Source organism: Pteropus alecto, unplaced genomic scaffold, assembly GCF_000325575.1.
Source record: "Pteropus alecto unplaced genomic scaffold, ASM32557v1 scaffold78, whole genome shotgun sequence".
NCBI lineage: Eukaryota > Metazoa > Chordata > Mammalia > Chiroptera > Pteropodidae > Pteropus > Pteropus alecto.
In genome coordinates, this window is record NW_006443124.1 from 13,450,298 (window position 1) to 13,501,381 (window position 51,084).

General features: G+C 41.1%; 1 protein-coding gene across 1 annotated transcript; it reads left to right on the forward strand.

Annotated features, from left to right (window-relative positions):
• The first annotated feature begins 11,038 nt into the window (after positions 1–11,038).
• KPNA7 (karyopherin subunit alpha 7) lies at positions 11,039–34,087 on the forward strand. The gene is made up of 10 exons (XM_006923344.1): positions 11,039–11,104; positions 12,777–12,905; positions 20,421–20,503; positions 20,942–21,210; positions 22,560–22,642; positions 24,985–25,248; positions 26,713–26,946; positions 28,404–28,586; positions 31,745–31,891; positions 33,977–34,087. Exons 1-10 carry the CDS (start codon positions 11,039–11,041, stop codon positions 34,085–34,087), a joined length of 1,569 nt encoding a protein of 522 aa, XP_006923406.1.
• Positions 34,088–51,084: the final 16,997 nt, after the last annotated feature.

A 51,084-nucleotide genomic window follows, 5' to 3' on the forward strand; every position in this document is an offset into this window, starting at 1 on the left:
GAGGGCAGGTGTCTGGCCTGGCTTCTTTACTGAGAGGTGGTAGTGTGGTGGTCAAGAACTTGGACTCTGAAACCAAATTCTCTGGGTTTGTCCCTTACCAGCTCTCTGACCATTCCGTGCCTCAATTTTCTTGTCCGTAAAATGGGGATAATAGTGGTACTTACCAAATAGGCTTGTTATGAGAATCAAATGAGTTCATATATGTAAAATGCCTGGCATCTCCTAGATGATCAGTCAGTCTTTGTTGAATGAATGAAAGCCAGGGCCATGTGTTGGGAACAATGGCTGCAAACACAGTATTCTGTTCGAGTGGTAGTCGAGATGGGAATTATTCTTGGCATCCACAGCCAGAGACCCCAGACTTGGAACACACAGAGGGCTGGGGCCTGCCCCCAAACACACGGCTTAGGAAATAGGCCTGCTAGCCCTATGTGTAAATCTCTCCCCGCCTTGCCCCATCTTCCTTTCCTCAGTTCCTTGAGCTCTGTGCCAAGTTCTTTGCTAGATCCTAGCAAATATACATCGTTAACTAGACATTTCTCTGCCTTAACAGAGTTTGCAGCCTCTGGCAGGAAATGCTGTGCCAACACTGGGGAGGGCAGAGGAGATGTGGTACATAAAGGTGGAGGAGTGGCACCATGATCAATCCTGTGCCCTCTGCTCCTTCTGTCAGCCTGAAGACCCCAACATTCAGTGTCCTTGCAGGGACCCCAGTGCCAGGATCAGGGCCCAGGACCTCAGCTGGAACCAAGTTCTTAGTCAAGGTAAATCAAAGTACATCGGACCCCTGTCCAGATCCAAGGCCAGGAAGCCAAATACGGATTTCTAGCTGTGTGCCGAGCTTGGGCTGGGACCCACTGCTCCTAGAAAAGGGCCCCTTTCTACAAAGCAGAGCACCAGCTGTGGAGGGTCCCAGGGCAGGCCTTTCCCAGCCTACAAGACATCCTGCTATTGGCCACTCAATAGTCACTTGCTCCACGTTTTACTGGGCACCCATAGGGGCTGAGCCTATGCTGGGTCTCAGTGCTTATGACGCTAGTCAGGGTGGTGGGGGTGGGGATGGGGGCGGTAAGGCGTGATTTCTTCTCCTTGCTTAAAATGAAAAGTGCGGCCTTGTCCATTGGATATTAAGTATTGGCTTCTAGAACGTCTTTAGAATGCAAAAACCTCTCAAGTGCTTTGAGTCCTAGCTTTGACTTTGGGCAAGTCACTTAACCTCCATGAGCCTCCATTTCTTCACGATAAAATAGGAATAGTAATAATAATAATTACTGACCTCACGGAACTGATGAAACAATCACATGGGATTATGGACTTGAAAATGCTTTTTAAAATTTTTAACTCATCATCATCAGCTAGCTAGGGGAGCATCTTTTCACATACTTATTTGCCACCCACATATCCTCTTTAGTGAAGGCTCTGTTCAGTTCTTTTACTATTTTTTATCATCAAGTACTTTGTTTTCTTATTGAATTTTGGTAGTTCTTTATATATTATAGATACAAGGTTATTGTGAGATATGTGCTATGTAAATATTTTTTCCTGGTCTGCAGCTTATGTTGAAAATGCTTCTAAGTGGTAATACGCTACCTGAGTGTTAAGAGTCCCCTCAAATGACTCAGAATGGAGACGCCAAGAAGTTGCACCTCCATTCACTTATGCTTCCCTGGAGATGCCAGGCTCCCCGGAACAAGGTCGAGGAGTAGAGCCACGAGTTCTGATGACTTGGCTAGGGGCTGACGAGAACAGAATCAGATTAGATCTGTCAGGCCTTGGTGGCCCTCAGCTAGTTTCTGCAGGAGTCTGCAGGGTCATGTGCTAAGCCTGACCCCCGGCTCCCCAGGGGAGCATCCCATCGCCACCTCTCTAACCATCCCTCTTCCACATTCCGCACAGTTTGGACAGGTAGGTTATTGTTAGGCTGCTGGGACAAGGGTAGGCTAGACCCATACCTTAGGGTCTTCAGGCTCTGGTACCTGCTGATCTGGAAAAGAGAAGCTGAGACAAGCTTGAGGCTTCTAGCCCTGCCACCAGACTTGGGCCCTGAGCAGCCCCTCGCCAGGTACCGCCGACCTCAGGCTCCTGCCTCAGTTCCTTGGGGGACCTGTTTAGAAGCCCAAAGGCCGTCCTTCCTTCCTCCCTCCCGCTTCCTCTCTCCTCTCTCTCCCTCCTTCTTCCAAGCAACTCTGAGCTGGCTTTCCATAGAAGAGAGCAGAGCGGGAAATTCTGCAGGAAACCGCTGTTGGGGTGGTCTAACTAATTGTAAGACTGAAAAATTGGAAAGAGCCTAAATTTCCATCCATCGGGGATTAGTTAATACAGGAAATATAAATAAAAGAACAATGGATATTTTTTAAACTGACCATGTAAATTCAAATATGTCGACATGGAGCAAGACCCACCGCATACCGTTTAGGTTGTTGGTTTTTTGTTCTTTTGTTGTTGTTGTTGTTGTTGTTTGTTTGTTTAAAAAAGAGGTTATAGAACAGCTTGAGCCCATTTTGTGAACAGAGGCACCAAAAACTTACCTAAAAGGATGCTCAGCCAGGTGATCACACTCATTAGTTCTGGGCGGTGGGATTTCAGGTGACGATTTTGTATCAGTGTTGCCTGAAGTTTTTTTCAATGAAGAGTATTTTAAGGATCTGAAATTATTTTTTAGGAGAAAAAAAGGAAACAAATGTCTGGGTGTGTCTTAAGCAGCTCCCTTTGGTTTTCTGCCCCAGAGTGGTAGCTGAGGGTCCTTCCTGTCCTGTTCCAGAAATTGCAGTTGCTGATGTTGTTTGCCACCCTGGAGGAAGGGGGTGGGTGCCCTCCTAGGGTGGGTGCGGTGAAGCCGTGGCAGGTACAGGAAAGTTTGCTTCTCGGAGACATAATGTAGACACAGAGCCTGGGCCTGGAAATAGCCCCTTGCCCCAGAGACCCCTAACCTTCTATAGGGTCATCTTGGGAGGGGGCAGGGGAAGCCCCACAGGCCACTGCTGGAAGCTTCCTCACAGGCTCTGAAATGGGAGATGAGGCCTAGGACTGGCCCCTCTGAACAGAATGCTCTGGAAGTTGGGGCAGGAACAGTCTGGCACCTGGACAAGGAGTTCTCCAAACTCAGCCCAGCTTGAAAAGTCTCTGATCCAAGCCAGCTGGAGATTTCCTAATGACTCGTGAATTCTTTGAGATCCCAGAAATATGGTGGTCAAGGCTGCTGAAGATAGATTTCTCCAGCAGCTTTTCTTTCTTTTTCATACTGCATTTAGACTTATATCTCAGTTTGATTTTATTTGACATTAAAGTGCCACTTTTATTTTATTATCTCAAAAATCTTCAACTTTTCATTTCCCTATTACCAACACTCCAGCATCATTCCCCTTCATCAAGAAGTATTTATTCTTATTTTTCCAAAGGAGAGAGTTTCTTTATTTTCTGTGACTCTCTCAAGATCCAATAAAGCCCAGTGTCTGAAAAGCTCAGTGAATGCAAACGCCAGCTCAGTTGGGTAATCCCTTATTCCTTCCACCCATTCACTCATCCATCCATCCATCATTCATCCATTCACCATCCACTCATCCATCCATCATCCATCATTCATCCACGTACCGTCCACTCATCCATCCATTCATCATCCATCATCTCTCCATCCATCATCATCATCATCCATCCATTCACTCATCTATCCATCCATTCAGCATGTATTTATGGTGCTCCTTCTGGGGCCAGGGACCAGGCTGGAATGAACCTTGGCCTTATCCTCCTGCGCTCTTGAAGATATCATATCCCCCACGGAGCCATCTCAGGGAGTGAGAACATCATGCTGGACACACAGTGCTGTCTCTGAGTATTTACCTCAGCTCTTTATCTGGGGTGATAATATCTTCTCTCTCATCAGATTATTACAAAGGTGAGGTGATAATAGTGTACGAAAGGCCCTATGTCATCATGAGAGCCCAGGCACTCAAGTGACGACTGCTGTGAGTTCTAAGTTCCCTGGCAGCAAGGACTCTGTCTGGTTCACTTCTGCACTGAGTAGGCGCCCAGGAGCTGCTCTTGGTTGGAGCCTCGTCCACAGCTCTACTCCTCTGAGGTACATGGTGTCAGGAGAAGGCCACACATGGACTCTGAACTCTGGGCGCGATTTATTCTTCTGCTACTCAGAGGCCCCAGTGACAAGAAAATTCTGTAGACTGTCCCCATACCTCCAGAAAAGAAAATGCTTAGGACAATCAGGTAGGTGAGAAAACTGGGAGCGATGACTCTGAACCGGCCCATAAAACAACACACGTTTAGGAAATTACTACTATATGGAGGGATTCAGGTTCTGATTTTACTGGAGAGCCCTCAGACCTGATAAGTAATCAGCCTTCGGTGTCCTTTGCTGTCTTCCCACTCGCCTTTGTCTTTCTTTACTGTCCCCTTTCCTCCCCATCCCTGGCTCTGCGCCAAACAGTGTCTACAAAGTGTCTAAAATTAGTTCTTTAAGGGTCAGTATCTGGGAATTTAAAGTCCCCCAGACCCTGGGGACTATCTGACACATGTGAGCACACACACACACACACACACAAGCTTGCTGTGCAGAGGCCAAAGGTGTTGACAGCCGCCTTCATCAGGAGCCAGTGGAATCCCAAAGATTGACCTTGAGCACAAAAGCTTCCCCGAGGAATTGTGACATCAACTCTGCAATTCTGGGATTCTTTTTTTTTTTAACTTTTTATATTAACAATATAATGAATAAGCATTTATAAATAACCACTGATGTGCCGTTACCAGGACCCCGATTTTTTTTTTTTAATGGGTCTGGCTGCCTGCACGCACTGGTCCAGAGAAATACATAAGCAGGCATTTGCTATATAGGAAGAAAAATAGTTTAATAGTGAATTGTTCGACACAGAGAAGGGAGCTTATGCCGTGAAGACTTGACTCCCTGATGCCTGTAGTTTACAGAATCCCCGGGGCAAAAATCACAAGACACACGTGTTATAAATTTGGGGTCCTGCTGGGAGTTGATTGGTGGGAGGCGAGGTGAAGGTAATGAATCATTTCTCAGGTCTTGAGGACAGTTCTGAGGTCTCTTCCAGCTTCCCTCTGTCAGGTCTCAGGGGAAAGTAGCCAGGGGGTCCTCCCACCTTAAGGCTCAAACAGAACTGAAACAGAACTTAGGCCGAGATATTAATCTTTATCCTGCCAGAGGTCCAGACTCTGTGACCATTAGTCAGGTCTGGGCTACTTCTGCTGCCTCAGGAGTCACAGATCATCAGGGGGAAAAGCTGGATTGTGATTTCTAGAGCTAGGATTTAAAACTAAATTGAATCAAAGTCATAGGGACCCTCAGTTTCAGTACCAAGTTGGGAGGATGATGAAAAAAGCAGTTGGCCAGGGATATGGGCAACGAGAGGGTGCGTTGACTGTAAAGAATTTAAAAGCACTAATGAAAACTAAGTAGAAATCAGTCTGCTTTCATTAATGCCTTGTGCTAGCCATTATCAATGATGTCAATAATAAATACTTCTCCCTGCCAATCCCAAACGGCCTGTGTTCCCAGGGGAACTGTGGCCACAGTTTTTTTTCTAGCCTCAGCGCCTTTTCCTATGCTGTTCCCTCTGCCTGGAGGATCTTTCTGACAGTTTTTCACCTGCTAACTCCTGCTTTTCCTGAGGACTTGGTTGCAGTACCACCTCCTCCAGGAAGCCCTCTCTGACCTCTCCTGCTCTGTGTTGTCCCAATTGCTGTCCTGTTCCCATTCTGCTGGGAAGGCCCACCTCTGCTCCTGATGAAAGGGCAGGGACCAGCATCTTGTTCACTGTTGCATATCTGGGCCTGGAACACAGTGAGGACTCAGTAAATGTTTGTTGAATAAATACATAAAATTTTGTTTTTCTTCTTCCATTCTCTATTTCCATTTCAATACAAAGCAGGCCCAAAACCCTATCTTCATGCCTGCCATGGAAATAAACATTGGTTAACTGTTCAATAGCAGCTTTAAGGCTAATACTCCAACTTTAGGAAGAGGCCTCTCAATCTTACTAGATCCCAGAAGCCTTAAAACACTCAGAATGCAAACCGTTCCTGGAGGGGGATGCCCCCGCCTCTTGCCTTTAATAGTTCATCTGAGGGTCTCAAAAGGCTGCAGCTGCAGAACCTGATGGTCCTCACGTGATTCCAATGTGCATCCAAGGCTGAGCACCGTTGACTTATGTCAGAAACCCGCCCTATGGGGAAGGGCCAGATGCCCTGAAACACCTGCCACCTGCTGAGGGCATTTAAGGCCAACCTGGGGGAGGGGGGAGGGGGCTGAAGGCTGTGGTTCCCTGCCAGGTGAGTAACAGCGGTGGCAGCCCTTTCCTGTGCAGGAGGGTGCTGGGGGCTTCCCATGTGGCTGTGTCTGCTGGAGCCCTCTCTCTGGGTATTGACCAGACACCTTGCTCTTTTGGGGTAATGACCATGAAGCTATTTGGGGGCCCTGGTGAGGTGCTGTGGTCTTGTCCTCCCCAAAGCCAGCAGCCTTCAGGGAGGAAGAGCTCCCAAACAGCCTCAGCTGGGTCTCCTTGTTGAATTCAGCCTCGGTTTACGGAACTGTGCTCAGGGGCCCTTGGCTCGTTTGCAGGAGGGGTAAGGAGGATGCGGCAGATGTCGGGGGTCCGTTTACTCTGCAGAGCCCAGATGGAAGTTTACAGGGTACATGGAGCCACGTGTGACCGCACAGCAGCCTATGGACTGCGTGCCCTGTGCCTTTGCTTGTGTTCCCTTTGAAATAGCCCTCAGGATATACTCACCTGTGGGAATCGTCCACCCAACTCTGCCCCCTCCCACAAAGCCTTCCCAAGCCTTGGAGGTGGGATCACCAGGAAGAGAACTGGGTATCCTGTCCCTTTCTTTGCTGTGACACTTGCCTCCCCTCTAGGCCAGCGTGAACCATGGAGGAAGGCCTAGCTATGTGCCTCCTCGTAACCAACATGGTATCTGGACATGTCTTGTTCATGTTGGTAAAGCCCTGTGGGGAGCCAAAAATGCCCAGGTGGGGCCCATAACCACGCCCCGACCCCCACCCCATCCCCACTCCAGGGTCCCAGCCTGCCCTGGAGGTGCCTGCTTGCTGACCTATGCACCTTGGAGCAGAGGTCAGCTCCATGCTTTCTGGGGACTAAGCCTCACTCGCTCCAACCCCATGTGTAGTTTTAGCTTAAAACAAATCCCGCTTTGTTTGAAGAAGTGTCAGTGATATAGGTCTGAATATACTGACATCAAAAGATGTTCGCAGTGCAGGCAAAGTGGAGAAATGTGTCCTAAAACTGTGTATCAAGATTCCTTCTGTATTTAGCCCCTCAGCACGTGCACAGCCACTGGGGCCTGCAGAGGGTGGTGTGAGTATTTAAAGGTTAACCTGGAGGAGGAGTGGGGTTATTGGGAGTTAATGCTCAACACATTTCTGAAGGGTGTTAATTTAAAATCAGAAAAATACTGCTTTAGAGAAGCCAACTCTTGGATGATGAGATCTATATCTTAATTTAACACAGTTCTCAGTTCATGAAAGATGCTCACAGTCAAAGCTTGGCTAAATCTAGAAAAGCATAGAAAAAAACAAAACGGCCTGTAATACCCCAATCAGAGAAAGTGACTCAGGGTCATTAATAAGACTTGGTCAGAATCCTTTACCGAGGGCTCTGCCACCTGACACCCAGGGTAGTGGTCTCAGTGTGTGGGGAGCACCAGAGCTGGCCTGAGGCTGGGGATGTGTGTGTAGAGAAAGCCCCTAAGTTAGTGACGTTTGCCTGAATAACCAGTTTGGCTTTCTCTGGAGCTCAAACTCAGAGAAGCTACTGGTGAGGATGACAGGGTACCCAGCTCTCCTGGATGCTGCAAATAGCAATGTGAGTGGAGGGAAGCACACTTTGAGCTGTGACTTGTGAAAGCCAGAAGGATCTGCTTTGCAGCTGGCTTTGCAGAATGTCCCCCACATAAAGTGGTCTGGCCAAATCCGTGACTTTCAAACTGCTTCCTCAAGATGCCTCAGGGAGAGGGGAGGACCCTATCTGCTCTGAGATTGGGCTTTCTCTGCTTATGGCATGTCATACCAGCTTTCCCCTTGATGTTTGATTCTAAGGGAGATGGCAGCCATCTGAACCCCTGGATCCATGTCCAAGGTTCCTCATGGCCATATCTTCTGGGATGTTGCAGAAGGGTGAATAGTTCCCACAGTCCTAGAACTAGGCAGTGCCTTGGGTCTCCTCAGAAGCAAAAGCATTTCCTCTCTTTGTACCAAACTGGTCTCTTATGCACATTCAGACAGTCTCACTCCAGTGGATGAGATAGCAGTGAGGTGGCAACATACAGCAGAGCACTTCAGAGATGGCCTCCCTTGTCTCCGTTGCCTAAAACACAGGCTTTCCTATGTTCCAGCATCTTACCCCAGGTGTTAAGTGCCATGGTGGTGATGGTGTTTTCCTAATCAGACCTTGTTTAGATTGTTGACTACAAAGCTTAGTGATCCAAAGTATGGATGCAGGAATGAGATCTAAGCTGAAGTCCTAGCTTAGATCTATAACAGCTGATGTGTAAAGGCTGTGGGAACTCAGATTCTGTAGGAAACAGCGTCTGGGCTGGTTTCCCCACCTGCGGAACATAAACTCTCAACCTTACGTTAATGTTGCTTCATTTAATCCTGAGTATCCAGCATTCCTGGCATGTAGTCAATGTATTTTGGCCATTGGGCCCTGAAATAAGCCCATAATACTAGTCTCGAGATCTATAAAATGCCACATGTCCTACATCAGAGATATAGGATTTAGCTTCTCATTAAACCCAAACCTCAATTCCAACTGATAGTCCTCTTGAAACGTTATTATAGCAACTGGAAAACTCTTTCGAGGTGCTCTTTTAAAGGGTGTTGTAATTAATAGCAATGATTTATCTTTTGAACATAAAAAGCAGTGAGGTTCCATAGTGTAATGGTTAGCACTCTGGACTCTGAACATAAAATGCAACTCTTTTCTTCCTAATGGGGCAGAATATAAGATTACTTAAAAGTAGATGAAAGGATAGGACATGGTTATGCTCTAATCCGAGGTTCCAGGGCTGAGATTGTCCTGCAATATAGGGTCTCTCCTCTTTCTGATGTGCTGGCTTCTGATGTGGGAGGTAAAGCTGCCTCCAGCTTGAAATTTTCATTGACTAAATCTAAAGCCAAAGCCAACTTCTATGAGATGCTGTCTCTGCTAAATACACAGAAACTGAAGGACTATGGGTGTCACTGAGGCCCCTCTACATAAGAGGTGGGGTGGGGATGAGGAGGTAACCAACACGACCTTGTTAACAGAATGATTGGGAGCTTCCTCTATGTTCTTTTGAACCACTGTGTCACTATCCACCTCTCTAGGTTGGGCTCTGACAGTGGTCATGGCAGGTAGACAACTCCAGAAAGCAATTTGCATTTCCCATTTGCAGATTTGTGGACCAGTTATAGGCTATTTTTGGCCAAGCTCCTAAGGAAACCAATGCTTTAAAACAGGCAAAGTCACCACAATGAAGCCTCAGATGATGTGTTCTCCTATCTTGCTGTGGCTGGTTGGTGGTGCTTTGGTTTGGGGACTTGCCCCTGGCCTGGTAGCCGCTGTTTCCAGCAATGCCTTTGAAACTATATACTGTTGTCCTGTCTCAGATTCCACTCTTTCTCATAGTCTCTTGCTGGTCTTTGTTCTTTTGGGCCCTAATATAAAGTCATCAAGACTCAATTCTTGTTCTGTTCTCACATAGAGTTCATCTCTTCTTGAGACATCAGACTTAACCCTCTATTCACAAAATTCTCCAAGTTGTCGACACTGTCTTTTCCAAATTGATAGGTCTAGATTAGTCTTTCCTATCCAAATTATTCTCTGCTGTTATGTACTCAAGTACAGAGTCAATAGACTGGTCTTCTTTATCCAGCTTTCTCCTTTCTAGCATGGAGTCTGACCCATTCCATATACTTGAAAACAGACAGATATTCATTATGCATATGTAAGAAATGTCATTCCCTGCCACCTTGTAGAAAGTTCAAACTTGGCCCGATTTGAATAACCTCCTCTAACTGAGGGCCAACGCCCTTTGTGATCTTATCACCCACCACCCTCATCCAACAAATATTCGAGTACCTACTCTATGCCATGCTTTGTGAAGGGGCGAAGGAGTCGTACCTAAGACACACATGGTCCCGTTGTCATTGGGAGTAGGGGAAGGAAGATGCACAAGAAAATGTTGGGTGGTGGTAAAAGCTATGGAGAAAATAAAACAAACCGAGTGAGAAGATACTTAGATTCCTAGGTGAGAAAGAGTTGTTGGGGGCGGGGTGGGCTGGGACCAGCATGCTCAGGGCATCACAGGGAGTTTCAATTTTCTTCTAAGATCAGTGGGCCTCCAGTAGAGAGTCTTTAAGTGAGAAAAATGACACGATCAGATTCTTTTCTTTGAAAGATCACATGGCTTCTGTGGAGAGAACATATTAGAATAAGGCAATGGTGAAGAAGCAGGGATAGTTGGGAGGCAATTGCAGTAATGCAGGTGAAAGATAATGGTGGTCTGGTCCAGGGTTGAGGCAGTCTACCAAAAAATTAAAAGAAGTGGATCACGCTTGAGCCTGTCCTGACCCAGTGTCCCAGTGGATTTGGTGTGGGAGGAGAGAGCCATCTTTCTCTCGTAGCCTGGTTAGACTCCTCACTGTCCTGCGTGTAAGCTCTGTATAGAACTCCTTGGACACAGCCACATGGAAGGTTCAGTACTTTACTTCCAGCCTACCTGAGCCATCAAAGGCCTGGTTCAGACTACACTGCCTTTAAGAGGTTTCTTGTACTCCTGTAGCCCAGGGCTGCTCCCCTCCAAGTTCCCACAGTGCTCATCACCTACTGACCTGGCATGTTGATGCCTGTGGAAGCGGACTTCCTGAGTCTGCTCTCCATTCCCCTGTGAGTCCTCTAAGGGCTTAGAGCTCAACAGCTTTAACATAATAACCCACACAATGGACACTGAATATCTCTTTGTAACTGTCCTGCCGACAGGTGGTTTACTTATTCCAGTCAACATGCCGACTTTAGAAGCTCCAGAAGAGAGACTGAGAAAATTTAAGTACAGAGGCAAAGATGCGTCTGTGAGTATGAAGCAACTGCCTCACTTTATCAAGGACTAGCACAGTAAAAAGCACGTGACTGAAATGCATCAAAAATGGAGTGGAGGGTGGAGAGAAGAGGGTGACAAAGCAAATAGAGCAAAATGTTCATTGTGGATAGGCGCATGGGTGTTCACCAAATAATCCTTTCAAATTTTCTTTCTGTGTGTTTGAGATTTTTGTAATAAAATATTGAGGGTGAGGAGTACGAAAGTTCAAGGACTTGGGAGTCAGGCAACTGTTGGCTTAAATCAAGGTCTCCATGTGATCTTGAAACTATTAATGCAGAGCTTTAGTTTTTGCATCTATGAAACAGGGCTGATAACTTCCTCTTAGGGAATGCATAGCAACGTCAAATGCCTGGCATCAAATGCTTAGCTGCAGTTACTCATGTCAAGAAGGCTTACCAAGGAGCTAAAATGTTTGCAATACAGTATGGCCAGCAAGCGTGTCTTCCAGAAATAGAACTCGGAATTGAAACGTCCAGACTGTTCTTCTAGCCGCTGGGCCAAGCACAAGGGCCTGGGGCAGGGAGCCTGTGCTGTGTGTGGATTCTAACTCTCGTTAAGTTTCTCTGGTCTCAGTTTTCTGGCTCTAGCTCTGTGTCTCACATCTGTGTATATTGATTGTTGTATCATACAAGGTTGAATATGTCTTGGGAATCTGAAGGACAGGTGAGGATGAGAAAGCACAGGGTCACAGCTGGCCAGTTAGGATACCACTCAGAGCCAAATCACTGTTACACCCTTTCAGACAAGCATCACTGTCTGGCTCCCAAGACCACTACAGATGAAAGGAAACCAACTAGAACAAAAGAATTGAACCCTCTGTGGAGAGCAGAGGGAAGGGCCAGGAGATGAGAAGGGAGAATACACAGGGACCACTTAGTGATGGGGCAACAGTACAATTGGCTCAGTGGGCCCCAAAGGTGTCACTGCCTTGTCAGATAACACTACAGTGACCCTATTTTCAAGCAAGAAGTACATGGCTTGTGTAAGGAGCCAAAATAGCTAATATATATAAACTTCCTTAAATTAACACTTAAAAGCCTTCAACCTAAAACTCGTCTATCCACATAGGTTAGATCATTTCCCCAGGATTCTCAATATTATAAGGTCTGAGTTTCACTTGGTATAAAGAGGGTTGTTTATATTTTTAATTTTAATTTCCCTCACTCTGGTCTCCAAGTAAAACTCTTGGGACTGGATCAAGGTTTGAATGAGGTAGAGAGCAATTCCCTAACAGTGGTCATGGTCAGGGGCATCCGGGCCTGGGCGTTCCATTCACAGCCCCAGCTGTCAGCGCACAAGCGGAAGGCCCAGGCCTGCTCTCCAGGAGCTAGTCTGCACCAGTGAAGATGCACTTAGACTCAGGGCATGGGTGCTTTGCTCAGATGTCTCTACAGTTGAGAATCCTGGCTCGCCATCGGTTTATGTGATCTTTACTTTGGGAAGATTGACTATTTTCCTATCTATGGTGTAGTAGGAGAAAGCAGAGGAGGTAAATCAAGCTGAGACTAGCCGTGTGAACATAACTCTTCCAGCCTGTTGCATCCGTGAAATGACATCAGATGCTTTATACGGTGTTCTAAAGAATAAACATGACAACAGCCTGGCTTCCTAGTCCTGAGTGTACCAGTTCTATCCCTCACTAGGCAAGGCGGCACCAGCGGATAGTGGTCAGCCTGCAGCTCCGGAAGGCCAAGAAGGATGAGCAGGCCTTAAAGAGAAGAAATATCACCAGCCTCTCTCCTGACCCTGCTTCTGAACAACCAACCAAAGAGGTATGCTGGAACATGGCGTTTAGAGCACTTGTGTGTAAAATAATATCCTTAGGAAGTTTCTCTGGCTTGAAAATGTTTGGTTCTGAACTTACAAGCTCTGATTGAGGGTCTTGAAGGAAAGGGGTGGAGAGATAATGATTAATGTCAAACTGGTTTTGCCAGAAAGCTAAGGGTCCTTATCTTTGTGGCTGTGAGTCTAGGATCTGTATTCTAACAGGGAAAATTTATTTGCCACCACTTAGCCAGAAACAGGAAATGAGGGGTCATGAAGTTTCTCTTAAGAGGCGTCTTCTTAACATGTGAGGACTTGCAGGGGACTTGCATACTGCTCCCTGCTGTCAGCCTTCTCCATCCACCCTAACCTCACTCAGTACAAATCCTGGGTTGACTTCCTGGCCAACACTGTTTTTGCAAGTCCTTTCTAGAATGCCCTGACCAGGAGGTTCCCCTTCTTAGAACTCCAGTAGCGTGTATCGTCATGCCTTTTATGATCCGCCACTGTCTGTGTCCCTCTTTCACTATCCACGTGCATCACTCCGCTGCGCCAGGCTTAGAGGGCAGAGATTGGTTCAATCCGGGCAAGTGGACCCAACATTTGTTCTTGGCCATCGAATAGAGTAGCTGTAACCATTCTGAGTTGCTGTAGGACTCTGCACCATATCTCTCCTTAGCTTCACTTGTCTAGGATAGTCCCTAAGAGTCCACCCAAGGAAGATGAAACTACAAAATGAAGGAGTTGTTTTCTTTTTTATCCTCTATTAGCATGCCTTTAAAAAAACTAAAATATAATTCATATACCATAGAATTCACCCCTTTGAAGTATGTCTATTCACAAGGCTGTGCAACCATCACCACTAGCTAATTTCACAACATATTCATCACCTCAAATTGAAACCCCATACCCATTAAGCAGTCACCCCTCAATCCTTCTTCCCCCTGGTGACCACAAATCTACTTTCTGTCCCTACAGATTTACCTATTTTGGATATTTCTTATAAATGGAATCACATAATATATATGCCCTTTTGTGTCTGGCTTCTTTCACTGAGTATCATGTTTTCAAGGTTCAACCATATTGTAGTATCTATTAGTGCTTCATTCATTTTGTGGCTGAGTAGTGAGTGTTTCATTGTATGGGCATGACACATTTTATTTATCCATTCATTAGCTGATAGACATTTGAGTTGTTTCTACTTTTTGGTTATTATGAATAATGCTGCTATATACATTTGTGTACAAGTTTTTATGTGAACATGTTTTCAATTCTTTTGGGTACATACCTAGGAATAGAATAGGGTCACATGGTAACTCTATATTGAACTCTTTAAGGAACTGCCTGTGGTAAGCTGAATAATGGCTGCCCAAACGTCTCCATCTCCTAATCCCCAGAACCCTATGGTTGTCACCTTATATGACAAAAAGGACTTTGTAGACACAATTAAGGATCTCGAGATTGGGGAGATTATCCTGGATTATATGATGGGTCCAATGTAATCACATCGATCCTTATAATAAGAAGGATGAAGGACAAGTCAGAGCAGAAGGTGATATGATGATGAAAGCAGAGATTAGTATGTTGTGCTTTAAAGATGAAGGGAGGGGTCCCATGCCACGGGACACAGGTGGGCACCCTGGAAGCTGAAAAAGGCAAGGAAACAAGATTCTCCCCTCGGCCTCCAGGAGGAACCAGCCCTGCCAACACTTTGACTTTAATCCAATTAAACTGATTATGAACTTCTGATCTCCAGAACTATGAGAGAATAAGTTTATGTTCTTTTAAACCACTAAATTTGTACCAATTTTTATAGAAGCAATAGGAAACAAATATGCTGCTAACTGTTTTCCCAAGTAGCTGCACCATTGTACATTCTAACATTCTTACCAACACTTGTTATTGTCCATTTTGGGATTATAGCTATCTAGGGGGTGCAAAGGGCTATATTATGATTTTGACGTTTTTCTAATGACTAATGATGAGCATTTTTGCACATGCTTATTGGCTATGTGTATATCTTCTTAGGAGAAATGTCTATTCAAATGTTTTGCTCATTTTTTAAATCAAGTAATTTGTCTTTTTATTGTTGAGTTGTAAAAGTTCTTTATATATCCTTGATACCAGATATGACTTGCAAATATTTTCTCCTATTCTATGGTTCTTTTCACTTTTTTTGATAGGTTCCTTGAAGCATAAAAGTTTTAAACTTCGAAGCTGTCCAATTTATCTCTTTTTTTCTTTGGCTGTTTGTCCTTTAGGTATCATATCTAAGAATCCACCAAGGTCATGAAGATTTACTCTGTCTTTTCTTCTAAGAGTTTTATGGTTTTAGCTCTTATATTTAGGTTATTGGTCCATTTTGAATTAATTTTTTGTGAATTTTGAATTAATTTGAAATTTGAATTAATTTAATTTCATTGTTTTGCACGTGAGTATCCAGTTGTCCCCACACCACTTGTTGAAAAGACTATCCTCTCTCCATTGAACAGTCTTAATGCCCTTGGCAAAGATCAATTAACCATAAATGTGATGGTGTATTTGCGGACTCTGAATTCTCTTTCATTGATCTACATGTTTATCCTTATGTCAGCACAACACAGACTTGATTTCTGTAGCTTTGTAGTTGGCTTTTGAAATTGGTAAGTGTGAGTCTTTCGACTTTGTTCTTTTTCAAGATTATTTGGCTGTTCGGGATTCCATACATTTCCACGTGAATTTTAGAACCAGCTTGTCAATTTCTTCAATAAATGTAGCTCAGATTTTAATGGACATTGTTTTGAATCTATAGATCAATTTGTGGAGTATTGCCATCTTAATGATGTTAAGTCTTCCAATTCATGAACATGGGATAATTTTCAATTTATTTAGATCCTCTCTAAATTTATTTGAGATTTTCAGCATATTTTACACTTTTGTTAAATTTATTACTAAATATTTTATTTTTAAATGCTATTGTAAATAAAATTGTTCTTAATTTTAATTTTGCATTGTTCATTGCTAACGTATAAAAAAATAAAATTGATTTTTGTACGTTAACCTTGCAACTTACCTAAACCTTGTTTATTCATTCTAAATGTGTGTGTGTGTGTGTGTGTGTGTAGATTCCTCAGGATTTTCTACATCTAAGATCATGTCTCTGCAAACAGAGATGGTTTTACTTCTTTCCAATCCAAATGCCATTTATTTGTTTGTTTGTTTTTTATTTATTTATTTTTAATTATTTAGCCTAATTAGCCTTTCTAGAACTTCCTATATTATGTTGAATAAAAGTAATAAGGCTGGACATCCTTGTCTTGTTCCTGATCTTAAGGGAAAAGCTTTCAGTCTTTTATCAGTAAATAAAATGGGAGATACTGGTTTGTACTTATTTCTTGTAATGTCTTACTCTGGTTTGGTATCAAGGTAATGCTGGACTCATAAAATGAGCTAAAAGTTCCCTCCTCTTCTATTTTTTGAGAGTTTATGAAGGATTACTGTTAATTCCTCTTTAACTGTTTGGTAAAACTCACTAGTACCTATGCTTCTCTTTGTGTAATATTTTTTTTTCCTTTCTATTTCTTCTTGAGTTACTTTTGCTAGTTTGTGTGTTTCTAGCAATTTGCCCCTTATTAGATTATCTAATTTGTTGGCATATTCTGTTCATCTAGTTTCTAATCTTTATTTCTGTAAGTTTAGTAGTAATGTCCCCACTTTCCTTTCTGGTTTTAATAACCTGAGTCTTCTCTTTTTCTCTTGGTCAGCCTAGCTAAAGATGTGTCATTTTTATTGATCTTTTGAACCAACTTTTGGTTTCACAATCCTTGCCCCACCACCACCATTTTTCCATTTCATTTCATTTCTTTCCACTCTAGTATTTAATATATTTTTTTTGTTCTGCTGGAATTTAGTTTGCTCTTATTTTTCTAGTTGTTTTTTTTTTTAAGGTATAAAGTTAGATAATGGGTTTGAGATTTTTCTATGTTTTAAATTATGCATTTATGGCTATATATTTCCCTATAAGCTCTGCTTTAGCTGTAGCTTACCAGTTTTTCTGTTTTTGTTTCATCTCAAAAACTATTTTCTAGTTTCAAAAAAAAAACTATTTTCTAGTTTCCCTTGTGATTTCGTCTTTGATGCATTGATTATTTAGGGGTTTGTTGTTTAATTTCCATATATTTGTGAATTTTCTATTTTCTTCTATCATTGGTTCCTAATTTTATTCCATTGTGGTTGGAAAACATACTCTGCATGATTTCATTCTTTATAAATTTGTTGACATGTTTTAAGGCCTAACACATGGCCTATCATGGAGAACATTCCACATGCCCTTGAAAAGAATATGTATTCTCCTGTTCCGTAGTGTAGACATCTGTGAGATCTGGTTGATTTGTAGTGTTGTTCAAGTCTTTTGTTAACTTGATATTCTATCTAGGTGTTCCATCTATTATTGAGAGCAGGGTTCGATGTCTCCAGCCATCATTGTTGAATTTTCAATTTCTCTCTTCAGTTCTGTCTGTTTTTGCTGCATGTATTTTGAGGGCTGTTGACAGATGCATATGTGTTTATAATTATTGTATTCCTGTTGGATAAATTGATTGCTATAAAATGTCATTGTCTTTAGTAAAAATTTTTGTCTTAAAGTTTGTTTTGTCTAATATTAGTATATCCACTCTAGCTCTCTTCGGTTACTGTTTGCATGGCATATTGCTTTCAGTTCTTTTATTTTCAACCCACTTGTTCCTTTGAATCTAAAGTGTGTCTCTTGTAGATAGCACGTAATTGGTCATGTTTTAAAACTTTAAGCTGCCAATTCTTGCTTTTTATTGGGAGTGTTTAATATATTTACATTTAATGCAATCACTGATAAAAATAGAACTCATGTCTGCCATTTTGCTGTTATCTATGTCTTATGTTTGTTTTTGCCTTTATTCCTCCATTACTGTTTTTTATGTTAAATAGATATTTTCTAGCTTAGTATTTTAATTTCCCTGTTTCTTTTGCCGTATTTTTAAAATTATTCTTAGTTTTTGTCCTGGGAATAGTTAACATCTTAAAACAACCTAGTTTGGAGTAATGTCAATCTAATTTCAATAATATAAAAAAATTTTCTCCTATATAGCTTCATTCACCCCACCTCCTTTTGCTCTTATTGTCATACAAGTTACCTCTTTACACATTTATATGTATCCACCCATATAAATTTATAATTATTGTTTTATGCAGCTGTCTTAAATCATATGAAAAGAGTTACAATCAAAAATATTTATATTTGTGTATGATTTTTGTATTTGCCAATATATTTATCTTTACTGGTGTTCTTTATTTCTTAACGTGACTTGAATTATTGTCTTGTTTCTAGTACCTGAAGAACTCCTTTGTAGAGTGAGTTCCTAATAAATGACTTTCTGTTTTGTTTATCTGAGAATGTCTTATCTTCTCCTTCACTGTATTATGATAGGTTGCTGCATATAGAATTCTTGCTTGACAGTCTTTCTTTCAGCATTTAGAATGTGTCATCCTGCTGCTCTTTGATCTCCATACTTTCTGGTAATAAGTCAGCTCACAATCTTACCGAGAGTTTATATGTGATGTGTTGCTTCTCTTTTGCTGATTTTAAGATCTTCTCTTTGTTTTTGGATTTCAATAGTTTGATTATGATGTGTCCAGGTGTTCATCTCTTGAGTTTTTCCTATTTAGAGTTCTTTAAGTTACTCGAATGTATAGACTAATTTGTCGTCAAATTTGGTAAGTTTTTGGAAATCATTTCTTCAAATATTCTTTCTGCCCCATTCTCTCTCTCCATCCTATTATGCATCATATGTTGGTATGCTTGGTGGTGTCCCACAGATCTGTAAGGATCTGTTAATTTTCATTGTTATTCTTTTTTACTTATCTTTCTCGGAGTGGATAATCGCAATTGACCTATCTTTAAGTTTACCAATTGTTTATTTTCTGTGTTCAAATCTGCCCTTGAGCCCCTTTGGTGAATTTTTCATCTCAGTTTTTGTATTTTCCAATTCCAGAATTTCTAGTTGGCTCCTATTTATAATTCCTATCATATTTTCTATTTGGCAAGACATCATTCTCATACTTTCCTATAGTTCTTTAGACATGGTTTTCTTTACTTTGAACATATTTAAAGTCTTTGTCTAGTAAGTTTAATGTTTGGGCTCCTCAGGGACAGTTTCTATTGATCGTTTTGTTTTGTTTCATGTGTGCCTGCTGTACTCTGCATGTCTTACAATTTCTTAGACAATTGGTCATTTTCAGTAATCCAATGTGGTCACTTGGGATATCAGATCCCCTTTTGCCCAGGGATTTTTGTTGTTGCTGGTTGTCATTTGTTTGTTCCGTGACTTCTGAACTAGTTTTGTAAAGTCTGTATTCTTATGTGACCATTGAGTTCTCTGTTCAGTTAGCTTAGGGGTCAGTTAATGATTGGAAAGATTTCCTTAAACCCTTGGAACTAAACGTTCAACCAGTCTTTGCTGAGGGGTCTGTGTGCATACTGTGGCATGCCTTCAACACTCAGCCAGGCAGTTGACAACCCTGCTTTAAATCTTCCCTGTCTGCTTGCACGTAGCATCAGAGCCAGTCAGAGGTGAGAGCTTAGGGCCTTCTCAGCTTTTTGTAAGCATGTACATAGCCCTGTATATGCATAAGGCCTTCTAGATTTTCAGGATGTCAGAGCTTTCAAAGCCCTCAATGAACATCTCATTCTCTAGCTTTTCCTTTTAGGTTTTTTGGTTAGTCTATTGTTTGCCCTGACTATTATTCAACATCCCCCCTTCCCCAAGCAGTTGTGAAGTTAAATAACTTTACTTATTTAATTATTTTTTAACAAATACCCTCAGAGAAAAGACTTGTACTGTGTGAGATCTGAGTCAAAATAAAGAAAATCTTACAAATGGGATCTCCCAGGAAACTACCGGACAGGTCAAATAATAATTCTCTGGGAATGAGATTTTAAGGGAGCATCCAACACATTTTGCCTTCTCCAGTGGCTACTGAGCTATCGGTTTTCAAGGCTACTGTGGAGCTGGAGGTGGGTGGGAATAAGATAAGGCAAAATATCACAATGCTCACTGTTCTTACTTAGACCTAGTCATTTTTCTTGAATAGGAAAATTTTCTTAGGCTTGAATAAAACAAATTGCTGCAGGCCTTTGGTCAGTTTCTAGAGTTCTGAAAAGTTGATTCTGACTATTGTCAGTTTTCTTGTTTTAATGGAGGAGGGAGTTTTTGGAGGTCCTTACGCTATCATTTTTGTTGACATCCATTAGCGTGTTCATACTGCATGTAGTAAAAAGGGGCTGGGGTTCCAAGTGGAGATAGGTATTACCTCTCTCCCAGAGCGCGAGGAGTGTCCAAGAGTTCTATGAATCCACCAAATGTTCTTCCCTTCCCTAATATAGACCAGCATGCAGACTGGGGCATACTGTTCAAGCCAGCTTGCTCTAATCAGTTAGATGGCTAGATTAGATGACCACCTTGGTTCCTTTTGGCAGAAACTCTGACCTAAATATGTGTGTCTCCTTGCAGGTCAGCCTCACCCTGCAAGAAATAATCAATGGTGTGAATGCCTCAGATCCAGACCTATATTTCCAGGCCACCCAGGCAGCCAGGTATCACCAAACAGACTTCTGCTATTTACAGGTTCATAGCTAGAAATGAGCTCCAGTGGCCTATTTGGTTTCTTGACAGTAGCAGAATGCCGACACAATATAAGGAAAGGCTAGTCCATCCAAAAGTGAGACAAAATATCTCCTCTACACTGTCCTTGAAAACAACTTAAGATATACAAATGTTGTCAGAGATGAATAGCTTAATTTGAATTGGCCTCTACAGAAATCTCAGTGATAGATAATACCTGAAAGGGAAAATGTTGCTTCACCACTGCAAAGTGCTATAGGCTAAACTCTAGGATATTAAGTAGCTCTGGCCCAGCGGTTTGTCTCTCGTGGTAGCTGGGAATGCCAACTACATCTAGAAAGGAGATTCTAGTAACCTGATTCACGTGACTTGCTTTTTGGTTTTTGTTTTGTTTCTTTCTCATTGCAAAGGAAATTACTATCCCGGGAAAGGAACCCTCCTCTAAAACTGATTGTAGAAGCGGGGCTCATTCCCAGGCTGGTGGAGTTCCTGAAGTCATCACTTCACCCCTGCCTGCAGTTTGAGGCAGCCTGGGCTCTCACCAACATTGCATCGGGGACTTCGGAGCAGACTCGGGCTGTTGTGGAAGCAGGGGCCATCCGGCCCTTGGTTGGGCTCCTGTCCTCCCCGCATATGACTGTGTGTGAGCAGGCAGTGTGGGCCCTTGGAAATATAGCAGGTGAGACTATCCCCTCAGGGGGCTAAGAAAATAGTGGGATGGGCATGTGGCATGTCATGGGCATCCTTTAGATAGTATTTCAGACTTGGTATTTTAAGTATAAATGCCTAGAAATGCTGAGGAAAATACAACTGGCTTTCCAAAATTCAGAGTCAAGTTCAGAGCCCAGAAATTGAAGCTGAAACCAGATAATACAGTGCATATTTAAGCTACAGGCTGCCTAGGATCACCTGCTAGTACCAGGTCCTACAGCCTCAAGTCTTAATGGCTCAGGAACAAAACACAAGCCTTTGACTCATGCAGCGTATGCTTTATGACAGACCCTTACATAACCCAGGACCCTAAAAGAATTCTACCTCCAGTGAAAGTTGCCAAAGGAACATACAAAAAAATTTCTTTGCTTGGGGTAAAAGTCTCGCCTACAAACATAGTTCTAAAATTGGCCTTGTAGATTTGGGACTTAATGCTGTATTCCCTGTGTGGTCCAGGAAAGCACAAGCTGGAGTTAGTGCTGCAGAGTTGGAAGCTCCTGGATTTCTGGCTGAATATTAATACAGTGCTCTCTGGGGGAAACGAACTCAGTTGCATCTCTCAGGATTTTGACAAAATAAGATCAGCCAAATATTAGCATTTCAAGTTCAGAGAATCAACACCCCACTGTGACTGAGTCAGCAGAAACAAATAGTATGATTAGACCTCCAAGGACTTCAGATATTGGGATTAGCAAACACAGAATATAAAATCAGTCTGTTTTTTAAATGCTTTCAGAAATAAGGCACCTATTGCAGAAACTTTGTCTCTTATCTTGCTTGATTCAGTAAGGAACAGGCAAAATTGGGTGGTATAATTTAACTTTGCCTTGCCCAATGGTGACTTCTAGTGGTCTAAAATTGGTATTTTAGCCAAAGTCACAGATAGCTGATGGCTAACACCTAGGTAGCTCCTAGATTTTGTTCTGAGTTGCATTTGGAAGCTACTGCCCTGTGTCAAAGTCTTCTGGGAAGACAATTTGGTATGCAATGGCCTTTGTCTTCCTGAGAACCATGCTGTAAAATGCCCTCAGCATTTAGAATGCACTGTCTGGGCCCAGTTGGCTGGCTTCTTTATGCATCCACAGACTCTGCCTATGGCAATTGCTGCGGTGTGGTACCTGCTTCCCACACCAGGCCAGTCTACCCAACTAGCATGTTGGAGACCCAGGATCCAGTTCAGGGCTATACTGCCTACACACCCAATACAGGAATGAATTTTAGACTCTCACATTTTACACAGACTTTTAAAAAATAAGTCACCTACCCTAGGATTCTCTTTGTTCCTTCTTTGAATGTCATATTCTTATCTATTTGTAGGTGATGGCCCAGAATTAAGAGATTTTGTTATCTCAAGCAATGCCATCCCACATCTACTGGCCCTGGTCTCATCAACCATACCAGTGAGTGTCTTTAAATTAGAAAACCTACCTAGGTAAGAAGTTCCCAAAGTTCAGAAATTGAGGAAGTTCTTCCGAATCAATGTTGGGCCATGTGGTTACTGCCTGGCCCCTTATGATGGCAATTATAAAGAAGTCCTAGGACTGAACATCACTTTGGGTAGAAATTGATCCAAATTTGTCCTCAGCAGGCAATAGGGCTGATCTTTCTTTTGAGGACATTGGAAGAAGTCCATTAAGGTTTTTCTAAGCTTATAGTCCTGCAAAAGTAGATGACTAAGCTCTCTATTCAAGGGTCACAGATAGAATTAGTGGCTCACCAGTTCTTTTCCTAAATAACAGGGTCTAGGTTTTGAAGCTTAAAGTCAAAGTTGATTGATGTGGCAACAAGAGAGGACTCCCTGGATTAGAAATTAAATTTGGGTTCTAGCTTTGCCTCAAACAAAAAATGAAGAGAAGGTAGCTTCCAAAAGCCAAGGAAATACACGCCTAGCCTCAAGGTGAGAGAAAACCTGATATGATTGATTCTGAAAACGGCCAGCATGACCAAGGGAGTTTTCAAGGAGAGAGCAGCGTAAGATGGGAAGTAGGGCAAGGGACTTGGACAGCATCCAGGAAGCCTTTAGAGCAGTGGTCCCAACCTTTTCAGTGTAAGATGGGAAGTAGGGCAAGGGACTTGGACATCATCCAGGTGGCACAAGGAAGCCTTTAGAGCAGTGGTCCCAACCTTTTCAGCACAAGGGACCAGTGCTCCTATGAGAATCTAATGCCCAATGATCTGAGGTGGAGCTGAGGCAGTGAGGCTAGCACTGGGGAGCAGCTGCAAATACAGATGAAGCTTCTCTCACGTGCCACTCACCTCCTGCTGTGTGGCCTTGTTCCTAACAGGCCACAGACCACTACTAGTTGGGGACCCCTACTTTAGAGTGTTTCAAGGCAGAAAATGAAATGGTCTGATCTTTCAGAAAGACCCTTCTGGCTGCTTGTTGTAGGATTAAAGCAGAGGGAAATGGTGAAGCAGATGGATCGTGGGTACCACTCTTCTAGACATAGAAGTGAGAAAAAAAAAAAGCAAGGATGCCCCAGGTTCTGGGTCAGATTATTTAGATGACTGTCCTAGAGAAATGAGGAGGATGGAGGGAAGAGGAAATCAGAGCCTTAGTCATATATATTAAATCAAAGCGAGTGAGAGGTACCATTGCAGCAACGTCAGTGGATTTTCAAGTCTAGAAAATTGTGTCATCCAGCTGAACAAGATCAATTAGAGCAGGGGTCAGCAAACCTAACCTGGCCAGCTACTTGCTTTTGTAAATAAAGTTTTATTGGAGCACAGCCATACCCATTCATTTACATATATATCATCTGTGGCTTCTGTAGTGTTACAAAGACAGAGTTGACTAGTTCTAACAGAGAGAATCTCTGGGCCTGCAAAGGTGAAAATGTTTACTATTTGGCCCTTTACAGAAAGTTTGCCAACCCCTGACCTAGAGCTTGAGGAGAGCCCAGGACCAAGTCCTGGGGGCTCTGACCTTCAGAAGTCAGGCAGACCTGCCAAGAAGATTGAGAAGAAATAGCTCATTCGATAATAGAAAACCAGGTTTGGTGTCACAGATGCTACTAAATACAACTGAGAGGGACAGTAAATTTAGGACTGGAAAGCAACTCTGGGATTTGATGACTTGGAAGGAGCTGATTTCATCACCAACTACAAAGAAGTAAGGGCAAAAACCAGACTAAATGGGGTGGAAACACAGATGGGAAGCCACAAGGTCAGTGGCGGATACAGATGGCTCCTCAAGGATGGACCCTGAAAAATAAAAGTGGGGCGATGGCAGGGAGGGTGCCAAGGGTCACGGTCGAAGTTTGCAGAGGGTGTTTTTATATGGATAGGAGTGATCTAGGGAAGAGGGGTCATCCTGGAGACAGAATCTTTAAGGGCACAAAGCGATGGAATCCGTAGGCACGGTAAGATTCTCTTGATCCTTGAATAGAAGATCAGAAGTATGGTTATGACATGTTGGTTATAGACTGGTGGGAAGAACAAGTAACTCCTGCTTCAACTTTGTTTTGCCAATGAAAAATGAAATGAGGTCATCAATTGAGTGGAGTTGGAAAGGACATTTTGAAGAATATAAGGAAACCTCCATCTAACATTTGAATAGAAAGCATAAAGGTCATTCTCTGTGTTCCTAGTATACATCATGACCTAGAAAAAATTCCTGTTTGAAGCTCAGATGCTCTGGTTCGTGCTGGTCAATAATATTGATTAAAGATGGCAAGGACACACTGCTGTTTGCATTTTTTTCTTCCCTGCACCTGATGCCTGAAGCAGTTTCTCGTTACAGATTACATTTCTGCGGAACATCACGTGGACCTTGTCCAACCTGTGCCGAAACAAGAACCCGTACCCTTGCCAAAAGGCAGTGGAGCAAATGTTGCCCATCCTCTCCCACCTCCTGCAACACAAAGACAGCGAGGTCCTTTCTGATACCTGCTGGGCCCTGTCCTACCTCACCGAAGGCAGCAATGAACGCATTGGCCACGTGGTTGACACAGGAGTCCTGCCCAGGCTGGTTGAGCTCATGACCAGCTCAGAACTCAATGTCTTGGTAAACGTCCCAGGTCCCATATGTCTGTGTGGGCCTCCCGATTAGAGTCGTGAGTCGAATTCACTTCAGCAAGCTCTGCTCCTTTCCCACCCCCAGGCCTCCCACACTCAGCCCTAATCCTTCACCTAGAGCAAAGCTTGTCATCTGCTCTTCCCTGGTCTCTGCTACTCTCTAAGCCAGACTCTCGAGTCTATTTTGATCCAAAACACTAGTGGGTATTAGGTAACATACTTTTTCTTAATCTGATAACTAAAAAATATAGAAAAGCACCAAATTAAAATTGCCTATAATCCCTCTACCCAGTGAACTCTTCTTTTGAGGCCTTTCCTCCTAATGGTCTATGCCAGTAGTCTAACAAATTGGCTAATACAGGATGTGTGTGTGTGTATGTGTATTAATGTAAAGCTCTTGTAACATTTGAGTTTCTTACTCAAATATAGAAGGAAATTCCTTCTTATCCTCTTCCCAGTTCTCTAAGACTACTTCAGATATAGGTGAACAGTAAGTAAAACCAGTATCAAATACTTTGCTATGTTACAAAACATGTCGCTTACATAATATACTTCTTGAAAGTGTAGTTTAAAATATGGGTGCCCATTTTGATTTCTATGCCTAATACTGTGTATTATGCAGCCTCAGTGATAATCTAATCTGAGATTAGTATAGTAGTCCTCAGATATCAAGGCTAGTTTGAGAGTTAGTGCTGGTGGCATGGAGGGTGTGAACAGAGCCTGTTCACGTTTATAACCCTATATTTATAACCCTATAAATTGCTTATTCTGAGGATTTAGGGCCTATATGCCAATCCTGGCAAGGCTGTGATTAGCTTATGGCACTACTTTCATTTCTCACTTGAGTAGTGAGATACTCACTACAGCATAATAGGCTAGGAAAACTCTAGAACTGTTGATGGGCCATGCTGAGCTGCCACTACAGTACAGAGAAACAAATAAATCCACAGTCAACCCTCCTAGGACAGATATCTTGAGCCCATTCGTAGACCCATCCTGGGGACCTTCAGAGTTATTGAGAGGGGGGTTGTGAAGATACCAACAAATGCCATTGGGATCTCATTAGCTCCAATTAAATATATAGCAGAAACTTGACAGTGGTGCTAAATATAAATTCAGTAGATGTTATTAAATTATAAACACTACAATCAACTTCACAGTTTTCCCAGTGTAAGAATATAAAAAGGACAGCATATTTCTTAATAAAGGTATCCCTTGGCCTCTATCCCACTTGAGCCAGAACTGTTGGGAGGCTGTCAAGTACCTTTAAGCCATATCGATAGCCATCGGTTTGCTGAATTAATAAGGGTTATGGATATAATCATTGTTCACAGGCTTCCAGACAGCCATAGCATGACTCATGTTTGAGAGGGCACAGATCTCGGTGTGATTGTCACCTTCCACTGTAATATATTTGCAATACAAAGTTACACTTCTAATCTTGTTCTTCTAGACCCCCTCCCTCCGCACCATGGGGAACATCGTCACTGGAACGGATCACCAGACCCAGGTGGCCATTGACGCAGGAGTGCTGGGCGTGCTGCCCCAGCTCCTGATACACCCTAAGTCCTTCATCCAGAAGGAGGCAGCCTGGGCCGTGAGCAATGTTGCTGCGGGGCCCCACCAGCACATCCAGCAGCTGATCACTTGCAACATGCTGCCTCCCCTGGTGGCTCTGCTAAAAAATGTAAGTGGCACACTCAGTGTCCACCACAAAAGTCCGCTTTCAAACTGGCCCTGTATTGAAGTCCTTCAGGAATTCAGACACAGGCTAAGAAGCAAATGAATTGAGATCACAACAAAGCTATGAAACTTTAGTTTTCTAGCTCTCCTTTAAAAAGGAAGGGGTAGGGGCATCTCGTTTTGGACAATCCATGAAAAATTTAGAGAACTAAACAAGCATTGTTCAATGAAAGGGTGGCCCCACAGCTCAAATATCCAGAAAAATCTTGAGCTGGTAAAAATGGCTTATCTTTATGTAGTGTTAAAAGAATGTGCCATCCATTCTCTACTTGATGAAGGAGGAAAAAGATTTTGTTTTGTGTAGGAGGAAAAACATATCTGGTTATGGTGATATTATACACTGAAGACAGGTGGCCTTTTGTGCATAAAAATCACCTTGATTAAAGTGGTAATATACACAGAAAATCCAGGTAAAAGTAGAAATACAGTAAAGCTTACTTCTTCCTCCTGATTTCCACTTCCTTTCCCCAGGACAATTCTGATCATCAGCATTTCTTATTGCCACCTTTTAATGGATGAGCTGTGTTTTCCCGCTTAGGCATTTCTGCTCTGAGGTTGGATAGCGAGCCCCAGGTTTTCATTAACTAGGAAAAGTTAGGCCAGGTACGCAACCCAAATCACAGCATTTTCCAATCTATTAGACACTTCCTATCCTGTGTTCTACTGTGAGTCTGTACATATTCTAATCAGAAATATCTTGTCATGAATCAAGAAATACTCTTATTTCAAACTGTGCCTTTTGAACTATAGCTTGCTTGGAGCCTTAAGTTGTTTGGTTTTTGATTTTTGCTTTAAACTGAGGTCACAATTTTCCCAGGCCACAAAATGAGAATAATTCTTCTGTCCAGGGATAGAAGGATCTGTGATAAATTACTCCCATATCTCTGGGCCAAATGCTTTTTATAAATACAAGGGATGAATTGAGTGATATTTCAGTGACCTTCTTCTGTCACCTCTGTGCTGACTCAGTCCCCAAGATCACATCTGTCCGCTCAACTTTGTAGCTATGGAGTTCCTGGCCCAAAGTGTTACTGGGGCAGAAAGACTAGAAATGTAGACATAGGCCGCTATAATCTCAAATTCAAGCATAATCCCTAATCTACATCAATTGCCTGGACTGGTTTGCCTTGGTTCTATTCTTCTCATAACCTGACTTAAGGAAACGAGTCTGTTTGAACCTAGAATGTCCCTCTAAAAGCCCGAATGAGTCTGCCTGCCTCTTTCTTGGCATCTCAAAGACACTGTCTTCTGCTCAAGATCTAGAGGCAAGTTGCCAAGGTGTTCTGTGCAAATTTCACATATAGTCCTCGCCATCACCAGCCTATCTGGAGACTGAACCAAGTTAGCATCACTGTGAGTTCTTCAGGCTCTGTAAAGAATGTAAATGTTCTCTTTCTGCAGGGAGATTTTAAAGTCCAGAAAGAGGCCATCTGGGCAGTGGCTAACTTCACAACGGGGGGCACTGTGGACCAGTTGATACAGCTTGTCCGCTCTGGAGTCTTGGAGCCACTGGTAAACCTGCTCACCATCCAAGACGCCAAAATTGTCATCATCATCCTTGACATCATCACTTTTCTTCTCCAGGTGAGTCATTCTAAACAGGCTGCTTTCTAAATAGCAATCTCTAAACTTAAGGCATTTAATTTGTTTCTTTTGTTTTTTTCTTTCTTTCTTTCTTTCTTTCTTTCTTTTTGACATTGGTAAATTTTGCTTTTAATTTTCAATGGAGAGTCTTTAACTGTAAAAACCAAACCAAACAATTAACAGCCACAACAACATACTCAAAAAAACAAACTAACAAATTGGGTGTTGACTTGTCATTAGTGTTGACTTGTCATTAGTAACAAAACTGAAAACTACTAAAGTTTGTCATTGACCTGGATTTTGTGTGTGTGTGCGTGTGCGTGTGTAGAAATGGTGATGGCATAAGTAAACGATTTGGTTTTTAAAACCCAAGTAGAATTCTCTTTCCTCCCTACTCCCCTATCCCCTCCCTCTGACCACACATTCTATGGATAAGAATAGCAAGAGGCCTTTCAAAGAGTGTCTTTGTGCCCTGCACTGCTTAGATGCTCAAGAGATGGCAGAGCAGAGTCCTCGGTCTCATAGAGCTGTGTGGTAGTGGGGAGGTGAACAGACACATCAGGTAGGGAGGGATAGGTAACTATATCTGGTAAAGAAGTAGTCAGTGATGGCTCAGAGTGAGGAGGGCATGGTGATCCCTGACATGCAATAGTCAGGAGAAACTTCTCTGAGGAATAACATTTGAACAAAGATCTCAAAGAAATGAGTAAGCCTTGTGGTATCTGGGGAAGAGCATTCTAGGTGAAAGGAAGAGCAGGAGGAGGGTGTGGCCAGAGCAGAGCAAAGCACTGGGATGGGGGTGGGGGTTCAGGTTCAAGGCCCCCAGGGGCCAAATCCATAAGGTCTGTCACTTACTCTGAGTAAGAAGTTTTGAAGCAGGAAAAAAGTATTCGATGAGCCCCACAACTAAGCCCTTTAGAAGACTAAAACAGGATACACTTAAAGAAGCAGCAGGAAGTTAGCTGGGATCGATCCTCAGGGGCCATGCTGGAGCTCCTGTTCTATTCAACTATATGGCTGGGAAAATGGACTACAAAGCCTTGAATTAGAAGTCTAGAAAATTCTTACTTCTGAAATGAAGTTAAGTTAAGCCAATATTTTTGTACTATTTGTGTCAGTTCTATTTTGCTAAATAACAAATTACCCTTTGGTGGCTTCAAACAAACATCATCTCACGCAGTTCCTGGGGTTGGGAATCAGGGGAGAGTTCAGCTAGAAGGTTCTGGCTCGGAGTCTCTCGTGAGGTTCAAGATGTCAGTCAGCTGGGGCTTTAATCTCATCTGAACGCTTGATGGAGGCTCCAGGATCAGCTTCCAAGATGGCTCACTCACATGCCTGGCAAGTTATTCTCACCACATGGACCTCTCCATAAGACTGCCTGAGTGTCCTCACCTCGTGTCAGCTGGCTTCCTCCAGAGCATATAATCTAAGAAAGCAAAGTAGAAGTCCCCGTGTCTTTTAGGACCTATAAAGGGTATCATTTCAACAACATCCTTTTGGTTACACAGGTCAGCCCTATTCAACACTCATGCCTACACAAAGGCATGAATACCATGAGGCAGGGACCATCTGGCACCATCTTGGTTAAGGTCCTTTAGAAAAATTCTAAAGTAACACCAGAGAACTCCTTTTGAAAGCCCACTTGAAGCACCCTTTTCATGTAACTGTCTTAGAAAGAACAGACCTGAGTCAAGAACAGATTTGAAACATAGCCCAACTAGACACTGAGACTTTGAGCAAATCACACAGACAAAGAGTAGAGACTTGACAAAGTTGGATCTAACAAATTTGTGAAAGCACACTTGTGAGCTATAGAAATGTAACTTCATATGCTTCATTTAAATTAAACACTTGGGATTTTTTCTGGGGAGAGTCTGAGCAAATCACATCTGATGGACCAGCGAAGTCCAAGATAGAGGCACTTGGGACAGTACGTTAGAAAGGTCGAGCTGAGACAGAAAGCTTCAAATGGGCAGCAGAGTATAGCTGGGGTTCTTTGAAGTAACTTTGGGGCCATTTGCTGTTAAAGTCCAAAATCCTTCTCCAGGGCTTCTGCTGCCCTGGGTGGTCCCCTACGGCCCACTTTTCTTTCTGAGGCTAACCTAGCATGTGGATTCCTGCCCTAGTTTCTTCCCTCAAAATCAGTAACTCATTTGGACCTACAGATAGACCTAGAGGGTGTCAAGGCTTAGATAGACAGTACAGACTCTCATCAGGTAAACAGTACGGCCCAAAGAATGATGAATTTGATCCACAGGAGGTTTTTTATTTCTGCTCATAAAAAAAGCAAGCCAGGGACCTTCTAGATATGACAGCACAGTTTTTTCTTTATCTCTCTCCACTTTCCCCATATATGCTGTTTCTCTGAACTACTCCCTCTTCTCCTAAGATCCAGCACTTACCCCTTCAAAACTTTGTCCTCATGGTCCTTCTGCTGGGAATGTCATTATCCCGTGATCAACCTGGCACAGCCTTGTTCATTAAGATCTTGTATTACTTTCCAAGGCTTCTGGGCACATCTTCTCTAACGTAAACCTCTGATCATTTACTAGATTATACTTTCTTCACCCTAACAATTATGAGTTACAAAAGGCCCTCTCTAAATCACATCTGTATTTCTAGTTTTGTGTGCCTCACTTATCGCGTATAGACATATGTTGGAGTGAATGGATAGGCAGGCCCCATGATAAATCCGATGACCAGAACTGGATTAAACCCTCTCGCGTTGTTTCCGGGGACTACACAGTTTGCTGTGGTGTGGCTGCCATTACTGAGGGCTTCCTGGCTTCTCTCTCAATGCTCTCAGGGAGTGCAGGGCCAGAACACCTGCATTTACACAGCATTGCTGGAACATTCTTGCAAACTGTTATTTAAAACAATTTCTATTAAATAAAATGGGATACCTACTAAATAGCAATAGTGATATATTTATGGATGGCAGCGCATTCAGAAAAAAAAAAAAGGTGTATTTTGTGTGGTGAAAAGAAACCTAAGTACATATAATATAAATATCCAAAGCGGGAAGACAATCATGTCAGTTTAGGAAAAGTGAAGCCCAGACTGCCTGTCCTGGAGCAGGAGCCTTGGTCAGATCCACGGGCCAAGCTGTACCCTCTTAGGCTTTTGCCCAGAATCTTGCTTCTCTCTCCCAACCCCAGGCAGCAGAGAAGCTTTCGGAGAAAGAAAACCTGTGTCTCCTGATCGAAGAACTTGGTGGGGTTGATAGAATCGAGGCTTTGCAACTTCATGAGAACCAACACGTTGCCCTGACTGCTTTGAGTATTATAGAGAACCACTTTTGTGAGGTAGGTAACTTCTGAGTGTAAAAGAGTGCCCATACCTCCTGGTGGGCCACCTCAGCAGGTGATCAGCTGGCAGGTGCCTACGCTGCCACTGTGAGGTGTGTGATGGGACAGATGGGCTTCTCTGGTGACTTAGCTCTGAGTTTCTTCCCTCCCTGTGTTGTGTGGGCCGCCTTTGCATAGAACAGGCTTCTGGAACCTGTCCTAGCCCCATAGAAGCTTGTCCTGTTGCCTACGGTTTCAAATTTCACTCTTTTTTCCCTACTTGCATCCTTTGGAGTGGGGAGTAGGACAGGAGGGGATATGATGCTAAAGTGACTTATTATTGAAAAATACAAACAACTGAGGCAGGCCAGCTTTTGAAACATTGTTTTGCTACTAACTGCATTTTGTCTCTTTCTAGAATATAATGTTTGGGGACAAACTCTGTAGGAGCAGGGAATAATGATCAGATAACCTAAGACATTGTTTTAAACTCTCTTTTATTGCGGTAAAATATACATAACAAAATTTACCATTTTAACAGTTTTTAAAAAGTGTACAGTTCAGTGGTATTTACATTCGGATTGCTGCGCAACTATCACCACTGTCCATCTCAGAACTTTTTATCTTTCTAAACCAAAATTCTGTATCCATTAAAAATTAACTCCCTACCCACCCCAGTAACCACCATTTTGCTTTCTGTCTCTGTAAGTATGACTACTCCATGTACCTCACTTAAGTGGATTCATACAGTATATGTCTTTCTGTGACTGGCTTATTTCACTTAGCATAATGTCTTCAAGGTTCATCCCTGTTGTAGCAAATGTCAGAATGCCTTCCCTTTTTAAGGCTGAATAATGTTCCATTGTATGGATATACCACATTTTATCCAGTCATGCGTTGGTGGACACTTGGGTTATTTCTATCTTTTAGCTATTGTTAATAACGTTACTATGAACATGGAAATACAAATGTCTCAAGTTCTCACCTTCAATTCTTTTGGGTATAGACTCAGAAGCAGAATTGCCAGATCATATGGTAATTCTATTTTTAATTTTCGATGAACCACCATACTCTTATTCATAGTGAATACACCATCTTACAAGGGTTACCATTTCTCAAAATCCTCACCTATACTAATTTTTCTTTTTTTATCATAGCCATCCTAATGGGTGTGAAGTGGTATCTAAATGTGGTTTTGATTTACATTGTGTTAGATATTTTTCATATAAGGAAAATGAGCTCAAAATTCTCAAGTGGCCAGGTAAAACATGGGGTTAGGGGTTTAAAGAGTGAATGATACTCTGTTAGGTGTCAAACTTGAATCATCAGCAAAATCCAAAGCCATACAGTAAGTGTTACCATGGTGGTGATTGTTGCTAACCAGCAGCAGCTAATCTTGTTCTGGGACCAAGGATGCTCTCAAAGCAGAGAAGACCCAGAGTGGTGATTAGTATCATCTGAATTTAAAGCTTCTGTGAAAACCTTGTAATTAGGAGACCTGTCTATTAAATAAGGAGGTTCAGATTCATAAGAATTGTATAAGGGATCCAGGTTGAAGACTCATCTAGAAGTAACAACCACACCTACTTGTATCCTTACTCACTGTAAGGCTAGTGTTCTGAGTATCAAAACTGCATTTAAAAATAAACCAGACACAAAAGGACAAATACTTTATGATTTCATTTACATGAGGGACCTAGAGTAATCAAATTCATAAAGACAGGAAGTAGAGTGGTGGTTTCCAGGGAGTGAGGAGTCATTAAAAGGGCACAGAGTTGTGCTTTGGAAAGAAAAAAAAGTCCTGGAGATGGATGGTGGTGGTTATACAGCAATGTGAAAGTACTTAATGCCACTGAACTCTCCACTTAAAAATGATCAAAGATGGTAGATTTTATAATGTATGTTTTATCACACACACAAAAAAACACTGCATTTAAGGTCCATCCTGAGAAATTTCAATGGTTCCCTCCTTCAGTCTTTCCTCTGAGGGAGCCTTGAGGCCAATTTAGAGCAAAGTCTAATCCACAGAAGATGTTAAGGAGTCACTTGTGTGGTAATGTGTTGAGAGCCTAGAAGGGTCACAGTATCTCTTCTCCCCTGAAGGAAGAAGAAAATGGCACAATATTGCCAGTCCTGGACCAAGATCATGAATTCTTAAAGTACTTGAAAAACTACCAAAGCTCCACAGCTTCTGAACCAAGGACCAAACCCTGAAGGTTAACTTCTTTAAGAAGCAGCACTCCTGTATCTTGGTGTACCCCGGTATAAAGCTTTTTAAACTGAACGTTAATAAAATTTTTGACACTGTCACTTCTATCAAAAATGCAGTTAAACCACTTGTGTCTTAAAGCAATATGAATTTCACCTCCTAAAAATATGTGGTTTAATGGTTACCTTTAAGGATCTCAAAGTAAGATCTTCAAAACTGAGTAGAATGATCTGTAGCAATCTAGACAGACTTTGACTTGTATATTTGGTTTAACCAGTATTAAACAATGGGATCCTCTTCCCTTTTTGTTTTTACGTAATGCCTGATAATACAGAACAGTTTTCAGGGAAAGCTGTGTGGGCCATCAAAAGGGAATAAAAAGGAGAGGGACTAACTGGGATGGGAAGGATCTAGAAACACAGCACTAGGTATTGATAATAGATTCATATAATTTGAGTGTAGAGATTAGATCAAGTTATACACAGCAGCGGTCCCCAACCTTTTTGGCACCAGGGACCGGCACTCCTATGAGAATCTAATACTTTATGATCTGCAGTGGAGCTGAGGAGGTGATGCCAGCACCAGGAAGCGGCTGCAAATACAGAGGAAGATTCGCTCCCTCACTTACCGCTCACCTCCTGCTGTGCAGCCTGGTTCCTAACAGACCGCGGCCATTACTGGTCCATGGTCCAGGAGTTGGGACCTCATATATAGAGCATCACACCAAAATGTCAGGCCCAAAGCATGTATTCACTGGTCTTTGATAGGTGAGGAGGAAAGATGTGAGTGTCCATCTAAAATACTGCTGGAAGACAGTTCATGTTCTCACAAACTTCTCATCCAGTGGTGAGAATAAATCTACGATTTAGTGGACACTAGACCTGCCAATCAGTATTCTCATCTCCTTTTAGGGTGACTATCTGCCCACTGCTGAGTGTTGTATGGTAGGAAGTTATCCTCAATGTGTTCTGCTTTCCCACACAAAAATCGAGGGGATCTGGGAGATTTCATTCAACTTCCTCCTTTGTCTGTCTTAGAACATCCTAGCATGGCACATCTTTGGCCAAGCAGAATCTCACTGTCTGAGCATTTTGCACCTTAGACCCAGGGACTGAGCACAGAAGACACAGAGTTCGCGAGTGTTCGCTTACACCAGTGGCAAGGACTTACGGTCAGGGGGGTGGACACTCAGTGGCTACCTGCTTCCTGCTTCTCCAAGGCCTCCCTTTGGGTCCTATACTCTCTCCCGTACCCTTCCAGTAGATTCTCTTTTTGTTTAAGTAGCTGGAGTTAGTTTCTGTTGCTTGCAACGAAAGAATCTTAACTGATGCACATGAAGTGAAAAATTAAACCATAACTAGTTATTTAAATCCCAAAGATCTATTAAATCCCATTCTGTCAAGACAGACATATAAATTTGAATTTTTAAATTAAAAATATAATGTAAATATATAATATAAATTATATATAAATATATTACTATGTAAAAAAAATGTTTTATTATATATTACATATTAATATATTTTAAAAAATTAAAAACCTAAGAATGGAAAAAATGACCCTACCACTCCAACACAACTATTTTTGTTTTCGTTTTTCCTTTGTGTCGACATATATATTTTTAAAATCTGATCAAAATCAATTTTTTTTTAACATCTTAAAATGTCACTTTCTCCTTTGTCAGTAGACTAAAGTTGAGGGGAAAACAGGTGAGGTGGTTTACAAAAGTATTTCTTTAAGGAAAAAAATGTTAATTGAAATGTTTGTAACCCTGTTGAGGTTAATCACTGTTGCCCAAATGGTCTGACCTTGTTGGCTCAAAATACTATTAATTTCTCTCCTCTCAGTCAACTTTTTTTTTTTTTTTTCTAAAACTGCATTACAAAGGAGTATTTGTAGTTTAATGATACTGATACCAACTTGTCTAGCAAGGTTTTAAAGGAGCTATTTGCCTAATGTACATGGTTTGGGTGTGAAGAGATGGTATTAGTCACCTTTTGGCTGGGTGTCTATGTGCTTGGACTCAGCACGTTGGGATGGCTGGTAGAGCAACGAAGAGCTGTAGGAAGGGTTAACTGGCTCTGTGTCGGCTTTATGATGTAAAAGCTGAATTGGAACAACTCTGACCCTCTTGGATTTATTTCAAATTTATCATGTACCATAGAAGAAATACAATCCACTTGGTTAATCATGTACAATTTACAATTTACTTGCTTCCTATTTTCCAGAAACACAGAGTTACTATTTAATGTTAATAGCATGTGATACATTAAGCGTCATAGGGAAAATAACTGCACTTGGAGTCATAAGCCCTGGATTCCGGTCCTTGCTCTTTTTCTAAACAGTTGAAGCCTGGACAAGTCATATAATTCCTCTGTACCTTAATGCCTCATTTGTCAATTCTTTTCATTCCTTTGGCTTTCCAGTTTTCATCTTTAAATAGGGGAGTTAGGTTTGATAAATACCTGTATGTTTTATCTTATGTGAGACTCATAACAACCCCAAAAAAGTAGATGAGAAAACAATGGTCATTGAGTTCCAAGTAAAGAAACTGGAGCTCACAAGGCTATCCAGCATGTCCTGCATCTTTCAATAAGTGGTAGAGCCAAGACTCAGGTACACACCTGATATGTTAGTTATCTGATAATACATAACAAATTTCCTCAAAACTTAACAGCTTAAAAAAACTTATAATTGCACAGTTTCTGTGGGCCAGAATCTGGAGACAGCTTAGCTGGTGGTTCTGGCTCAAAGCCTCTCATGAGGCTGCCTTCAAGCTTCTGCTGGAACTGCAGTCTCATCTGAAGGCTCAATAAGGGGAGGATATATTTCTAAATTCACTTACGTGGTAGATAGTAGGTCTCAGTTCCTCCATGGCTGTTGGCTGGAGACTTCAGTTCCCCACCACATGGGTCTCTTCACAGATTGCTGTAATCTTTCAACTACAGAGCATCTCACTTCTACCAGAGCAAGTGATCTGAGTATGCATGCATGGGAGAGAGTGCCCAAGACAGAAATCACGGTCCTTTACAACCTAATCTCTGAAGTGATGTGCCATTACTCCCGCCATATGCTATTGTTTACACAGACTAACCCTGGTTGAATGTGAGAGGGGCTACACAAGGTGTGAAGACTAAGAGATAGGGAGTCACCTTGGAGGCTGACTACCATATTCTGCCACTCTCTCATTTGTTCACATTTTAAAAGACATCATTTCAATGATAGCCTAGGATCAGTGAATATCAGCAAAGAAATAGAAGAGATAAAGAGGAACCAAATGGAAGTTTTAGAACTGAAAAATACATTAACTGGAATTAAAACTTTACTGGGTGGACTCAACATCAAAATGGAGCAGACAGAGGAAAGGATCAGTGAACTTGAAGAATGAACAATAACAAGAAGCAATTAAACATACAGATCCAACTACCAATATACAGGAAATATGTTAGAGAAAAATGTTAACCTACACTTCAGAGATGCAATCAGCAATATCCAGACCATGAGAAACTCAAGGACAAGCAACTCAGTCTCTTCATCAAATACATTCCAATTTTAAAAATTGCACATGGGGGAATCTATAAATTGCAAGTGAAAAGACACATTGACCAGCCAGAATATATGGACCTTATTTGTATTCTGACTGCAACTAACAAATATAAAAATAAATAAAAACATGTGACATTTATGGAGGTTTGATAATATTAAAGAATTGTTAATTTTAGGTTTTATAATCAAGAATATGTTCCTTTAAAATGTCCTTTTAGAGATATGTACTGAATGAAAACAGATGAAACGATATTTGGAATGTGTTTCAAAGTGACACAGGATAAGGAAAGTGGAAGAAAGATGTACATACAGAGCAGAACTAGCAATGTGATGATGGCTGGAAATGTATCCACGGAGGGTTATCACACTATTCTGTTTTATCCCCTGTGGATGTTTGAAATTCTCCATAATTAAAGGTTAAAAAGAAAAAAGATGCCATTGTCTCTTCTTATTCCATGAAGCTGATCATCTTCCCCTTTACCCTGGCAGTAAACTGGAAGTTTATTTTCACAGTTGGATTTTTAAAAAAAACTTTCTGTACTGGAATACATTCAGCAACACTGAATGCAGATTTATCATGATGAATGGCAGGGGGATTGAGTAAGTTACATAGGGAATGGTGAGCCCCTTCACTCCCACATTCCACTGGGTAAATGAAATGCTGCCAGCCATGTTGATATCCTCCAGGCAACAGACTAGAAGATTTTTCTCTGGAAAACCTGACTATTCCAAGAGGAAAGACCTAAAGACACTGATATGGAGGGTCCCACAAGAAAACAACCCAGCCAGATAACCTCAGAATCACAGAGCTTCTGATCAGCTCTTTAGCACTTCACTCTTACCTGAATAGACCAAGAAATGCTAGACATTTGAGAAAGGCCTCTGGCATAATAGAGACAAAAACAAATGGCATTGGTGGGGGATTTGGAAGAAAAGCCATGCAGGAAAAAGAAAAATAAACAATCTTAGAATATGTGAGAGGTAAGAAAAGATTTTGCTTCCATGAAGCAAAAATAAAATCCTATTTTTTAAAAGTCTAAGAACAAAAAAAGGCTTGAAAATTTAAAATACGACAGCAGAAATGAAGGACTCAAAGTAGGATTGGAAGATGAAGTTGGGAAAATCTCCCAAAAGTAGAGCAAAACAACAAAGATTTAAAAAATAGAAAAGATGAAATTATATAAATCTTGCAGTCCAAGAGTTCCAAAAAAATAGAGGAAAGAAAGTATCCAAAAAAAAAAAAAGAAAAAGAAAAAGAAAGAAAATGATCAAAGAAAAAATTCAAGAGCATTTCCCAAAGCAGAAGAAAACATTTCCAAATTTAAAGAATCCAATGAATGGCCCAGAAGAGTGGATGAAAATCAACCTATAGCAAAGCACATCATTGTGAAATTTCAAAACTCTGGTAAAAGAGCCTACGAATTTCTAGAGAGTGAAATTAAGTCACATACAAAAGATCAAGAATCAGAATGATTTTCTTCTTACTCAGCTGCCAGTCAAGAAACCCTTTATCACATGCATAGGGCACCCTGTTGGCTAATCTATTGATGGGAGGATTCTAAAGGGAATACATGAATATGTATATACAAGAAATCTGAACCAATTGTTCAGAAAAACCCAGGCTCCTATTCTTTAAATATGCATGGTCAGGCATAAGAAAAGCAGCGTGATGAAAGAGAAAGGCCAAGGTGAATGAAACAACAACTATCTCCAGAAAAAACAGATATAAGTCAGAAAAGCTAAGGAAATTAACTCTCTAATATATATATTTTCAACAGATTTGAGAACATAGATACTGTAGCCATAAAACAGGAAGACACTATGAAACAGGAACAATCTCAGAAATTAAATGATCGTCAGGAAAAAATAATAAAGAGAAAGGTTTGAAGATAAAGGTAAGGAAATCTTTCAGAATATAGGCCAGAAAGTTAGAAATAAAGCCGGGAGAAAAGCAAGAGAGAGGATTAATTTAGGAGGCCCATCATCTGAATTACTGGAGTTCCCAAAAAAAGACAAAAGAGAAAACACAGGAAAAGATATTATCAAAAAAATCATAAAAGGAAATTTATCAGAATTGAAGGAATCTCTAGGCTGAAGGACTCAATGCCAAGCAGAATGAATAGTAAAAAATACCTATATCCAATGCCATGAAATTTTAGAACACCAAGAATGAATAGAAGATCTTAAAATTTTTCAGAGAAAAAATAAGTTACTTACAAAAGAATAAGATCAGATTAACATCAGATGTCTCTTTGAGGATACTGAATGCTAGAAAATAATGGAACAATCCCTTCAAAGTTCTGAGGAAAAAATTATTTTGAATGGAAAATAGCTATATAAAGCATAATGTATTTTCACATAAAACTAAGAATCATTACTTTTTAAGTATTTCTAAGTAAGCTACTTGAGAGTATGCTCCATCAAAAAAGAGTATAAAAAAATCTACCACTGCTCCCCCACCAAAAAAAAAAGACAAACAAGTAATGGTGGAACCAACCCAGAAGTCTAATGAAAAGCAGTTCCAAGATAAGAATTGTTCAGTGAAGCTGGAAAGCTGTTTGTTCCATGTTAGAACAGAAAGGCAGGGAGCTCCAAGTAGAATGTCTTCAACAAGAGGAATGAACTAGATCCAAGTAATAGATTAAGAAGCCAGATGATGTAAATGGTATGATGAAGAAAACATGTCTATTTCTTCCATCAAAAAGAAAAGGCAATTAGAAACAATGGGGGAGATGGTATAAGAAACTCATGGCCAAATGTGAAGCAAACCAAAGTGTGGTGTGATTTTGATCTTGATTCTAAAACAATCAACTCATGATACCACCACCTGACAAAATGGGGACATTAGCTCTACATGCAGAAGAGAAAGTGAATGTTTTCATCCCTGACATTGTTAAAGTTCAGCTGACAAAAAATGTAGGTGACAGTGTAGAAAAGTGGAGCAGAAGGTGACATCTATATCTTCATCTAACATGAAAGGGATCACAAGTTACAGGCTGATGGAGGAGCAAACATAGGTTCACAAAATTATGTGGAAGTACAAATAGAAGAACCAAAAATAGCAACTACAAAAAAGGAAGCAAAGGAAGGGAAGTGTGAGCTACCCAACTCCTCATCTTTCCTAATGGGGAGCCTGTAAATATTGTCACAAACCAATGAATCAAGAAATACCAGTGTATATGTATTATTTGTAAGAATATTACATATCTGGGACTATATAGAAAAAAATTCTGATAGACCATTCACCAAACTGCTAACCTCTGGCTGGGAAACACAATAGCGGGCAATCCCGATTTTGTCATTGGTAGTTTTTTAATAATAAAAAATTTAAAAACCTCAAAGACATTAGAATTGTGTGATCTCATGGTGTATTGCATGAATTAGGATTTGAGTCCTAAATTCCTAAAGCATAACTACATACATTGAAAGTCTGACAAATGACTTGGGAGTTACCAATAATAAGGCGTTTCAGTGTGTGAGTGTCTCTCCAAAGTCAACACCCTTTCACTCAGTTTAGATGAATCATAGATGGGAAAATATTTCATATCCCTGATTGCTTATCTTTGAGAAATGTGATTGTTTAGAAAACCTTTAAAGTGGTTTTTTCGGAGGAGATGGGGGTGAGAAATAGGGAATCATAACATTTAACAGTTGTTTAAAATTATGGGAACTTTTAGAATTTATAAAGTTCTGGTCACTACCTATGCATTCAGTTGAGTAAATACATGAAGGAAACAGTCCCTCTCTGGGAGCTTGGAAGTTTAGATACAAACACCCCTAGATTAAGAACAATCATTTATATGACACTTTTACAAAATATTTTCACAGACATCATCTCCCATACCAGTAATGCTTGTAATAATGGTTTGATGTTGATATGACATCTATTTTAGAGATGAAGAAATTGAAGCTCAGATTTAAAGGAATTACCCATCATCACACAGCTGGTACATAGGAAACTGTTTATGCTCACTCTGCCGATTCTAGTTCCGGTCTGGGTTGTATCCCTAACGTGGAGATTGCCAGGGAATTCATTGCTCTGGGGTTTATTCTGGTTTTATCTGTCTTGGGTTTCTAGTTCCCTATGCATTTTGAGGGAAGGAAACTCTGATGATTGTTAAACAGTTCATGACATGTTTATAGACTTAAGGAAAGCCAAGGAAAGTAATGTTTGGGTGATCAAGAAACCAGAATCCAGAGGAAGCTTGAAAGCCATTTTTATGGGATGCCTCTAGAAAGATTTCCAAGGAGTGTACCCACCCTGATAACCCTGGTATATTGTAGGCATGGGCTTTCTCTCTGCCCACGGCCATAAATCTGGCTTCCCACCTGCAGTTTCTCTTCTCCTGTCAAAACCCCAGGAATTTTCTAATCGAAATGAACTCAGGTCAAGGCAGCAACTCTTTCTTTTGAAGTTCCAGGCCAATTCCTCCTGATAAGAAGAGAAATTGCTCTTTGGCAAAACAACCTAGTGCTACCCAAATACCACATTCTAGGCAACTGGCAGGCTCCTAACTTTCCTGAGTCATTCATTGTTGGCACCAACCCCCTGACACCTCCTTTTCCCTCCCACTTATATGGGATTCATTCTGCAAAGGAGTGCACTCAGACAGTGGAAACTCCTTCAGGGGAAGGATGCTTTGTCCCATGGGTTCCATGAAACATCGCTAATAATACTTAGCTCCACCTTTTTTCCAAGGGAAGCGGTCTCCTAAGACCAGCACGTTATCATCAACATTTTCCGTTCAGATGCAATATGGTTTATTTAGGATAACAATTAACATTCAAGTCTCTTAAATTTTTGTTAATGAGTTGAGCATCCAACCATAATCCATAAACTCTAGTGTAGTAAGCACAGTCTTCTTTGCAGCTAGTACTTTCCTTAATGAAAATAAAACTATTTTCCCATTTGATTCCAAGGACTCTCTCATCAAGGAGAGGCATAGCAGCCCTGTCCTGTGCTCAGTTAAGACATCACTGACTTTGCTTTTGAGCAAATTGCAATGTCTGAATTGATTATACCTCAAAGTGACAATGTAAGGTAAAAACTCACAGTAGAAATAGATGTGGCTTGTCAAGAAAGCTGCTCAAGCCTTTTAAAAAGCAACGGTTGGTGACTGCTTTATGAGAAAGTTATCAGCCATATGTCCCAAATGCATTTAAATTGGTGATGCTCCTGAATTAATCACTGATAATTTTTGAACCTCTTCAGAAACTTGCTACTTAAGATATGGGACCAAAATGCTCAGCAAGCAGTCAGCTTCCACATGCTTCCAGGTGAAAAAACTGAACCCTCCCTTTTGTTCACTGACACCGACAGCATATTGGTGTCCACGAGAAAGGGAAGCCTTTAGTCTGGCTCTTCTGCCTCATTTATATATCATTTTAATAATGTGTTTATGTGATGGTCTCCACTACTAGATATGAGCCACAAAATGCAGAGGCTATATCTAATTGACCTCTTAAAATTCCTTGCCAAACAAACCAATTCAGAAATGGGTAAAGAACTTGAATGGACATTTCTTCAAAGAAGATATACAAATGGCCAAAAAGCACATGAAAGATATTAAATGTCATTAGTCATCAAGGAAATGCAAATAAGAACCACAGTAAGTTAGCACTTCATACCCACTAAAGTGTCTACTATCAAAAAAGCTAGAAAATAAGTGATGGCAAGGATGTGGAGAAATTGGAGCTCTTGTGCACTGTTGGTGGAAAGGTAAAATGGAGCAGCTGCTATGGAAAACAGTATGGAGGTTCCTCAAACATTGAAAATAGAACTGCCGTATGACCCAGCAATTACCCTTCTGGGTAGATATCCAAGAGAATTGAAAGTAGGATCTTAAAGAGACATTCGTACACCCATGTTATTCACAGTAGCTAAAAGGTGGAAGCAACCCAAGTGTTCACAGATGAATGGACAAGCAGAGTGTGGTCTAGCTGTACAACTCAGACTTAAAAAAAGAAGGAAATTCTGACACATTCTACAACATAGAGGAACCTTGAGGATATTATTTTAGGTGAAATAGGTCCATCATAAAAAGTAAAATATTTTATGATTCCACTTAGATACCTCAAATAGTCAAATTCACAGAAAGTAGAATGGTGGTTTCCAGGGGCTGCAGAGAAAGGGGGGCATGGGGAGATATTTAATGAGTATAGAATTTCAGTTTTACAAAGTTCTGGAGATGGAAGATATTTTGGTGATGTAGCACAACATTATGAATGTATTTAATACCACAGACTTTACACTTAAAAGTGGTTTAGATGGTCAGTTTTATATTATGTATATTTTGCCACAATAAAAAGAAAATTGGAAATAAGAAAACTGAAAAGTCATACCCAAACTACATAAAGAATACCTATAAAGCAGTAAGAAAGACAGAAAATTCCACAGAAAAATGGACCAACCCCCTCTCCAAAAACCTCCAAACCTCGAATATGTACTTCATGAAAGGGATCCCAAATAGTCAAATACCCTATTAGTAATCGGGAAATGCAATTTAATATAATGTCCATATTAGTCAAAATGCAATTTAATGTAATGTTCATATTGGCCCCAAATTGGAGCAATCCAAATGTTCATGAATAATTTGACGTATAGTCACGCAACAGAATACTACACAAACAATAAAAATAAATGAACAATAGCCACAATACAATAATATGGATAAATCTCAAAAACATAATGTGGAGTGAAAAAAAAGATACAAAATAGCATATACTGTATGGTCCCATTTATAGAAAGTTAAAAAACAGGCAAAAGAAAACTTCAGGATTCATACTTAATGGAAGAAACTATGAAAAAAAAGCAAAGATGTGATTACAGTAAGAGGCAGCAGAGTGTTTACCTATGGAGCAGGCAGGGAGAGACTGAGGACAGGAGGGTGAATGCAGGTGTCTTCTGGGGCCTGGCAATGTTCCATCTCTTTACCTCGTGGTGACTATGTAGGAGTTTCACTTTTCTGTAAATGTGTCACATTTCACAATAAAAATGTTTTTAACAGCAAATAAAAATTCCTTGCACATTAGCACATTAATAAATGTTTGCTTAATATTCTACAGTACAATAAAGAGGAAAAGTGAAGTCATAAATAAGTGCATACAAATAACAAAACTGTGTTTTCTAAAATATAGTTCCTGGGAAGAAAAATTGAAGGTCCTAAAGCTATTTTTGTGGTCTAAGCCCCATTCATCCAGGGAGATCCTGGCCACATAGGGCTTGATGCAGGCTGGAGGGATGGATAGATGGAAGAAGTGTTAGCGCACCACAGTGCTATGCAGGCACCAAAAAAGGGATGAACCTGCCACTGAAAATCTTTATCACATTCACTAAGCAGAATAGAAGCTAATAATTACATAGCAGCCCTTCCTCACACAAACCAGAACCCCAAATTAATTTAATTTGTTTATATTAATGCCTTTAAGTAATGAGGTACAGCTCCCACCCCTTTTGGTACTAGGGGAATCATTGTCACTTTCATCTGCAGTTGTTTCTATTTTTGCACAATTAGGGTAAGATTAGAGCCTCGCTGGATCTCAGCAGAAGGATAAGTTTCACTTAAACACTGGGCAGAAATCATAGAGCGATGACTTGGTTACTGGCCCAATGCATCCGTAAGACTGGGAAGTTCAGTCACTTCCTTGCCAGCAGAAAGTATGGTTAATATTTGCCACAGATGGGCACCTACTACAGCTCTTTTTTGATAATTAGTGCAAGAGTGTGTGATTCATGAATTTTCCAGTTGGTTTTAAATCACAGGCTTCCTTCAGACTTTCCTCTTATTAGGCTGCCTCCATCTTCACATTCGAGTCAGTATGTGCTTGGGGAACTAAAACTGAACTCTAAATTATTGGTATCAGCTTAATCAAATTATAGCAATGTTAATCTACTGTCCTCCTCCCCATCACATTCCTGAGGCAGACATTAGCCCATTGGCGGGCTATTTGGTTCTCTTCCTATTAGGAAGAAAGCCCTACCATGTGTAGTTTGGCCAAGAGGCAGAGCCCAGTTCCCACTACAAAAATAAAAGGGGCTTTGTCTTTCCTTCTCGCTGTCCCCAGACAGCCGGGGCATGGGGCCTGGACTAGATTCAGCCAATTGGGAACTTCTTCCAGAGCTTACAATCTTGAGAGAGTGACCCCAAGGTAAAAGGAGGACAGATGGCATTAAATCCTAGAAGAGCAGGGGTGGTGTCCTGGCCATACTGTTTCGGATAAAAGTCTAGGGTGGTGACTGTGAATTTGCATTTCTGACCAGGTGACACTGCTGTTCCCACAACCACACTTTTGAGAACCGTTGACCTAGAATATAATAGAGCTTCCTCCAATGCTGTCCAAAAACTACCAAAAATATTTAGCCAATAAACAATGATTCAGGATCTTACTGGGATTTCCTTTGGTTTGTTGATTTCTCTGGTTATTGCTGCAGGTATATTATAAGTGACATATGATGAATTTGGAGAGTTTTTATCTTATTTTTCTGAGCCAATAAAAATTGTAAAATCTTGGAATGGTAGAAGCCTGGACATCTCCTTTGTTTATTTACAATAAAATTTTCATGTTGGAATTTTTTTAATTGAGCTTATTCTTAAAAATGTCTTTCTTTTTATTAGGATAATAAATTTAATTGTTTAAAACACTGCTCATCTAAGTGGGAACTGCTCTCTAAATAAAATTACATTTTTAATAAATAATAGCAATTCAATAATTTTCTCATATTCACTGATGACCTTAGCTGTTTCTGAACATAGACTGTGGAGTTCTAGGATCTTTAAAGAAAGACTTTTTTTTTAAAGGAAGACTTTAAAGAAAGACTATTTTTCTAGAATTGTCCCTAATTACCTGGATGCATATAATTGAAGAAGTAATGTATACTTCGAATAATTCCACAGCCATAAAACACAGCAACTACACACCTACCACAATGGTGAAAAGGAATAATAGTGACAATACCATATGCTGGCAAGGATGCTGAGAAACATTGCTGGTAGAAAAGTAAAATGCGATAGCCACTCTGGAAAACAGTTTGGCAGTTTCCTTGTAAAACTAAACATGTAATTTCCAATATGACTCAGCAATTGCACACTTGGACATTTATCCCAGAGAAGTGGAAAGCTTATGTGCACATAAAAACCTGTACACGAATATTCATGGTAGTTTATTTGTAATGGCCAAAAATGAGTTAGTCCAGCTGTCCTCAAAGGGTGAATGTTAAGCAAACTGATAGAGCCATACTATGGAATGCTACTGAGTAATAAAATGGAACCAACAACTGATACATGTAACAACTTGGATGATGAGCTATTGGTACATATAACAACTTGGATGATGAACTTGATGATACATATAACAACTTGGGTGATGAACTTGATATATGTAAAACAACTTGGATGATGAGCTATTGATACATGTAATAACTTGAATGATGAACTTGATGATACATGTAACAACTTGGATAACTCTCCAGGGAATTATGCTGAGTGAGAAAAACCTATGGCATGATTCTATCTATGTAACATTTTTTAATCGACAACATTTTAGAAATGGAGGACAGAATAGTAGTTGCCAAGTGTTGGGAGTGGGGCAAAAGGTGTAGTTATAAACATGAGGGATCTCGTGGTATTCGAACTGTTCAGTATTTTGAGTATAGTGGGGGATACTTCAACCTACGCAGCTGTTAAAATTGTATGGAACTTACACACACACACACACACACACACACACAAATCAGTACAAGTAGAACTGGGAAAATCTGAATTTCATTGGATTGTGTCAATGTCAGCATCCTGGTTGTGATATTATACTATGGTGTTGCAAATTGTTGCCATTGGGGGAAACTAGGCCAAGTGGTCAAGGAGTCTCTCTGTGTTATTTCTTGCAACTGCATGTGAATCTACAATTATCTCGATAAAAACTTCAATTAGAAAAACCCAAGTAATTAATCCTACCAATAATGATCATATAGTAAGACTCAAATATTGGTAATATTAAATTTAGGTTGTAATTTAGAGGAAGATCCTAAAGGCTTCTAGGCATAAAAGAATAAATAAATGTGCTAACTAAAACTTGATGTTCATGTGAAAAGTAAAAGGAGCCTAGATCCCAGATCTAGGGAAGACCTTAAAAGCTAATCCGACCTAGCAACTGGCTGCTGAGGCACCAGCTAGGGTACAGCAATGCGCTCTCAAGAGACATTTGTTATAGCTGTCCACTTCCACCAGGAGCCCTGTGTACAACATCTCAAACAGACTTCACTCGGTCACAGCACTAGTAGGTTTGGGAGCAAAGACTAGTACATGCATTTTACGCATACTAATAAGAACTACCATTTACTGAGTGCCTGATATAATAGACTATTAAATCTACATCCACGGTTTAATTTAAATCCATGATTTCAGTTAAATGAAGGATTTCAATTAAATCCATGATTTATTTTTAACTTTGGATGAGAGGCATTATTATTTCCATTTTACAGGTGAACAAAGTAAGGCTTGGAGAATTCAATTAACCTGCACTGGTACCAGCTGGAGCCAGGGTAGAGTGTGGATATGTGTGGGTCATTGCTGCCCTCTTTTCAGCATACCCATTGCCTTCAAAAGGGACTGTAACTGTGCTTGCTCCTAGACAAATACATATGGGACATTTGCCTGATCATTTCCTTTGGATTAGGAGTTCTTAATCTAGGGGCTATGAGACCTTACAAGAGTCACAAGTTTCAGATTGTGTACCCACTGAAATCAGATAACAAAACTTGGTGTGTATTTGCACACATGAGTTTTTCTTGGGAAAGGGTTCATTGTTTCCATCATATTCTCAAAAAAGGGTTCATTGTTTCCATCATATTCTCAAAAGAGGTTTGAGACTCCAAACAGAGTAAGAATTACAGCAGTCAGATCCAAAGAGATTTTTTTTTTTTTTTAACTGGAAAATGTTTCAAATGCCCAGTAACACTGAATCAGGGAGGTGATACATCTGGGGGAAGTAAAATCAGCTGCCAAATCCTACAGAAAAAGCAGGGTCAAAACTGCTCTTTGTAAAGTCATTGCAAAGAGGATATTTGAAGAGATTCACCGAATTTCATCTCTGTCTCAGCAGAATTGTTTGACATTTCCCAACTATTTGTTCCAGATATCTTTAGAGCCCAGTAACACTGAATCAGGGAGGTGATACATCTGGGGGAAGTAAAATCAGCTGCCAAATCCTACAGAAAAAGCAGGGTCAAAACTGCTCTTTGTAAAGTCATTGCAAAGAGGATATTTGAAGAGATTCACCGAATTTCATCTCTGTCTCAGCAGAATTGTTTGACATTTCCCAACTATTTGTTCCAGATATCTTTAGAAGATAGTATTTTTGAAAAATCTGATACATGATCATGGTACACCTTAAGTTCAATATAAGGGCTGGCCCACAGCCTTAGCACAAAATTGTGCCTGATGATTTTTAAGTGGGCAAATATCTTTTATCATCTTTATCAATTTTTAATGGAGTCAGGTGTAAAGCTAGAAGATACAGCAGCTACTGGTGACTGTATTTATACTGAAATACATTCATTTTCATGCCTTTGCACAAACCATTTCTCTGTCTCCAATGCCCTTCCCCACTTCTTTGCCCAAGAAACTTGAACCAGTACTGCCTTTGAGTTCTAGATCCTGTCTTCTATGACTCTTCTAAGATCACTCCCATTTCTCTGATCCCATGCAGAATTCTTATAATCGATGTTCTAGCCCTCTGTAGACATCTCCATGCTGTATCATTGTCAGTTGTTCATGTCCATTTCATCCAGTCAACTGAGCCTCCAAAATGCTATAGCTGCGACTTATTTGTATTCCTTTCCTCTAGCCACATGGTAGGTGGCCCATGTTTGTCGATGAATAAAATATTAGCTTCCATTTAGGAAGGTTCTACTTGTGCAGGCTATGTTGAAAGACACCGTTAGATGTTTCTAGCTAAATGACGACAGCAATTACTTGTTAATGAGTAAACATAATTCCTTTCAGTAACTTCCAGAAGTGACCTCCTGACTCAGGTGTTGAGGAAACAATCGAGCAAAGAAGGTGCAGACATCTAGGCAGGTAAGAAAACAGGTTAATAAAAAAAATGCTTTTAGGTGAAGAAAATAATTGGGGATCAGAACAGGGGCCATAGAGATTTAGTCTGGTTTAGAGAGAAGAGACTTATTCAATATGGAAGGAAAGAGGAGGGAGAAATACTGACTAGACTGAAAGAGAAATGGGGATTACTTGGGGGCGATAGAGACTCTGGAAGGAATTTTTCCAACCCCGACTCAATATCAAAGAAACAGGTGGATTCTAGATATACCACGCTGTTGCTTAAGTATAGCTTATATTCTTGGATAGTTTACTAGAATTATTGAATGTCTGAGTTGCAAGGGGCTGGAGAAATGATGTAGGCCTGTCCTTTTATTTGATGGATTGAAGCTCAAAGAAGCCTTGAATCCAGTCCAGGAGAGACTCTGCTTTCACCAGGCTCAGGCTGAGGCAGGAAGGCATGTCAAAGATGTCTAGGGAGAGGGCTCTATTCTGGACTGTGACTTCAGAAAAGGCTCATGGCTGCACGGGGTGGTAACAATGGCTCAGAGCCTGGTTTCCTTGGGATATAAACCAAATCAATGCGTTCAAAGAATTAGTTGATCAAAAACAAGTTTGATAAACCCAGCTTTTTCCATGAGCATATTATTTCCTCTCTATAACACATTAACAGAGAGGAGTTGGTTTGCTGGAGCTTTTAGTTCTAATCCTCAAAGCTGGGAGGAAAGGAAGTGTGAGCAGAAGGCAGGGAAATATACGCTGTAAAGCTTTTTTATTTGGTTAAATTGTATGCGGACTTGGATAATAACAATCGCCTACATCTGTCTCTACTTTATCCTTCTCTTGAATCTTGCTCACCTTGTCCATATGTGGCACTTCCTGTGATTCTGGCAACTTTGTTACGGGTCAATAGAGAGCACTGGTTGAGCAAACACACCTAAAGGACTTTGTCTCTGAGGAATCACTCCCTTGAAATTGCATGATCTAAAAGCTCTTTACTTAAAAAAAAAAAAAAAAGATATTGCCTATTTGTGCAAGGTGCTTGTGTAGTAACAGGCCACAAGTTCATGTAACTCTCCCTTCAATAACTATCAGAAGCCCAGAGCCTTGAGTCAGACTTGGAAAATAAGCTCGGTTCTCCGAAACCTCAACGTCCGCATCCGCAAACAGGTTCCCTCTGAGAACGTGGCGAGGATCAAGGGAGACCTTCCCGCCCGCCTCTGGGCACCCCTGGCACTGGCTACCAGGGACCTCGTCTCCGCACACCTGCGGCCCGTTCCGCTGGCCTCCGGGCGCGGGGTTCCGCTTTCCTCCAGGATCCCAGAGAGGTGGCCTTCGGCCTGGAAGAAGCGGGAAGCCGGGTCACAAGCTCGAGACACCGCGCGCCCGCAGCTGGGCGGGCGACG

Bases quoted from the DNA above. Each gene is read 5' to 3' on its own strand.
- KPNA7 (XM_006923344.1), top strand. From the start codon at position 11,039: ATGCCGACTTTAGAAGCTCCAGAAGAGAGACTGAGAAAATTTAAGTAC. The intron at 11,105-12,776 runs GTGAGTATGAAG...ATCCCTCACTAG, and splicing joins ACAGAGGCAAAGATGCGTCT to GCAAGGCGGCACCAGCGGAT. The intron at 20,504-20,941 runs GTATCACCAAAC...CTCATTGCAAAG, and splicing joins CAGGCCACCCAGGCAGCCAG to GAAATTACTATCCCGGGAAA.